We start from the raw sequence: 54,289 nt of genomic DNA, 5'->3' as shown, positions 1-54,289 counted from the left end.
CTCTCTCTCTCCATCATCTTCTTTTGGTCTCCCTGACATCCCCTATTAGAACCAATCATGCTATTGGAACCAATATGAGTAATACTTAAATAAGCAAATTGAACTAAATATTAACTAAATGAGTGATTGAACAACATGATAAAGGTGCTTGTCATCTTGGTAAAGACATTAGCACTCCCCATGTCAACTTGGGGAATCAACTTGTTGATCTATTCACAGTCCGTAAATCTACTTCTGATTGATTTTATTTGTAACAAGCTGGGATTATATAACATGAATTGACCTATTCACAGTCTATAAACATACTTCTGGCTGATTTTATTTGTAGCAAGCTGGGATTATATTACATGAACTGACCAGCTTGAGGGGGATTGTGGAATTGATATGGCAGGTCCAGTAATCCCACAATCTCCCCTTCCTTCTTTTCTGGTTTTCTCCTCTTCTTTTCTACTTCTATGCTAGATGCAGGTCAGATTATTCAAGTAGAATATCAAGTAAACAAAAATAATGGTAGACTTTAATTTGACTTTAGCATAAAAGTAGAGTCCTAGAGTTCAAAATGAGAAATAGAAAGAAGGGGTAGAAACTTCTAGACTGTTGTAGCCATGATCAACAAAATCTCCCTGCCAAGGATTTGGGAAGACTTAAAGTCTACAAAAATAATGGCATAATAACATGTGACACAAACAAGTTAGAAAAGCATAGTTAATAGACACAAGCATTTAAAGATTACCATAAATATGTAATTTGTCTTTAGTACATGACCTCCTGTCTGAAAGAATTTCATTATATCATGAAATTGGCCATGAATGTCACCACAAACAGTAACCGGGCAATTAACTAGCTAGACATTTGACTCCTCAATTAAGATCTCTTTCACCTGCAAAGGGCATCATTCATATGTCAACAAAAAAAAGGACACATCCAAGAATAACACAGGAATATTAGAAAAACAAGTAATAAAATGTCATGATAAAGAATAATGATAGATTGTACATAAGGTTGTATTTGGTAAGAGTGCAAATGCAGAACATAAAGGAATTTGCACTTTGGTTCAGTTTTGCAGGTCATTGGTAAGAGTATGTTTTTGTACTGACAATGAAAGTAAATTTCTTTTCTTTTTTAAACTATTTTTATATTCAAAATGGGAACGAATTGGAAGCAAACTTTGCGCCCAAAGTTCACCAATGTAAAATAGGTTGGCTTCTATCACAACTAAACATGACACTGTAAATTTATCAGTGCAAAACCAAACCAAGTTTGCATCCTTGTATTTAAACAAATTTGCATTCATGCTAGTATATTCACTGCTTAAACTCTTACCAAACACAGCCTAATATACCCAACAATAAACCTTCCACAAAATGATAGAAAGGGTGAGAGACCAAAGGAACTCTCAAGCAAAGCAACCATGATAATAAGGAAACTGGAACAACTAAGAATCTAAGAAGGTATTTGCCAATATGAACAATTATGAATTAAATTGATCTCTGAATCAGACCCATTAAAAATAGGTGAAGATAAATTTGGACCTGGGCCTTAGCTCTCAAGAGCAAAAGAAAAAATCAATGTAGGATAAACCTCCATGTATTTTTCTAGAGTTACATAACCAAAAATAGGAAGGAGTCATTGATTAATAGTTTCCTAAGTTAACTCATGAAAGTTAAGTGCTTTACAATTGTTGTACCATTCAAGATTGTGCAAAAATAGAAGATGCATTTTATTATTCTAGAACCTCAATCTTCCATATACTTTATGCCACAGAGACATAATTATACATAAAAAATCACTCATTATTTCTAATTCTTAATATGCTTTCATATATTTCTAATTCTTAATAAAATCACTCATTATTCATAAAAAAAAAATAAAAAACCTCTAACTTTTACTAAGAGACATAATTATACACTCAATAATTACAAGAACCTTCAAATAGAGTATAAACAATATGAAAAAATGCCATCAAACCATTTTAGTTTTTTTTTCTAGTATTTAAAATTACATTTTCTTTTTATCAGAAAAAATAGTTTTTTCTTTAACTTTATCTAACATTCTACCATGTAACAAATCCAACTATCTGATAATGCACTGTGACCATACAAGGGAATGCCTCCATATCTTCAAGTATGTAATACACTTTCCACATTATTCAACGAGAAAAAGTAAAATTAGTTGTAGATTTCTAAATTAATTCATTTAGAATTTAAATACCATTAAGGTTAGAGAGCCGATATCCTAATAGAGCGGGTTCCTTAAATTTTTGTAAGGAATATATAGTCCACCCACCCCTCTAAAAAATGTTCCAACTTTTCCCCTAAATACGATGAAATATAGAGTCAAAGACCGTTCGAACTTCTTAGTTGTCAGTAAGCTGCTTCTTATAGAGAAGAAAAAAGACCAGGTCATAAATGTGCAAATAAATCATGTCCTCCATTGTTTAATGCAATTCTAATACTAAAAAGAAAGAAAAAGTAGTCCCCAAAACATCATTTATAGAATATTCTAATACTGGAAAGAGCCCATAGTCCCCAATTATAACACTGAAAAGAAAGAAAAAGCATGTCATTTATAGAATGCTTTGAAAGAAAAAGCATGTCATTACATCAACCGAAACCGACCGAAATAGAACAATAACCGAAGTATAATGATATGTTTCGATTTGTCGGTTTGATCGGTTTATACCAAACCGAGTAACTCTTTTACCTTAGTCTTGATTTGATTTGGGTCCACATCCCAAGGAAATTGACATGTTCAGAGTTTGTAAATAACTAAATATTTAATTCTTCTATTAATAGTTTAGATAACGAGTAGAGAGTACAACCTATACACCCCTAAAAAACCTAATATTATTGTTTTGTAATTAATTATTAATCTCTCAATCAAAACAATATATTATTGTTATTTCATTTTTAAAAGTAAATATAGAATAAATATGAGATATGAGAGAAAACAACTAATATGTTTAAATTTTGACATAAAGAATAATTATGATTAGGGACTAGGGGTCAAGTCACTTCTCACCTATGCAATGCCTAAGGGTTATGCTCGGTCAAGTCACTTTTCACTTGTACAATCTTAAGGGGTTATGTGGCTATGCCTAACAATGAGCCTGACAATGAGACCTTCACACCAATCATTAATTAATTGTCTCTTACCAATTGGGAAATGGGAATTGAGACATGGGAATGGTCAAGTTAAGGTCACATGTATAATTAACATGTGGTCGGTTCGGTTTGGTTTTATTTCGGTTTACAGATTTATAAACCTCAATCGAACCATTCAATCGGGTTATGCTTATTTCTAAACCAAAACCAACTAGCTTATTTGAAAACCAACCACACCGGTTCGAGTTAGATCGGTTTGGTCAGTTTTTACACTAGTGTGAATAGCCCTAATTGGTATCACGACTTCATTAGAGAACAAATCATTATGGATTTGTGACGGGAGATCCCAGTAGCAGTGGCGACAAACCTACGATGCGTGACGGGAGATCTACAAGCATTACACATTGGAATGATATCGATAACAGTTATATATGGATTGTTATCATTGGAATGATATCGATAACAGTTATATATGGATTGTTATCATTACTAATGTAAGTTAATGATAATTATAATTAACATTATCATTGTAATAATGATAATAATTATAGTAATTATCATTAATATAATAGTGGTTATTATCATTAATATTAATATATAACAATTATTACATAACTGGCATTATGTAATTATAATAACAATAATAATCATTATGATAATTGTTAATAATCATTACTATCATTAATAATCATATAATAATCATTAATAATAATAATAATGATAATTATTATAGTAATATTATTAATGATTTCAGGCCAAAGCCCCCTACAATTAGACATATGGTCCATCTACATTATCATTCCAAAGATTTAAACAAAATGGACATGTGTCAAGTTCTGATTTGTGGTAGTTAAGGAACATAGCCCACTAGACATGTGCCAATTTTTTATTAGTGGTACTTTAAGAAAAGAGTCCACTAACATGAAGAGTGGAGCCCACCACCATGCTAAAGTTGTGAGAAGTGGGAATCTCCCACTTTCAATAATTTCCTAACAAAAAGGAAACAGTGATTAATTATTGTTAACTTCTAAACTAATTAATTAATTCTAATTATCGATTACTAATAATAATTACTATTAATTACTTTTAATTAATTAATTCCAACTATTAATTACTAATAATAATTACTCGCTGATAATAATTAATTACTGAAAACTTCTTATAATAATTACTACTATTACTTAATTGCTGATAATAATTAATTAGGGATAAAATTGCTCATTATTAATTCAGAAAAACAATTTCTTATAATAATTACTACTAATACTTAATTACTGATAATTTATTACTAACAATTATGCTCATTATTAATTCGAAATGGTAATTAATAAATATTAAAGTATTATTATTATTACTACTACTACCATTATTATTATTATTTTTTAATTTTTGTATTAAGTAATTACTTTGTTATAATTATGATTTTTAGTTAATTCATAAAATAATATTTGTTTTTGTAATTCTTTAAGTTTAATAGTATTGAATAATTAAAAGTTTTATAACTTAACTTTCACTAAATGAAGTATTTATTGGAAAATAATAATAGTATTAATTTTAATTACTTGACATTAAATTATTAATCATTATTATATTTATTGATAATGATTATAATGATTATTATTAAATCATTATAATAAATTATAATAAATATTATTATAATCATTATTAAATTATATAATCATTATTTAATTAATAATGATTAATATCATTATTAATGATTTATCATTATTATCTTAACAATAATCAATAAACAATTATTATTATTATATAATCATTTTAATTGCAATAATGATTATTGTTACTAATTATATTTTCTTGACTGCTTTGTTTGAATATATATATATGTATGTATATACTATAATTATTTTTCTACTTTTTAGATTCTTTTAAATTGATTTATTTTAATAATAGTAATTATTAATGATAGTTAACAATAATTATTAACTATCATTAGTTAATAATAATCATTATATAATGATAAATATTAACAATAGTAATTATTTATTGTTATTTATATTTATTATTGATAGTAATGATAGTAACAATGTTATTATTATCATACTATTGTTATTATTGTTACTAATAATAATAATCAGATTAACTATCATTACTATCATTAATAATTATTTATTGTTATTAATCATTGCTATCATTAATATTTATTATTATTAATCGTTATTGTCATTATTATACTAATTACTATCATTAATTGATTAATTACAGTAACGATTAATTGTTTCCAATATCATTATTATTGTTAATAATCATTAATAATGATTAATGTGAGGAGTCAAGTGGATAGGTACGGATTAAGGTGAGGGGTTTTACGATGGATCAAACGGGGGAGTTTTATAATGAAATTTGGTGGATAGGCATGGATTAAGGTGAGGAGTCAAGTGGATAGTTTTAATCTAGGTTTTTTAAATCAGGGTAATTGGAATGGAATTTTGGCGCTTTTAAGGTTGGTCGTTGTAGACTTGCAATGGAGTTTTGGGGATAGGGGCCAAAGGAGGACCCAGGGGAAGCATTGCCGGATGGCCCCCTTATGGTCCATTAATCCCCACACATAATACATTTTTCCATGTAAGTTTCCTCCCTCCCCCCACTTCCTATCCACTAGTTGACCCCCTATGGGTATCCATAAATTTTGCCCCCCCTAATAAAAAATTCATGGCTCCACCCCTGCTTGGAGACCTAAAGACATTCCGGTATTTAAATCAAACAAACTATTATGAAGTAGCAAATATAAATGATACTATGGAGTATCTAGAGACCAGAAATGCTATGAATATTGTGGGCATACGTTAGGTAGAACAAGTACGATGTAGGAAAAGAAATAAAAAATAGAAATTATGTGATATTTTTGAATTATTTATCAGTTTATCATATATTAAACAAAAATAAATATGATAAATAAGAAGTATTTTTATTGACAATAAAAATGAAATACAAAATTTAAATCCATGAACACACCATTCTTTGATTATTTATATTTTTAAATAGGTTTTGAAAAAATATTATCATTATTATTTGAGATTGCCACATAAAACACACATGCGTATTTACTAGTTAAGTTAAGAATAGAAATTTGTTATCGATGATGATGGATTAAGGATGCAGCCGCATTATCACACCGAAATGAAAATAATCTCCTCATAAGCACATCCTACCATGCATTGGGAACATCTCCCATACTTATAAGTTATTATTCATGAGAGATATTCCCAATACAAGGTGGATGTGCTTGTGAGGCGCCCTTGTGTGAGGAGTAGGTCCCGTTCTGGCACTACCACACTGGCCCATGACCACGACATGATAAACGGAGGTGGAGGTGGGTCACTCTCTTCCCATGTGTTTGATATTGACACGTAATGTTACATAAAAAACTCTCAAATGTGGTGGATAGATGGTATTAATATATGATGTTTGGAGCACTGTTTATAGGTAGCTCAGTCTGGACGTTCATGATTAAAGATCCGTTTGGTTTGTGGTCAATATTAAAATTCAAATGGAAAAACTTTTTAATAGTCTTCTTCCAGCCTAGGGGGTCGGGTTTGTGTCTAATACTTCAAGCCTGGCCCAGGCCTAGCTCGGCCTACATATATCTAAACACACATTTTATATATAATATATATTTATACATATTATATTATATTATATTATATATATAAATATAATTTATATTATATTATACAGTGTATAAAATAAGTTCACATGCATATTATATGTCATTTAATATAAAATATTATATATGTGTAATGTTTTATATATTAAAGACATAGGCCCGACTCAATTGAGGCCATGTAGACCTGGGCCTGGTCTTATATTCCAGGCCTAAAACCCCGGACTGGGCTGGACTCTGGCCTAGGTTATAACCCTTATCATAAATGCAAAGTCCGACCCAGGGATCACCTCTTTTCTTATTCATTCAATTTGACGGGAATCAAAAACAAAATTAGAATGGCTGGAATAGGAATTGTCATTTCTTAAAATGAGAAAATGCCATTCAATTCTACCCAACTAAATGGACCATTGGATTCCAATTACAAACCCCTATTCTTGCGAACCAAACGAACCCTAAAACTATTCTGGATACATACTTTATGAGATTTGCTACAATGTGACTACAACTTGACGCCCTCTCTTTTAATCATGACGACGGCTCGGTGCTCCAGCTTTGATTAAAATATTTTGAATCTCAACCACCATCACCATGATGTAATACTTGATACTTATTAAGGGGAGTAAGAAGGCACTCTATCAAACGCTTCCGAGAAAGTTCAAGAAGATTCCAATTTACCCGTTCAATTGTTTTTTAAATTTTTTGGGTGCTGACCAAGAAGTCGGTGGATCGTCAGCTATTGGCCCATGAGTCCATGACCTGGTCGTAGCCTCGTAGACCTTTACTCACCGCTGAATCTGAATCTTTTTCTTCAATGACACGAATCAAACTTGATTTAGTGATCTACTTCTAGTTCTAGGTGGGAAACGCGTTGGCTGACTAGTCAGCGTGGTCAATGATCAGTATTAATGGACGGTGATCACGACCCACCTACTCTATCCATCAAATCTATATAAATGCATAATGTACGTGTATAGGGTTATTTATCAAAATACCCCACAATTTCATGAATTTACTAAAACACTCTAATTATAATCCTTTAATTTGCATTAAAATTAAAAATATTATTTTTACCCCTAATAAAACACAAATAATCACTTTATTTGGATCTTTAATTCTTTTTGATTAGTTTCGTTTTCTCTATGGAATGTTAAGCGTATTTTTAAAATAAAAAATTATGGATTCAACCCTCTAACATTTTTAATTTAATTTAGGTGATCATGTTATTATTTTCAAATGGAAATATAAACACTTAAACTGTATTCGATTTAAAGGAAAAAATACGGAAAGGAAAGAAAATGTAGGGAAACTTTTACTCCCTATTTTTTCCTTGTAACCAAACATAATCTTAATAGTAAAGTTGGATCAAATGAATTTATTGCATATTATATGAGTTGTCTTAATAAAATAAAAATTATAGAATAAGTTCAAGTAAATCTGAGAAATTATAGGAATTTTTCTAATAAATAACCATTATTATTATTTATTGCTTTATTTTACCATTTCAATTCAACGGTGTAAGCAATAAGATCTATTGATCTCATCAATCTTCTTGTGGTGACTCTATCATGTATCATCATTCATCAACCTTCCTCGGATCCCAAACAGCCTAGATTTTCCACTAGAATCCGCAGTAATTAGATTAAAAAAAAAAAAAAAATCTAAAACCATTAAAAAACTTGGAAAAGGGGGAAAAGAAGAGAAGGTATAATTAATTGTATGAAACCATAAAATAAAAGTTGATCTTATCCAAAACAGTAACCGCCCCACATGCAGGGATGAACGATGACTACGAATCCAACCACATTCCGACCCATCATCACAACCCACAACCCGATTGCTGGTATAAAATGCCCAGACGTGGAAGATTATTCGGTAAGCGACCACACCAACGATTGTAAATTGTTTTGGGTTTCGAGGGTTCGACGAAGAAGCGAAGGAAAGGGAAAAATGGCGGATATCGCGATTCTGGTTGCAGAGGAGTACGAGAGGAGGATGAGGAGAGCCAAAGCGGAGGAGGTCCATTTGGTTTCTTATGTCTCGGTCCTGGCACGCAGGATGGATCAGGATGGCTTCTCTTGGGTTAGGAAAGCTGCAGAAGACAAGTTTCATCTGGTGAAGAGGGTTCTGGAGCCCAAAAGCGATTTGGGACTTGCTGCAATTGATGGTCTCATCTCAGCTTGATTGATGACTTTGGGAATTGGGAGTCCTTCTTAGTTCATTGCCACGGTTATACAATTGATCGGATGTTTTTATTTGGTCCTTTGTAAGTTCTATTTTTCTGTAGTTTTTGTACATAAAACATATAGTTTCTTAAGGCCTATAATATAGATGATAAATCCAATCCAAATTGTTACACGCTTTTCCCTTCAGATTTCAGAATTCATGGGGTTCAGATTTTTGGACTCTGGGTTTGGCCAGCGGCAATTCAGAGGCCCCTGGCCCCGTTTATGGGCCCAAAACATTAGCCGAAGTGGGAATTGGCTTACATATGGCATATGCATAGATATTTGGGTTGTGATGTCTAACGATGGGACCCGCGTCAAGGAATCTACATAATTGACTGTCATTAACTTATATGCCAAAAATTTCCCTTATTGCTGACTTGGGTTTTCGGTGTTACAAAGGAACTTTGCAACCAGGTTTGGAATGGATGGCTAAAGTTGAGTGGTTCTGGGGCAAATTCATGTGCTCCGCGACCCTAATCAATATCCTCTTTCTTTTCACTTTACTCGTTCCTCAATCCAGTTAAATGGTTCGGCACGTACATTGAAAACCACTAATTATGCCGATTAGAATAAAAGGCGGAGTTTGGCAAGTGTCCTTGAAAGATGGAAAACTACTCTTTTATTTTATTTTTTTCCCGGAAGCTTCGAATGAAGTTTTTAAATTACTCTTTTAAATATGTTTTTAAAAATCTGTTAAATCGAGTCCTTTATCAAATGGTTTTTGTCTTTAAAAACAAAACCCTAAAAATTGAATATATCTTTTTTTTTTTTTTTTTTTTTTTTATCTTTAAAGATAAAATCCTAAAAGCTCAATGTTTGCCAAACAGTATCTTATTTATTACACATTTGAACGGATTAGAACTGAATGGTTTAGAATAGGGATGTCAGTTTTCCCAGCCCCTCTAGTACCCAACCTCTCCCATCGGATCGGGGATGGATATTGTTTAACGGGGCAGGGACGGAGATCCTGATTAATAGGATACTCAAGCAAGGATGGGAATGATGTCTCCACATACAAATAGTATTTATATTTTAAAAAAATTTAGGGATTTCAGGTCCCTATAGCGAGCCCAGATCACCTACCAATAAAATATGTTCCAACACCTTACCAACATCTGACACTCACATCTCATACATAGTGGGTCCCATTCTTATGATAAACTCCAGTTTTATAACGAGATGTATAATGTTAGATCAAGTTGGTAGGGCGTTGGAATTTGTTTGGTTGACAAATGATCCCAACTTGAACCTGTCTTTATTGGGGATTGGGGATAAAGAATAATTTTTATTCCTGGTGAAGATCTATGTCAGGGCGTTCAGTTTGCAAGAATAGGGGTATAGAACCGGAATCGGAATGGGCTATTTCCAATTCCAACTGTTTGATTGCGTGGAATTGGAATTTTATTCCCATTCCTGTTGGAATGGCCATTCCCTCTCATTGCCCCTCCCTTGGGAGTGAAATCCCATTCCTACTGATTTTAATTTCCATTCTGATTCCTGTCTGAACCAAAGAGACCGAGAATGGACCATTCTGATTCTAATTCCAATTCCGATTACAAATCAAACGAACCTTTATTTTAAAATTGGGATTGACGATGGAAAATATGATCCCCGTCTTGAACCTGCCCTGTTGCCATCCCTAACTAGAACTTGAGGTATTAGAATTAATAAAAAATGATTTAAGCACATTTAAATAAAGTAACTAGAACTTGAGGTATTAGAATTAATAAGAAATGATTTAAGCACATTTAAATAAAGTGGATTGGCAAAAACCCTGTATAGTTGGGACAGGGGTTTCATGCAGTTGACCTAGTTGGGGATAACACATGGATGATAATGATGATGATGACGAATTGACGATGAGGATCCAACACAGTTGTGTTTAGATTACCAGGACTGTGACAATGGAATTTCAATTTCAATGGACAGGCACAGTTCTCTGATGCACGTCGATCAGGTAAGCAAAAGAAACCTGAACCTGTATCAGTATCATGGCTCATCCAGGGAGCTGGCCCATTCGATTCCTCCTAACTAAACCTGAGTGGGGAACTGGAGCAAGGCTACTATTCATCTTCATTTCCGCATCTCAATTGAACAATATTATGGTTTTGTGCCCCAACCATCTGCAATCAATTTAGAACAGAGGCCTGTCTGTATACCATTTCACAGTTGTTGGCTATTACAAATTACAAATTTTCTGTGTTTCTCTTCATCCCAGTAGGTTTGCATTAAAACAACGAAATGTAAAAAAGATCACATAGCTACGAGGAATTCGCATTAACATTAGAAGATAGCTCAGACCTCAGAGAGTTTCAGGGAAGAAAAATGTTTAGAACAACAAGGTTTAACATATAGATTGAGTCCTGCCTACTATTTCATGGTTCAAGGAGTGGCATGAGCATATGAGTGCACATACAGATCTTTTGCGTCACAAATCAACTGACTAAAAGTTAAAAAAAAAACAGAAAAGTTTCACACCAAGAGTCCACGATCAGTAAGAGAATAAATTTCCATGTAATAAATTCAAAATATCATATAATTTACATCAGATATCTCCCCCCCAGAAAGGAGACAGTCCTACTCCTACCATAGAAAATTTGTGGGGATTCTTCACTCGAATCAACTCAGAAAGAAGGTTAAGGCTTCCAAATGAAGTCAGTGGGTTTTAATGATGCCTTGGAATCAAGAAATACATTTGCAAGGTGAGGACCATAAATTTGGGTTGAAATTTATGAATTTCAATATCGTACTTGTGGGTTGAGAGTCTAAGGTTGAACTTTCCTAAATAAATCCACTGTGAGAGATAAGTGAAGTTGTCTCACATGAAGTTCTTCTGGACTAGCACCTTCAGTTCCTCTAATCTTTCAATAATTTTTGGGTTCATCAAGTCCCTAGCTTCCCGAATAAGAGTGCCTTCTCTGCTGAAATGGTAGGCATCCATAACAGTACTAATCCATGTATACAGCTTCTCTGGCGTCCTATGAAAGTACAGAAGCTCAACACATCACAAGACAAACATAGCCAGAACCAGAAGGAAAAAATGACAGTATCAGACAAGAGGGGTAAAAAGTAATTAAAAAAAGCAGAAAATTTAAGAAAAGAGAAAAAAGAAAAGAAAGGAAAACTGCAGGAAAACCTAAAATGATATCCTCTTAGTCGAAACAAATGCTTTATCACTAGCAGAACTATGATTCAAATTACGCACATGCAAGGAAGCTGGAGCACCATCAAGTATCCACATTGTATGGCAAAAACAAATGACACAATTGGATGATCCTTCATGGAAACCTATGATTCCAGCAACAGGGGGACCTCAAATCCCTGCATATGTACGTATATATTGCCATTGGCTAATGTCTGACAATCTAAAAGAAGTGGACTTTGCTTTTCTTTTTCTGTTTTTTTTTTTTTTTTAATTCTAATTAAAGATAACTAGGGCAGCAGAGCTATTGTTTCTTGAAACATACGTGTATAGGCAGTCTACATCCTTTCCTTCAAGTTCATCTCCAGGGGTAAATGCATCTTTTAAAGCACATAGCTGCTCTTCTGGATCCTTAATTTTGAGAAGATACTTGAGTATCCTAATCTCTTTTGGCATGAGCCTTTGAAGGTTGCCTCTTGCAGTCATGTACAAGTGGTACAATATATCTTTCACCTGAAATGGAACAAAAATTATAAATCGTAGTAGAACTTGTACAGATATTCAAATGAAAAAAAAAAAAACAATTCTGATGATCAGTTTGAATTCTCATTTCTTTTTCTTCCTTCTTATATTTGGGAGTATCTGATATGTATTGTATTAAATATAGAAAAACGTATTGTACATGAAAAGGATGAAGAAAAAGGGCCATTACCCAATGTTGGTCCTGACCATGAGAGGCTCGTAAAGGAAATACATGATAGAAAAGAATCCAGGAGTGCACACCAACTGGGCCCTCCTGGCTGGCATGTACAACAGGGAGCTATGAATCTAAAATTTGACAATTGTGCAACTGGGAACATAACTCCTTCACAAATAGGTGGTTAATTTAGAATAACATGGTGAAATCATCATGGCTATGACTTTGCTAAGGAGATTTGTACTAATGTTCTTAATTGGATTGAAGTTTGGGTATGTGGTCTTTCAGGCAACCACTAAGGGAAAAAATTTGAACTTAGCAAGGGAGTTAAGTGTGCAGTTTAAATGGGCAAGAAGACCAGCGAATGGAATGGTTGATGCTTTAGCTAAGCAAGGAGTAAATAGGGAAGCTTTGTTTTGGGCATGCTTGTAGGATTGTTTATGTTGTTGGGTTCTCTAGCCATCCTTTGAGAGGTGACAGATATACTTTTTTAATCTTATCAATGAAAGTTACTGTTTCCTTAAAAAATAAAATAAGTAAAAGATGAGAACAAGGATTTCAGTGGCTTTTAAGTTTTCCTTTTTTCATGGGAGTTGGGGGGTTTGAGGTGGTTAACGATAAATGCAAGAAGGCTATTGGAGCTTGAGACTCCTGGCTTCCAAAATGGACATATGATTCAGGGGAGGGGTGACAAGGCCTATCTTATGTTGAGCAATTTATTGGGGATGGTTTATGCTAGTCTCTCTTATGGGGGATGGGGATGTTAGGATTCTTCAGGTCTCCCTATCCCCACCCATCATCTATTGTCAGGGAATATTTTCTCTCTTAATGTGTTCACTTCTCATGCAAGGACCCATGAAATTGTGCATCACACACATTGACCATCAATAAGGTTTTCATCTAATGATCAAAGAAGAATCTTGTGTAAGTATTCATAAAAAAAAAAAAAGAAGAATCTTGTGTAAGTATGGGAACCTAGAGAAAGATATGGCTCCAGTCTTGCTAACACATGGACCTGCTCAAAAGGTTTGGGACCCTATATGTATCAGGCTATCAGCACCATCCAGGCGGTCATACTTATAATGAATTGATCAATCAGTCGATAATAGCCAACAATTAACATGAATTTTAACCTCTTGACATAATCTTTTATCTGGTCCAAAGAAATGGAACAAATTGGCAGCTCAGATCAAGCAATTCCGAGAATTTTGGTCTAGGAGATCTTGTAGTTGAGAAACATCAGCTAAAGACTGATCCCTTTGTGATGATTGTTTCATCTGGTATCCCCTTGCAAGGGTGTGAATCAGCTATAAACATGTATAATCAGGTAGGTATATAACTACATACATGCCCATTTCTATTTAGAGCTCCCCTTTTTTGGTGTCCAAGAGACTTTAGCATAATTTAGGCAATACAAATTCTGTTTGATGCGAAGATGGGCACTCATAGGAGAGAGGAAGACATGGTACTTCACCCTTTGGCCTGTCTTAATTTTTTCCTCAATTTCCACTTTATTGATAAATTTGTAGGTTACTTATAAGGAAAAAAAGAAAGAAGATTCAGGGTTAAGGCAATACAGGATGAATGAGAAAGAATAGTGGAGAACAAATCCAGATATAAGAATAGAGGAGAGAATTGAACCAATTATCAAGAGTATAAACAATATCGGGTATACTATTGAATACTTGAAGTGAGAATTAAAAAAAGGGTTAGGATATAAAGAGGTTGCAAACAACGAGTTTGGCTTGAGCTAAGATTGTCAACCTATTCAAGATATATTCATAATTGGATCATTGATAATAGAAATTTAAATAAGAAAGAAAACCATTAAATGGTACATATTAACTTAATGAAAGCATAGTATCATGTATAGTTGTGATCTCCCCAGTCAAACCAATTCAAAGTTCAAATCAGCCAAGCCAACCTTATATGAAGGTTGGAATGTTTCAGCCAGGTCGCATTGGTCCTTGACAAGACCTATTTATTATTTGTGAAGCACAATCCATTGTTTTGGGCATCTTTGTAACACAGTGTTGATTGTGGGAATGATATCATGATCGTCAAATCAAAATTGTATTATCTTTTCTCATTCAATTAATATAATCAAAGTTTTACTAATGAAAAAAAAAAAATAACAACTTACCAAGAACTAAGAGAAAGACAAGTTATATGTATACTGCAACTTGTGAACACTATACCAGTTATTACCTTAGGCAAGAAAGTATAAAAATGTTAAGGAAGAAAATTGATTCCTTCTGAAGCTAATTATCATTGTACCTCATCTTTCATCATGTTTGATTCCTTGGCTGCTGACCAAGCTTTGGTGATCATCAGCACCAATGCAGAATCAAGTTGATTCTTCTCAGCCAAATTGTCTATCTTTCTGCAAGCAGCATCTAGAGAAGGTGAATTGATTATATCATGGAACTTCAGCTCAGCAGCATTCAATGCTTCAATACTTTCAGATGCAGTATCATAAGCCTGTACTGCAGCTATGCATGTATTCCCGAGCTTGGCCAAAGCTTTTCAAACAAAAACAAAACGATATATGTTCAGCTTTGCAATTCTTCCCACAACATGATAGGTATAGAATTTTATAACAGATGTAACATCATCAAGAAGTCACAATGTTATTTGATAAAAATCAAATATGATTCACAAAATTTACTCAAATGGAAAACATAATTAAACACAAACATTCTGTCCAAATTTGATATCCACCCAAAGTAGATAATCAGGTGCTAAAAAATGAGCTACATATTCAAATGACCTAAAAGGCTCACCATTTTGCTCTGTTGGATTATCATAATAGGATTCTGCTACTGTGTGAAGATGGACAAAGAATTCCTTGGTAAAATCTTTACGCTGCCTGGCAACAACTGCACTAATCTCAGATGGTGCTCCCCTGATTATTTCAAGAAGCTCATCATGTCTTTGCACATCTTCATCAATCTGAAAAAGAGAAACTCTATATGGATTTCATGAAATGGTTTATGTACTAATTTCCTTTTGGAAACTACTAAAGTAGAACCATATGATCAATCAGATACTCTTTGATATTCAGGGAATACTTGCACAGAAAACAGTTTCTGAGAAATAACAGCTCAAAAGCATCCCAAAAAGGAACATATTGCCCCAGAAGATTCATCAAATGGTGAATGATAACGCACTCCAAAAATAAATCCCCCAAAAAAACAAAAAAGCTTGTTGATACTTGTAGATTATCATCAATTAAACCAAGCATGCCAAATGCAGAAAGCATTAGCTTACATGGAATAAATAATCCATGGCCAATGAGTGTTGAAACCTACCTCCTTCAGCTTCCTTCCAAGTCGAAGTAGCTTGTGTTTCATCATAGGATCACTCTCATTATCTGCTCGCTCCTGGCAGTGACCAAAGAAATGTGGGCGGATATTGCTCCATTCCCTGCTGAAAGCTAGCAACCTTCTCCAATCAGCTGTTGTAGGTTTGTCAACCATGAAAACCCCAATTAACTTGTCACAAACTCTGATCATTTTAGCATTGTCTAACTCTGTCTTGTCTTGCCCATCAGCAAGTTCACTATTTTCTTCTGTGCTTTCCTCATGAATATCCATATTGTTGGATGATTGGGAGAATGATGGTTCCTCCCTAGCACAATCATTTGGTACTGCTGCTGTATCACCAGCAATGGCTTTGAGAGAAAATTGTTGTGGCCGAATTGGTTGAAGGGATAAATGAAATCCTGAAAAGCACCAGTTGAATCAGTGAAACTATTGTGGATGCTTTAGTTGGAAAGGAATACAGCCGCAGACAACAGCAGTAATGGGCGTTAGATTCAGTGTTCCTATCTTATCTTATCTAGATTCAGTGTTCCTATCTTATCTCTTAGCTAGATTCAGGGTTCCTATCTTATCTCTTAGCTAGATTCAGTGTTCCTATTAATTAGGCAGTAGCATTATTATTTCCTAAGTCTTTTAGAAAGTTTCTTAATGTTTCTTTTAGAAAGTTTCCTAATGTTTTTAGAAAGTCTCTTAATGTTTTTTAGAAAGTTCTTTTTTAGAAAGTTTCCTTAAGAAGGACTCTTGTAATTCCTATTTAAGGAGAGGATGTTATTCAATAAATCCATCAAGAATTTCAGTCAAGAAAGAGCAGAGGAGAGTTGGTGATCTTTTTAACAAATCACCATTAAGGCACTAAATATAGGTTCCTCGAGAAAAGGGAGAAACAAGGGAAAACAAGAGGTTTTCCCCGGTAACCAACTTGTGACGAGATCCTATTCATGGGCCCTTAACAATTTGGTATCAGAGCAGGGCGTCATGGGTGACTTTCGAGCAATTGAAGACTAGGGTTCATGATCTGGAGCACAAACTTGTGGAAAACAGCAAGGAGGTGTGCGAGATCAAGGACGACGTCCGAGAATTAAGGCGCTTGATGGAGTAATATTTTTCTAGCAAGGAAAAGAGTTCAGAAGGGGCTGCAACCACAGATGGCCGCCGACTAGACATGGCAGAATTGTCTAGCGAGCAGCCGGTCGTTGCCCAGGGAACCGCGATCGTTCCCAAATATAGCAGGCTGGAATTTCCTTCCTATAATGGAATTGGAGATCCTTTGGGATGGCTGTACAGATGTGAGCAGTTCTTCCGCAACCAACGGACAGAGGACAGGGTCAAGGTAGGCTTAGCCGCATTCCACATGAGAGAGGAGGCGCAACTCTGGTTTTATATATTGGAGCAGGAGGAGCCTGGGCTCAGTTGGACCCAATTCAAATCCTACTGCCTTCTCAGATTCGGGCCCCCATTAACAAGCAATCCATTAGGCGAACTAATCAACTTCAAACAAACTGGAACTGTGGCTGAGTATCAGCGTCAGTTTCAGACCCTCCTTACAAGAGCATCTTCGGTACGACTATACCAGCAGGTTGACATGTTCACCGCAAGGTTAGTGGAAACTTTGAGGGTGGATGTGGAGATGCAAAATCCCCCCAATCTGGTTATTGCTATGAATTTGGTTCGCGCTTTTGAACGCAAATTGCAACTCAATCGTGGAAGTATCAGTATAGGGCGGCCTCAAACAACATGGGCAGCCCCGAAACCACTCGAAATGGCTCCATCTTCAGCAGCTAGCGAAGAACAGAAACCACAGACGAGCAAGAGGAAGATGAGGATGAACCCTCTTCATTGGAACCCGATCCAAGAGGGCAAAATCATTCCACATATCCTGGATTCCTTTGATTGTGTTTCAAGACACCTATCATGAATTTGAGCTTGAGGACAAGCTCTTAGTCCAGGAGGGGAGTAATATTGTGGATGCTTTAGTTGGAAAGGAATACAGCCGCAGACAGTAGCAGTAATGGGCGTTAGATTCAGTGTTCCTATCTTATCTCTTAGCTAGATTCAGTGTTCCTATTAATTAGGCAGTAGCATTATTATTTCCTAGGTCTTTTAGAAAGTTTCCTAATGGTTTTTAGAAAGTTCTTTTTTAGAAAGTTTTCTTAAGAAGGACTCTTGTAATTCCTATTTAAGGAGCATATGTTATTCAATAAATCCATCCAGAATTTCAGTCAAGAAAGAGCAGAGGAGAGTAGGTGATCTCTTTAACAAATCACCATTAATGCACTAAAGATAGGTTCCTTGAGAAAAGGGAGAAGCAAGGGAAAACAAGAGGTTTTCCCCGGTAACCGACCTGTGACGAGATCCTATTCGCGGGCCCTTAACAGAAACACAGACAAGAGGTTATGATTTATCACAAGTACAAATCATTAATATAGCATGGTTGCATCAAACAAGTCCATACAACACTGAATACCTGAAAACCTAAAAGTGTGAGATAATGTTTGTGAGATTTCTAAAATTAGCAGACAAATCTTAAAGGAACATTTTTTCATTCAAGAAACAAGAAGCATTTACACTTAAGGTAGAACCCTTGAATGACAGAAATATGAAAACACTCACATGACTTGAAAATCGAATATAAAATATTTGACCAACCTATCAATTATAAGCTACTACTACTCGTTCACATAAAACTTTTCTCATATGTATTCGTCCGAAATGAAAGGAGACAATGTAATTAGCCTATCCTTTATATTATTGCCAAATTCTGTGGATAAATTGAATATGTAGAACTGAAATTATCCAACAAACTCCTTTTTTCCTACAAAATCCGCTCTTTTAATCATATAACCAAAACTGTGGTTAGCATTCTTCTCTTAATCTCCCCTTTTATTTTCAGTCGTCAAAAGCACAGTTACATACAATTACATGTCTAGTTAGGCAAAAGACTGTTGTTTTTGTGTATTCAATCAGACACCTTCCTACTTTCTTTCTAAAAAAACGAGTGGATATGTAAAAGTTAATCTTACAAAAACTTCAACAGCAAATGTAGAAAATATAAAAAAAGAAGCAGAAACTGAGAACTAAATGATTTTTTCTAAAGCTTAACCTAGAAAAGCCCTAAATACTCGATCAAATCAAAACCTCAAAAGTGGTAGAGCTCCTGACCTTTGTTTCTGTAGGAGAATGGAGAAGCTAGACTTGAATTTCTCTTGAAGTTCAAAGAAACAGAGAAGTCTCGTGAACAGATAGAACCTCTAACTGGATACCAACGGTTTGGGAGTAGACGTGATGTTTGAATAGTCGCAGAAGCAATCTCCATGGACGAAGACTCGTACAAGAAATATATCTGGTATTAGAAATTTCGACCTGGACGGAACTTCAGGAATACTAGTTAGGATTTAGGAACTAGGATTTTGATGATGATTCAAAGAGGGCTCCCTCACACGAGGCAGGGCTTTCGGGGAATAAATAGTAAATATATTAGCAACAATATTACAGCAAATCATGATTTTCCTCCACTTGACACGTGGCAAAAGCAAAATGAAAATCTTCCTTATCAATCCAAGGTGGGGTATGTTGTTCAGTAAATTCCAATCTGACGACAAAAATCCGCACTTTTTATATGAAAGATCCCTTAATTGTGATCTTTTAAGCTTTGATACGCTGGTTAAGCACCATATCACAAGGCAGACGACCACTGGTTGTGAGAACAGGGATCAGTAGATTCAAGTCGTCTGTGTTCCCGCGAAAACGGCTAATCCCTGCAATGCTTTCACCCTCCTTCTTGTACATTCCTCAATTTCAACCACCCTGTTTGTTTCTTCCTCAACCATCCCAATCGTCAAAAGGGAGCAGGCAAGTTAGGATAAACCAGAAGAAGTACAAGAATCTCACAAAGTATCATTGTTTTTCTTGTAAAGATCGCTTGTTTTCGAACAGATTACAGAAAACCTGCCATGTTTCCCATTCCGCACAAAACCCAGACGCCGATTTATCTGATTCTGTGTCGAGGGATCTTGGCGTACTTGCTTCCTTGATTCAGTCGTCTTGTACTGTTAAAGAAATTAGAAGATTACATGCAATCGTTGTAAAATTTTTAGGGGCTCCTGTGACGTTTGTAGATAATAATTTGATTTCTAGCTATGCGAGAGTTGGTAAATTATTGGAGGCTCGTAAGGTGTTCGACAGAATGATGGAAAGAAATGTTATTTCATGGACTGCGATTCTTAATGGTTATTTGAGAGCTGGGTTCGACGAAGAAGCTTCACGGTTATTCATCGAGTTGGTTGAAAGTGGCATACAAGCTAACAGTAAAACATTTGTGTGTATATTGAACCTATGCAGTAGGAGATCAGATTTTGAGCTTGGAAGACAAATTCATGCTTGCATTCTAAAAGGGAATTGGAGTAACTTGATTGTTGATAGTGCCGTTGTTCACTTCTATGCCCAATGCTGTGATCTATCTTCTGCATTTCAAGCATTTGATCGAATGTTAGAGCACGATGTAGTTTGTTGGACCACAATCATAACGGCTTGTGCACAACATGGTCATGAAGAAGAGGCTTTTCATATGTTTGCAAAAATGCAATCTGAGGGTTTTATTCCAAATGAGTATACAGTGTGTAGTGTTCTGAAGGCATGTAGTGAAGTGGAGGATCTAAGTTTTGGGAGACAACTACATGGTGCTTTAGTTAAGAGTATGTTCAAGGATGAAGTTTTTGTAGGGACTTCTCTAGTTGGCATGTATGCAAAATGTGGGGAAGTTTTAGCATCTAGAAAAGTGTTCGATAGAATGAGGAAGAGAAATACTGTCACATGGACTTCCATGATAGCAGGCTATGCACAAAATGGACTTGGTGAAGAGGCCATAAGCCTTTTTCGAGTAATGAAGAGGCGAAATATATATGCAAATAAGTTGACCATCGCCAGCATCCTTAGGGCTTGTGGCTCAATTGGGGCCTTAACCACTGGAAAGGAAGTTCATACTCAGGTCTTGAAGAATTCCATCCAAAACAATATCTATGTAGGGAGCACCCTTGTCTGGTTCTACTGCAAATGTGCAGAGTTCATTTATGCTTCCAAAGTTCTTCAATCCATGCCTTTTAGGGATGTTGTGTCATGGACTGCAATAATCTCTGGTTATGCACATCGTGGATATGGTTTAGAGGCTCTGGAGTTCTTGAAAGAAATGCTGTGCGAAGGTGTTGTGCCAAACCCATTTACTTATTCATCAGCATTAAAAGCATGTGCCAATGTAAAAGCTCTTTTGCAAGGTAAATGGATTCACTCATCTGTTAACAAGACTTGCTCTTTGTCTAATGTGTTTGTGGGCAGTGCTTTAATTGATATGTATGCAAAATGTGGGTGTGTTTCTGAGGCAATTAAAGTTTTTGATAGCATGCCTGAACGGAATTTGGTGTCCTGGAAGGCAATGATTGTAGGGTATGCAAGAAATGGGCTTTGCCGAGAGGCTCTAAAGCTCATGTATCGGATGCAAGCAGAAGGAATTAAGGTGGATGACTACATCCTTACCACAGTTCTTATTGCATGTGGAGATGTTGAATTGGAACTAGAGTCCTCATCTGAACGTTGCCTTCAGCCAAATTGAACCTTTGTGTCATCCAAGCAAAAGATGGAATTCTGGGGATTGACAAAATGGTAGCTAGTCCATGTAGATCAATGTTACATTAGTTAATGTTGGGCTATGGATGGAGAATGACAAGAAAATATACAAGCCTGATTGAGAATAAGGCCTAGAAGTCCTTACAAGGAGTGAAATCAAATACATTCCAGTGTCCCAATCTGAGTATGAGAATGACAAATTGCTGGAAGCAGTCTCAGAGATGTATGAACTACCCGGCAGTTAAGAGAAATGTGCTTCCTCTATGATCTATGCTTTGTCAGATGCATGCATCTATGTTTATTTTAAGCAGGTTAGTTCCAAGAGATTCATATGGAATCTCAGTTGCTCAATATCTATCTCTTATGCATCCCAAAGGCATTCAGTAAGGTGGCAATCAGAGTGTCAAATGAAATGGGTACACTTCCCTGGCAGAACTTTCTGGTCTGATTTTTTGATTTACAGTCTGTAGTAAAAAGAAAAGATTGCTGTTGAAACCCAACTCACCGACCATTCATAAAAAAAAAAAAAAAAAAAGAAAACCCATCTCACCAACCGGAAGAAAATAGTCTCTATTTTGCTTAAATTATAATTTGGGCAGTTCACACCAATGAATTTCATTGACCATCATGTAATACTGTATGTCTTGGGTCTCCACCATACTTAATCAATGATATTCCTACAAAATGCAGATTCATTGGTTGAATGGATGGTATCCACGACCAAGGATTGTATTGCAAAAATGTTTGCCTTAGTTTTAGGGGGTGGTCAAAATACAATTCAACTTTCTCTTAATCTTTCACTTCTTTTATTCTGTGATTAGCTTTTTATTTTTTATGCAAATAATGCAAACATATCATTTTTAAAAGAACCTACCCTGAAGGTTGGATTACTTGTTTCAATAGCTCTTTTAGGTCTTTTTAATAACTTTCTTGGTCAAGAATAAACTTTTCAAGTAATATAACTGTATGTTTTCAATGCTTTTAGATAACTTTGTAGGGAGGAAAATGATGGATGAGTAGCCATAGGCCCTCATTTGATCCTCAACATGTTGGAAAATCCAGTGGTCATGATAAGCTACATGTTGATGGAAGATTGGTTATCTCTGTGCTTCAGCTTCACTTTCACACACAGCCAACATTCTTTTTTATTTTCTTTTTCCTATATTATTATTATCTATTTTCCATAAAAAGAAAAAAATATTTGGTTGCTTGTTTCCTTGAAAATGATTATGCATGGAGAAACCACTGTTATTGGATTACATCGGGTCCTATTTCCAGCTCTTATTAGGTCAACAGAAAGCCATTTGGCTTGGTTTAGGTTGGGTGATTAAGTGATGAGATCCCTGGTCAGTGAGACACTTGTCTCAAATCTCAATATGGAGGGGCTTGAATTAGTCTATTGAGTATCTTGCTCCCAAAGTGCATGCAAATCAGTTATGTTCCTCACCTTAAAAATAGGGAAATAAATGTTGGATTAAGCCATTATATAATGCCATCTCATATACTATATGATGTGTGTATGGGATAACAGACTGGGAAGGGCAAGTAACCTCCCATTGCGTTCAGCCCAATTTGGATTTGGTTGCTCTCTATTGTATACTGCTCTAGTAGACTGTATCACTGTATGTCTCGGATTCTTTATTTTGTTTCTTAGGTTAGAGTGCCCCAGCTTCAGTCATCCATCACAAGGAGCATCCAAATCTGATCGGGTTTGCAGAAAATTCTATTAGTTTCTAGGGTTATACAAGTCCATCTTACACATCAGCAAAGAAAAAAGAAAATTATCTAAAACCTCTTTGTCACTTTATTGACAACATCTAAAACTTCCCGATGTTTAGATACCTCCCTCTGAGAGCAGATTAACTGAACTTGATATAGCTGTTTTATGGGCTGTGGGACCAATCTTTTTGCTCCATACCAGCCATTAAGTGCATATGCCTCACAATTACTCAATCAAGTTCAGCTAATCTTTTCTCCTCCAAGGAACCCTGCAAGGTTTTGTAAATCATATACTTCATGACTCTCTCTTTCTCTCTCCTGCCAAAACAATGTTCCACCACTAATACTGTTTCATTAATTTTTTGTTGATCAGTTTATTCAAATCACACAAGCATGTTGAGTTGTCTAATAGTTGAAAAGATCTAAACTTGTATATAATAATATAAATCCGTCTTACACATCAGCAAAGAGGAGAGGAAACTATCTAAAACTTCCTGTAACTTAAAACTTCCCGACATTTAGATGAATCCGGATCTTCATTTTCTACCCACACTACCCACAAGACACGATAGCCATGCATTGGAAACATTTCATGAATGATAGCTTACAAGTACGGAAGATGTTCCTGATGTGTGGCTGCAATACCTTGTGGGTAGTAGATTCAAGCTCCTTTTAGATGCCCTTACGGTTTAAAGGTTTAAATCATATATTTCTCTCTCTCTCCTGCCCAAAAAAATGTTCCATAACTAATGCCATTCATCTATTTTTGTTGATCAATTTTATTCAAATCACATTTATAAGGATAAGAAAGCCATAAAGTACATTGACATGCTTAAATCAGGAGTGTCCATACAATGCACCACCACCTAAACATTGATATATCTTCATCTTCTTGTGACTTCAAGGGATCCCTCGTCTTTAAGTCAGTGGCATTTTGCTCATTTGTAAATTCACTTTCTTTTAAGGGTATTTTGTATACATTGAAATATACATGTCTGAACAATACACTGTTATGAGAGGTATAGTAAGTTCACTTTCTTTTATTTACCATCCGATTTAATACCATTATGAGGAGGCAGAGGATCTCCTGTCCACACCTACAGCTGCACATTAGGTTCATTTTGGATGTACCCGATCTGAGCGACTGTTAACAAATCTCAGTGGAGCCCGGATTTGCTACTTGTCATCCTGAGTATGCCTGTCTTTCATAATAATATGGATAAGCTGAAAGTGAATAATAAGTGATGGCTCATGGATGTTTTGTGGGATGTGGAACCAATGATAATACCCCATGTCAGCCATAAATGCTAAGTGAGAGATTGAGGTGGTGTCTTTGCTCTTTCTCAGAAAAACAGCAATGCAATGGTCGGGAGGTACTTGGTTTCATTGTCATTTTCGGAGAAAATGGTGTCATGTTGGAATCACATTTGTGACCATTCCTTACAACGTTTGGGCTTTGGAGAATGCAAAAAACGTCAAAATATCTGATGTGGCACCGATTTTTGAGAATCAATGCATGCATTTTTTGCCTTTTCAAGATTATCTGATGTGGCTCCAATGTGGCGTCGTTTTCTTGAAAAACGGCAATGAAACCAAACACCTCCTGAATGGTTGTGAGCCCATGTATTTTTTTATTGTGTGGGAGCTAATTTGTTCTCATTCCATTACATTATTGGTTTCAGAGTGTGGGCCCACGCATACGGAACACTGACATGTTTAGTAGTTCTGATTGGTTATGTGGGCGTTTATGCACAGCGTGGCCAGAAGCAGAGCCTGTGTCATCCGAGTGCCTCTTACGGGGTTAAAGTCGTGGAAGTTGAAGGCATTTCATTAAAGCTCAGTTTGAAAAGAGTGCAAATATAAATATGGTTTGCGCTCTACATAATTGTATTTGTATTCTTCCCAAGCTGGGCGTAAAGTGTGAGGGGCTCCTTGGTGCATTGCATGGTCCTTTTTTCCACCGAAGTGAAAGGGAGATTATAGATAATTTCCCAAAAATCATATGGACTAAAATAAGGCTCCAGCTTCCACGTGTGAGTTCTAAGAGTAACAGAAATATGTATTTATATAATTTCTTTCTTGTTTCTCCATTTTATATTGTCATTTGTAGGTGTGTTCATGCATGGTTCTGTTTAGTTCGATTTGAGAAAGATCTCAGATCAAACCGGTAAATACAGCTTGAGAAATTCTCAAGCCAAATCAAAACGTTTTTGTATAGAAACCAAATGGTTTGTTTTCTTATACGGTTTGGTCATTCTATCGGGCTTAATCCAATCAAATTGAAATATTAAGAAGCACCACCTGTTATTATCTTTTAATTACATTCACAATTTCTCAAACATAAACAGTTTCTTGGACATCAAATTACAATATAAAAATTGAAACAAGCAACACTAATGTATTAACTACTTAACAATTATGAAATGTCTAAATGTAAATGAATACATACATACATATACATTACAAATATAATTAAGTTTAGTTTAATTTATGGTTTAATTTCTGGAATTCAAAAAAGTGAACTAAACCAAATCATTTTTAAGGCCAGATCATACCAAATCGCCAATTTCATTTTGATTTGGTGCAGTTTGTTGGTCCATACCATATATTGAACACCTCTAGTTGTTTGGTTTTCTGAACCCTATCCATCTTGGATGGGACCAACTTGATGGAGCGCAATCCGGCCGGTCCTAACTGTCAACGATCTTGCCTCTGGCTAGAGCAAAAAGTGCCTGAAACGGGGAAGAAAACGAGTATCTCCGGGGGGAAATCCAGTGAGAGTGTTCCGAAGCTCAAGTTAGTATCTTCTCAAAGGCAAGATAATAAACCAGATTGCACAAAGTTATCACATACCTCTTCTTTGGGGGGGAAGATAGCCTTTTATAACCACTTCACGCACTCACTCCCAAGCTTCTGTCAGGTCGGGTATCATTACCTCTGCACTTCTACCAGTTCAGGTGTCATCACCTCTACTGGGGCAGACAACTGCCACTGCTCTCTTTGTCGGAGCCGTCTCTGTGACTGGAGATGGTGGTGGCAGGTGGCCGTTGAAGTGCGGCCGTCAAGTGTCAGATCCTAAGTCAATCAGGTCCGCCGCCTCAGGATACAAACTCCTTTGGTGTCAGATACGGTTGTTCAGTTCGGCGGCCTGGAGCCGAAGTGCTGGAGTGGTGTGCGAGGTGAAGTCTTGAGTTCGGGTAGAGGTGTGGCCCGAACTGCCCTAGGGCGGGCCAGTTCGGGTTGTTGCCCTTTGCGCTCCTCGTAAGGCTTGGGGTCAAAGGGAGAGTTCGGGCTCCTTTTGGGGAGCTCGTGCCTTGAGCGTACTGCCGTGCCGAGCTGTTGCTTCTGCCACATGTTGGGTGGTCAAGAGGTCGGGCCAAATCTTCCTTCATCAATTGCCCCCCACTCCTTGCGCTAAGGGGCTTGCCCTGGCGCAGGGAGTTTGCGAGGTGGCAGGTGGATTTGACCCGTACTTCGAACCGGTTTACTGATAGCGTGAAGTATGCGTTTGTCAGGAGATTTTTGGGTTTCTCGAGCGCCAAAAGGTCAGGGAACGCGCCAGTCCGTCTTTAAATGCTGGGAGACGTGACAGTGCGCGTTATTTCAAAATTTAAAAAACGTGCGACTGGGAGATGTGATAGCTATTTCAAATTTAAAAAAATGCGTCGCTGCTGCCTTCAACGCGGGGAGACGTGCGCCAACGCTGCTTCAGTTTCAAAAGACGTGCGGCCAGTCATGTCTCGGTCTTAGGAGGCATGCGGTCAGCTTGATCGTGGGTCGTTGGATTTGCCTCGATCAGAACCGTCAGTTTTCGGTCACTATGGGTATAAATAGTGGGGGACCCTCAGTCGCTTTCCATTGCCATTCTCCTGCGTTTGTTTCTTGAGCTCGCGTCCAAGTTCCAGCTCGCGTCCAAGTTTCTTAGCTCCCGTCCAAGTTTTTAGCTCACGTCAACCTTCCGTAGTCCGTTTGCTTTTTCCGGGTGAGTCAGTGCTTTCTTCCTGGTATTCTTTTCCTCCCGATGTCTAGCTCGGACAACTCAGACGGTTCTTCAAGGGGGTCAGATGCAGGTTCTACGAACCGAGCTGCAACCCCCGACAACCTTAGTGAACCTGAGGTAGAGCTCGAGGAAGAGTTCGAACCCGTAGGCCGAGTCGCTTTGGGTAGTTTGGCGTCCTCCTCCCGTCGAGGTCGGATGTTGGACAAGTTTGGGCCCTCAACCATGACGCCTGAGGGGCTTTACTCCCTTATCACTTAGTTTAACCTGCCTAGGGAGTATGCCTACTTTATACCCTCGGGCGACTTTCCTTGGGAACACGGTCCTGACGAGATCGTGATATTCTAGGAGCAGCTCGCCACTGGGTTGCGCCTACCTTTCCACCCCCTCATCGTCGAGGTTATGAACCATTTCGGGGTTACCGTTGGTCAACTCCACCCGAATTCTATCCAAAATTTGTTGGGACTATCTCCCTCTTCTACAAACATATTTTGCCTTTAGACCTTGAGATCTTTTCCTCCATTCTAATGGTTAAGAAGCAAGTGGGTCCCTTCCCGGACGTAGGTGGGCGTACTACCTATCTCCTCGCCCGGGTTTCAAGCTTTTACACGATCTTCCCAATAAGGTCCCAACGTGGAAACGAAACTACTTCGGGGTGCGAAGTGCAATGGGGTGGCCGTTCCAAACCGGGTGGGGGATGGCTGCCCCCGATGCCGGTGTTACGCTAGATAGGGAGACGACGAAGGGCCTCCGGGAATGGGCCCGGCTTGGGCTAAAATGCCACCATTATCTGACGGAGGCTAAGCTCATCCAGGCCGGTTTGAGTTCGGGTAGGTTCCTTGCTCAGAGGCTTGCCTTTTGTTTTGCTTTTCGTTCTTTTTGTTTTCCTGATGTCGAGCTCTTTGTGCAGGTGTGATGGAGGTAGAGAAGACTCGTGGTGGGAACCTGTTTCATGCCATGAAGAGGAGGAAGTGAGTTGCCAAACGGGCTCGTGCTGAATTGCCCCAAGACGCGGAGCCCGAGGTGCTAGGCTACCCACTAGCGGATCTGCCTAGGGAGCCCGAGATGGCCCCTCCTGTACAAGAAGCGACAGGGGCCCCTTACGCCGAGGCTGCTTATACGGGGGCTCCTCCTTACACTGAGACTGCCTATATGTGAATTGGGCCTTCAAGCTCGGGAGGCCAAGGCAAGTTTAGGAGCGTGTTGTTGCCGAACCATGCTCTTCAAAAAAGTAGGGAGGCCATTTACCCTAAGGAGGTCGCGGCTTGGACTGAGCTTCCTTTGAACCATATAGTCGAGCGTGCTGCCTCTCATGCCATGGTGGTAAGTCAGCGACTTCTTGTCGGACTCCTTGTCATTACCTTTCTCGCTGCTGCTCATTCTCGTTATTTTTTCTTTTTGGTAGGTGAACTCCTCCATCCATGCCTTAGCATCCCAAGCGGAGAGGAGCTCGAGGCGGGCACGAGCTGCCGAATAGGCTTTCCGCGCTACTGAAGCGTCTTCTCGCGTCGCCCAAGTGACTTCTTGTGCTGCACAGGCTAGGCTGGCGAGGTCTCAAAGAGACACCGAGGCCATGGGAGTGGTGGTGAAGCACATGGTGGACCTGAGGCTGGACTTGAAGCATCAGGTCGAATACCTTCAAGAGGATATTAGGGAGAGGACAAAGATCTTTTCTCAGGGCATCGAGGATGCCAAGAAGAAGGTCGTTGAAGACTATATCGCCTTGCCGCGCTTTGACGACCTGATGGTGGGCTCGTACAAAAGGGGTTTTAAACTGAGTCGGTGGATGATCAGGAATACGTACCCCGAGCTCGACATCAGTGCCATAACTACTTCGTGCATCACTCAGGAGATGGATGACGCGGCTGATGGTGAACCGGATTTCGAGGATGAGATAGGACCCTCAGGTATCATCGACGTGTCTTCAAAGGGTGAGGACTAAGATTTGTCGAACTACTGGAAATGAAGTTTTTTTTTTTGGAATGTAAACAGAGTGTTTTATAATGAAACGTTCTTTTGATTAAGTTGTCACCCTCTTTTTCCCGAACTGACTACATTGCCGAACTAACCATATGCTTCTGATGATGAGATGCCGAGGTCCTTGTTAGCTCGTTATCAGTTTGCCTTTGCGTGTCCATTAAGAGGTGACTAAGTCTTATGGTGCCGAGGTCCTTGTTAGCTTGTCATTCTAACCCTCAAGCTCTGATAGCGACTCCTAGTCCACTTCGCTTGGTAATTTATAGGTAGTATCGTCTTAAGTTAACGACATTCCATGCTCGGGGTACTTGTTTGCCCTCTAATGTTTCGAGCTCGTATGCTCCCCCGAATGCCCTCTTTACTTGGTAGGGCCCTTCCCAATTCGATCCAAGTTTGCCCACGCCGGGCTCGGGTGCCATGATCTTACGGAAAACTAGGTCGTCGATGCGAAAGTTTCGCTTTTTTATTGGCATTGTAGTATCGAGCTACTCTTTGTTGGTAAGCTGCGGTCCGGATGTACGCGAGGTCTCTTACCTCATCCAATAGGTCGAGGTTGGTATGTAGCTCACCTCCGTTTGTCTGATCGTCGTATGCTTCTAGTCGCAGTGTAGGTACTTCAATCTCCGCCTGGATTACCGCTTCGGTGCCGTAGGTGAGGTTAAAGGGGGTATCTCCCGTGGCAGTTTTTTTCCGTAGTTTGGTGAGCCCATAGAACACTTGGTAGCTCATCCGCCCACAATACTTTAGCTCGGTCTAGTCGTGCTTTCAGTCTGCGGAGGATAGCTCTGTTCATCACTTCCGTTTGACTGTTTGCCTGCGGGTGCGCGACCGATGTGAAGTTCTGCCGAATCCCCATATCTTGGCACCATTCCTGAAACTTGATGTCCTCGAACTACTTGCCATTGTCGGAGATCAGTACCCGAGGTGACCCGAAACGACATATTATGTTCTTCCAAAAGAAGTTCTGTACATTTCGGGCTGTAATTGTTGCAAGAGGTTCAACTTCTACCCACTTTGGGAAGTAATCTACCACCACCACTAGGAATTTCCTTCCACCTGTTGCTGGCAGGAATGGCCCTAGGAGGTCGATACCCCATTGCGCAAAGGGCCATGGACTGGTGAGGTACTTGAGGTTGGCGGCAGGCTGATGGTGGATATTGGCATGCTTCTGACACTTGTCGCATTTTCTGACGAGCTCGATGGCCTCTGCCTTCATCGTTGGCCAGTAGTACCCTTGTCGAAGTGCCTTATGGGTGAGGGTCCTGCCTCCCAAGTGTCCGCCGCACAGACCTTCATGAGTGTTGTGGAGTACGAGCTCAGCTTTGGCAGGTCGCAAGCAACGCAGGTAGGGGAGCGTGTAGGACTGTCGGTACAACCGTCTGTCTATTATGACATATTTGGCTGCCTGGCGCTGCACCCTTTTGGTTGCATTGCGGTCCGCAGGGAGGGTCCCATCTAGCAAGAAGCTCACGAGTGGGTCGATCCAGCTCGACTCTGCTTGATAGGAGCGACCTCCTCTGCCCCATTGAGAATGCTAGGTCGAGGTAAGTCCTCTATGTACACGATTCTCATGGTGTTGTGGCTGATGCTGGCTAACCGGGACAGGGCGTCAGCCTCAGTGTTCTTTGACCTCAGGATTTGCTTGATGAAGTGTGACTGGAAGTTGAGCAGAGCCTCCTTTACCTTTGCCAAGTAGGCGATCATAGTTAGCTCGCGTGCTTCGTATTCGCTCGTAACCTGGTTGACCACAAGCTGAGAATCGCTACAGATAACTATGTGTTTCGCTCTTACCTTTTGCGCTAGGGCTAGCCCGACTATCAATGCCTCATACTCTGCCTCGTTGTTGGATGCTGCGAACTCATAGCGTAACGCGCATTCCAATTTTGTACCACCCGGGCCGCGCAGGACTATTCCAGCCCCACTGCCCTGATGGTTTAGGAGCCATCTACGTGAAGGATCCATGGCTCCTCATCCCAGTTCGCGTTTGGCCTAACTAGGAGAGATGTCATCCTGGCTGCTACTTCACGGGGTTCAGACTCTATTGGCTGGGAGCTCTGGGCTCACCTGAACTGGGGATCTCGGGCTCAACCGGCCTAGGAACTTCGAGGCTGAATGTGCACTTGGCGATAAAATCTGCCAAGGCTTGGGCCTTAATAGTAATTCATGGCTTATACTAGAGGTCGTACTCGCTGAGCTCGATGGCCCAGTTCGTCAGCCGACCGGAAACCTCAGGCTTGAGTAAGACTTGCCTCAGAGGTTTGTCAGTCAAGACGATGACAGTGCGAGCCTGGAAATATGGGCGGAGTTTCCGAGCTGCAATTATCAATGCGTATGCCAACTTTTCTATCTGCGGGTATCTTGTCTCCGCTCCTTGCAAAATTTTACTAACATAATAGATGGGTCGTTGGACCCGATCTACTTCTTTTATTAGTACCGAATTGACCACCTCGTCGCTTGCCGAGAGGTACAGTTCTAAGACCTTGCCCTCCTCGGGCCTGGTTAAGACCGGCACACTAGCGAGGTAGTTCTTTAGCTCGTCGAACGCGAGCTGGCAGTCTCGGGTCCATTCGAACCCTTTGCCTTTAATTGCTTTAAAGAAAGGTAGGCAGTGGTCTACTGATTTGGACATGAAGCGGCTCAGAGCGGCTATGCAACCATTTAGCCTCTGAACCTCTTTTACCTTTCGGGGTGGTCTCATATCTAGGATGGCCTTTATCTTGTCTGGGTTGGCCTCAATATTGCGTCGGTTGACGATGTACCCTAGGAACTTACCCGAGGTGACTCCGAAGGCACATTTGTTTGGGTTTAGTTTCATGCTAAATTGACGCAGAATTTGGAAGACATAATCTAAGTCTTGTATTAATTCATGTGAAAACTGTGTCTTGACGACCATGTCGTCTACATAACATTCTATCTTCGTGCCAATTAAGGGCTGAAACAGCTTATTCACGAGTCTTTGGAAGGTCGCCCCGACATTCTTCAGTCCGAAGGGCATGACCTTGTAGCAGTACAGTCCGAAGGGCATGACCTTGTTATGAAGGTGGTTTTTTCCTCATCAGACTGGTCCATCCTGATTTGGTTGTAGCCCGAGTAGGCATCCAAGAAGCTTAGCAACTCATGTCCCGATGTCGTGTCCACTAGGCAGTCAATTCTAGGGAGGGGGAAGCAATCTTTCGGGCAGGCTCGGTTCAGGTCGGTGTAGTCGACGCACATGCGCCACTTGTCATTTGCCTTTTTTACTAGCACTGGGTTGGCTACCCAGCTCGGGTAGTGAACTTCCCTTATGAAATCTGTTGCGAGGAGCTTTTCGCCCTCCAACGTTCTGGGGCTAAGTTGCGTTTCTTCTATCTAATGGGTCTGACTATAGGGTTAGTATTAAGTTTGTGAGTTATAAGGCTGGGGTTAATACCGGGCATATCGGCCGCGGACCATACAAAAATATATAAATTTTGAAGTAAGAAACTTACCAGTTCGGATCGTAGAGGTTCCTGGACGGAAGCACCGATCTGTAGCATCTGAGCTGGGTCCGCATCTGAAGTTTGAATCGCGATCGTTTCTTCTGTGGGTGCAGCTCGTTCTTCACCTTGCTCTGTAGGCCGCTCCAGTTCGAGGTCGTCAGCCACCTTGGTTTTTCCCTTCAGGGTGGCAACATAGCACTTGCGGGACTCGAGCTGGTCGCCCCGCGCTACCCCCACACCGAAGTTTGTAGGAAACTTCATTGCCAAATAGTAGGTGGAGACCACTGCCCGTAGGACATGAGTGATTGGCCGCCCTATTATGGCATTGTATGGGGAGGGGGTCGCAACCACAAGGAAATCGTGGTTGAGTCTGACCGCACAGGGCCATGTGCTGACTTCCACTGGTATTGTTATTTTCCCGAGGGGCCTTACTTCCTCTCCGCTGAAGCCCACCAAAGGAGTGTTTGTGGGCTTCAGCTCGCTTCTCTGCAACTGAAGCTGGTCAAACGCCGACTTGAAGAGAATGTCTGTCGAGCTGCTTGAATCAACAAGCATGCACCTGACTTCGAAGTCGCTGATCCTTAGTTTGATGACAAGCGCATCATCGTGGGGGTAGTGGACCCCTTGCGCATCGTCTTCCGTGAAGAAAATCAGTTCCTTCGTCTTTGGCCTCTTTGGAGGGTTCTGTTCTTCTTGGGCAGCTTCGCGAACTGACGCCCAGGCCGCTTCCGAAGTGCAACCCGCTACTACCGAACCTCCCACTATCATGTGGATGGTTCCCCGAACAGGCCTCTCCTCCGGAGGCTGTCTTTGCGACGGTTCAGCCAACCTGCTGCTAGACTTGGGGGCATCCTTACCGTGCTCCCCTTGCCGATCTGTCTTATTATTATTATTATTATTATTGTTATGCTGTACAAAATTTCTCAAGTACCCGCGATGGATGAGTCCCTCTATCTCGTCCCGTAGATTATTATAATGTTCGGTACTATGACCGTGGTCTCTATGGAAACTACAGTACAAGTTTTTGTTCCTCTCGTTGGGGTTCCCTTTTAGGCGAGGTGGCCACTTTACGTACGGGGCATCTTTGATCATCATCAAGATCTCAGCCCACTTCGCGTTTAAGGGAGCTCGGAACGACTGGCTCGGCTTTGTCTCCCGAGTTGGATCTTTCCTCCTCCTGTCATCTGGGTTGGAGGGCTCGCCTTCCCTCTTCATTTTTTCGATCCCGCTCTCGGTTCTTTGGTTGATCTCTTCCTCTGTTCTCATGAATTTATCCGCGAGCTTGAGAAATTCAGCTATAGTCGCGGGCTGGCTAACTACCATGTGCCACTTGAACTCCTTTTGTGTCACCCCTCTCTTGGCTGCCGCAAGCTGCACCGTGGGGTCCAGTCGCGGTATCTGCAAGCACGCATCATTGAACCACTTGATGTAGCCTCGGATGGACTCTCCTTCTCTCTGGACTACTCCGAAGATGCTCTCCTCGGTTCTGGGGCACCGCTTGCTAGTAACGAAGTGCGCGGTTAAGACCTGCACGAATTGGGTCCAGCTTCTTATTGACCTGGGGGCCAGGTTCCTATACCAGGTGCGGGCCACCCCCTTGAAGGTGGTAGTGAAGGCCACACACATGCATGATTCACTGGCCCTTGCTAGGTGCATTTGGGGCTGGAAGGCATCGACGTGGTCGTTGGGGTCGAAGGACCCATCATACTTGTCTAAAGGGGGGAGTTTGAAATCTCTGGGCATGGGGACTGCAAGGAGTTCTGATGAGAGGGGGGAAGGGACTGAGAGAATAGGGACAGCTTTTACCTCGTCCGAGCTTGTCTCTTCTTTACCTCGGAGTTCGGGCAGGATGCGGGTGGTAGTTCGGTGACTCTACCGATGTCTTCGTTGCTGAGTGGGCCTGGTACTGACGCTGCTGGCTTCGGTGTTGCCGAGCTCGATGGGCCCGAATTGTTGGTAGTCTACCGCTAGGATGCTGAATCGGTTCTCCGTGGGCAGGAGCTCAGACTTGGAGTGCCGAGGTGCTGACTTGGCGGGCGAAGTTCTCGATCCACCGACAAGCTGCGAGGCAGGGGTGATTTTTCTTTCCCTCCGGCCAGGGGATGAGGTCTGGCTCTTGGAGGGGTTCTGAAGTTGGGAGGCTTCTCCTCGGTGATGGCATCTGCCCTGAGGGGAGGGCTTAACCGGCTTCGGAGCAGGGTGTCAAGGTGGAAGCTGTGGTTGGTTCAGAGGTAGCCGGGGGAATTGCTGTTGATAGTGATACTGAGAGATGTGGTGCAATACTTGGTGTTGCTGGAGCTGATGCTGCTAGAACTACTGCATTTGGGCTTGCATTGCACGCATGCATTGCATCAAGTCATCAAACTGGTTTTGGCTAGTCGCTAGGGGGACAACAGTTGGTTCGATAAAGGTTGTCTCAACAGGGAGAGGAAGGGGGACGTTCATGGTGGGAAGATTCACGGGCACCACTGTTTGTGGCGCATTCAGGCTGGGGATCCCATCCACCGGAAGGGGGATGGTGAACTGTTTGATGCACACCACGGGGACTTGAAGTTGTTCCCCGATGGCGTTCATCTCCATGCTACGTCCGACATTGCTGGAAGAAGCCATGGGTGTTGGGGTTTCTTGGAAAAAATGAGGGTTATGAGAGTTTTAGAGGGAGGCTTTTAAAAGCGTTTCCCACAGACGACGCCAATTGATGGAGCGCAATCCGACTAGTCCTAAATGTCAATGATCTTGCCTCTGGTTGGAGTAGAAGGTGCCTGAAATGGGGAAGAAAGCGAGTATCTCCGGGGATGAACCCGGTGAGAGTGCTCTAAAGCTCAAGTTAGTATCTTCTCAAAGGCAAGATAATAAACCAGATGGTGCAAAGTTATCACATACCTCTTCTTGGGGGAGGGGGGAAGAGAGCCTTTTATAACCACTTTGCGCACTCACTCCCAAGCTTCTGTCAAGTCGAGTATCATTACCTTTGCACTTCTGCCAGTTCGGGTGTCATCACCTCTGCTGGAGCAGACAACCGCCACTGCTCTCTTTGTCGAAGCTGTCTCTGTGATTGGAGGTGGCGGTGGCAGGTGGCTGTTGAAGTGCGGCTGTCAAGTGTCAGATCCTAAGTCAGTCAGGTGCACCGCCTCAGGATACAGACTCCTTTGGTGTCAGGTACGGTTGTTCAGTTCGACAGCCTAGAGCCGAAGTGCTGGAGTGGTGTGTGAGGTGAAGTTTTGAGTTCGGGTAGAGGTGTGGCCCGAACTGCCCTGGGGCGGGCCAGTTCGGGTTGTTGCCCTTTGCGCTCCTCATAAGGCTCGGGGTCAAAGGAAGAGTTCGGGCTCCTTTTGGGGAGCTCGGACCACTAGTTCCTCCTCTAGGAGCTCGCGCCTTGAGCATACTGCCGTGCCGAACTGTTGCTTCTGCCACGTGTTGGGTGGTCAAGAGGTCGGGCCAAATCTTCCTTCATCACAACCTATTGGGAGTTTTGTGCCCTCCAACTATGGTCAAGTTTGGGAGTGCTTATTGTGCTTAAAAACAAGTGCTTATTCTAATAAGCACTTATTACCTTTTGGTGAAAAAACACTTATTTTGAACAAGGGTAGTATAGGTATTTTTAAAATGATGTGACAAGCTAAGATAAGCCAAAAGCGAAATAAGTACTTAAAAATAAGCCCAAGATTTAGGCTACATTTGGCATTCCTTATTTAAGGACTTGTCTCCTTTTTTTCAATTAAAAATTCAGGTTCATAGGAGCATTTTAACTGAGAAAGGAGACAAGTCCTTAAAATAAGGAATGCCAAATGTAGCCTTAGGCTTCTCAAATAAGTGCTTATTGTTAGAATAAGCACTTATTTCAGGCTTATTTCCTAAACGCAAATAAGTGCTTATTGGTGTGGCCCCGACCCAAAATAAGTGCTTATTCAAATAAGCACTACGAAAAACATGATTAGTTGAGAGGCCCCAACCGCAATTATTTGTTTAAACGTGTTTAGTTGAGAGAGCCCAAGTCATATTTATTTGTTGAATGACCCATGGCCAAGCTTTCCACTAAAAAAACCGAATTAATGAAATTTTAGGTGGTTTGTGGTTCTAAAAAGGGAAAATTCCCGATTAGTACCGTGTATTTTGGGCCTAATGCTACTTTGGCCCCCAAACTTCAAAATGTGACAATTCAATACCCAGATTTTCAAACCGTGCCATTTTAGTACCTACCATTAACCATATGTTAAGTAGTCGTTAAATGGCATTTGAAAAGACACAAATACCCTTCAAGTATCATCTAATTTTCATTATCAATCATCCAAATGTTGATAAAAATGAACAGTCCAAAATCCTCACATCTTCTATTCAAGAAAGTTGGGTTTGGATGGTTGATAAAGAAACTTAAATGACATTCAAAGGGCATTTATGTCTTTTCAAAGGCCACTTAATGTCTAATTAACAGTAGGTATTGGATTGACACATTTTGAAAGTTCGGGTGCTGAATTGTCTCATTTTAAAGCTAGGGGGACCAAAGTGACAGTAGACCCAAAGTATATGGTACTAATTGGAAAATTTCCCTTCTAAAAATAGGCGTTCTAGTTTGGAAGTCATATCAATCTTTGGGGAAAATTACATATACGTACTCTTATTTTGGGAGTAGTGACATTTTAAGGGCCTGAACTTTCAATTGTAACACTTTAGTACCCTGTACTTTGTGAAATATACACTCAGGTCCAGCATTATTAACAAACGTTAATATGAGTGATAAATTTACCAAAATGCTCATTATCTATCAATCTATTTAAGATCAATGGCACTACTTGAAAAAAAAAATAGATTAGAAAGAATTTAGGAGGGCTGAATGATTGTATTGAGACCGGAAACACATCTCTAAAATAATATCTAAAACCTCTGAATTTGGAGTTTGCTTCTTTTTAATTTACTTTAGTTTCAAACAGTGGCAGAACCATGAATTTTCTTTTTCTTTTTTTTTTTTTTTTTTTGAGTAAGAGGAACGTTGATGAATCCTTAATTCAAGTCTTTTTTTGGGGGGGAGGGGGAGCACGAAGCCATGAACCCATTTTCCTATATTCTTAACCCAACCTCCACTTACTAGCGATATACATGATGGTTTTAACAAAAAGTTTAGGGGGAAAAGACCCCCCAACCAATATACTTGACTCCGTCCCTAGTTTCAAATACGTCTCCTATTTCTTATGTTTATAGAAATAAGAGACATGATTTCATTGTTTTGTTGCTAGAAAAAATAGAACAGAATTGCACAACCATTCTGCTTAGTTCGTTCAGCATTGAGAAAGAAAATGAGAAAAGAAGGGTTGTTTTAGGATTTTAAAATGTTTAGTGCAAGATAACTGAAGGAATGCCAACGGTTATGTGTATATTTTAATAAGTTTAAGGTACTGAAGAGTCATATTTGAATATTTAAATCCTTAACTGTCATTACCCCCAAATTACAGAGTACCTACTAGATATAATTTACCCTAATCTTTTTTTTAGTATATGTTTGGCATTGATGCTGCAACTGCAGCATCGTTTTCTACTGAATTTTTTTTTGTTTGGAATCATTGCTATCAGATAGGACGTTTCTTGGAGCAACAACAACTTTTTCTGTTTGGTACTAATGCTCTAAGAAACGTTTTCTGCATTTATACCTATTATCCAATGCCACATCACTGCCCTGTTGGCAACAATGAGCTGCAGCTCCAGGAAACGCCAAATTTAGTGTTGCTCCAAGCCATGTCTTCCCGATTTCCAAAGTGTGGCTTGAAACACTGTTTTCTATGGAAAAACGATTCCAAACAAATGACTGTTTTCTGCAGCACTGTTTTTTCCTACATGACGCTGATGTGGTGCCATTTTATGGAGCAACAACAACGGTTCCAAATAGACACTTAATGCAAAAAGTTGTGTTTGACAGAAAGCCATATTGCTAGTTTTAAAACCATAGATCACTAGTTTCAAAATCAGCAATAACATACAAATAACATATAAAACGCTGATCGATTAGACACATACACAACCATGAGCCTAACACCCCCTTGATTCAAAACAAAATGTATTTAATGCAAGTCTCATTGTAATTGAGGCAATGTGACAAGAAATCTCTCACCAATTTGTATAGATGGACCCAATCCCTTTCAAGTAGAAATAGCAATGGTACCAAATACAGCCTCTTGTCTCCTAAATCAAATGAAAATGCAGCGTAGGTGATGCATCATTTATAACGTGTGTAGTAGGTTTCAGACAAAACAATATATAAAATTGCCCTCTATTGATCTTGATATGTATTGTTTTATAATTCAAGTTAGAAAAGTAGGTCATATTCTTTAATGACAATTAACAAATCAAACCTAATTTAGTTTACTAAGTCAAATAAAAATAATCCAACCCAAAGTAGGTATGGTGTCACAACACAAATTCCCAAATTTTTAGGCTTTATGCTATGAACTCAATAGTGTTTTGGCTATAAATATTTACATTTTTAAAACAATTGTTATTAAATTATCAAAATACTTATTGGCTCGTTTTAGTTTTTGAGGCTGTGTTTGGTAAGAGTGCAAATGCAGAACTAGCGTGATATAATATGCATTTCGGTTCAGTTTTGCAATTGTTTGGTAAGAAGATATCTTTGTATGGAAAATGAAAGTGAATTTGTTTTTTTCTTATGCATTTGCATTCAAATGGAGGGCAAAATCTATGATGCAAAAATTGCATCATGAAACAAAATTGTGAACTAGTAAGAAAGTGAAACATCACACTTAGTATTTTTAAGGGAGAATTTCACTTTAGTATCCTTAACTTTGAGGGTAGTGTCAAGTTAGTACCCAAACTTTTAAACATGTCACTGCAGTACCTAAACTTTCAAAAAGTGTCAAGTTGGTCCATATTGTTAACTGACCATCAGTTATTTGTTGAAAATATCAAAACTACCCTTCAAAAGAAGTTGTTCATTGTCTTCTACCTTGATGGCTTGATCAAACTGAATTGGTTGAGGTGTTTGAAATTCTAGACTAACGAAGTCATTGTCTTCTAACTTTAGGTCTGAAAGATATTATTGTCTAGTTATTTCTTTGCTTTCAGTTATTGTTTCCCTCTATCATATTTTATGCTTTTTCTCTCTTTTTTTTTGAAGATAACTGGTTCAATTTCAAGGTAGAAGACAATGAACAATGTATTTTTTTAGAGATAGTTTTGATATTTTCAACAGATAGCTGATGGTCACTTAACAGCAGGGACCAACTCGACACTTTTGAAAGTTTAGGTACTGCAGTGACACATTTGAAGGTTCGAGTGCAAACTTGACACTACCCCAAAATTCTATGGTACTAAAGTGGAATTTTCCCTATTTATAATGTTGTTAATGACTTAATGTAATTGGTAAATATACTTTCTAAATCGTGGACCAATGAAAAGATAAGTAGAAATATGATCACTTTAATATGTTTGGTTATTTTTTTTCTTTATCGTTTAGCTTTTGCTTTGCACCGTTAGTTGGACTCAAAATCAGAGTAAAGTTTGCTTAAAATAGGGGGAGTCAAACTTGTACACTCATATGTAAAATGCTTGTGCATAATATTTTACCTACTAGCAATAGCGGATTCAAGCCGAGCTAAGCCGAATAGCTAGCTATTTGAGCTCGGCTCACCAATGTAGTACAAGGCTTGAACTCGGTTCAAACTAGAACCTTGAGCTCAAGCTCGGCTTGAGTCAAAAGCTCATAAGCTCGATCTCAACTTGAGAAAAATGTTTTATAAAAATATAAAAAATTATATATAAAATATTTTTATTTGATATTTAAAAAATTAAGAATTATAATAATTAGTTATTATTATTATTATTATTATTATTATTATTATTATTATTATGTAGCTATTCGAGCCAGTTCACGAGCCTTACGAGCCGAGCTTTATAAGTTTCGAGTTTAGCTTGATTAATAAACGAGCCTGTAAATTAGGCTCGAAGTCGAGTTGAAGCTCGGTTGAAACCAAGCCGAGCTAAGCTTTTCATGAACCGAGCTCGAATAACTTGCGAAGAGCTCAGCTCGTGACCACCCCTATCTACTAGAGCCAAACTAAAGTCCATGCAATTTAAATCTACTAACTGCTTGATTTGTGGCAATGTTGCTAAGGATCTTCTACATCTTTTGTTCCTATGTCATGGCGTACAACCAAAATAGTGTGGTTTGTTTTTCAGATGTAGCAAACTTTATTGCCTTATGGTAGAGTATGGATCATGAGAATGACAACAAGGAAGATGATTGGTTGTATGATTACTTTAGCTTTCAATCCAATGAAAGTAATTATAAAAGCATATATCATATGTTAAGGGCATGGAAAACTAAAAAATGCATACCCTTTGGCAAGCTCCACAATTGGGCTCATTAAAAGTCAATATTGATGTTGTTGCAGGTTTAGAGGACATTTCCACTGGTCTAGTTGTTCAGGACCACAATGGTGCTTTTTCTATTTGCTAGAAATGGAGTTTTTAGATTTATATTTGAAGGTGATGCTCTCACAATTGTCAAGCCTTTGTCGGTCGAGACTTTTTGATCCAAATTGGAGACTACATAGATTGGTGATCAATTACATGTGTAAGGCAGACAATGGTGATTGTCTAAACCTTAAAATCCACGGAGTTGGCTTGAGTGGATGAACCGGGAAGGGGAAAGGGAGGAAAAGAAAGTGGTTGAACCCTAGAGGGGCTGCCTACTAAACCTGTTCATGGACCGGGCTGGGTTTGGTTCGGGCTTTGTATATTTATCAAAAGAATACATTCAAGCCCGAGCTCGAGCCCAGTCCAACCATCGGTTCTAAGTCTTGAGCCCAAAGCCCGGGCCCGAGTTTGAGTCTAGCTAGAAATTTGAAAATAGAATTTTTTTCTTTTTTTATTCAATAAAAAATGTTTTATTTATATTAAGAGCCTTCAAAACTCAAAAATAATAAACATCTCACTATTACTTGGAAAAAGAGAAGAAGAACAAAGAAAAATATTGTACATATATATATATATTTATTAAATAAAATATATTTCTTATTTAATATATAGTATCAAGTCAGGCTCGAGCTTGGGCCGAGCTTTTTTGAGAAAGCCCGAGCCTGGCCAAAAAAAAAAAAGTCAGGTCTGATGCTTTAGGCCCGAGGCCAAGTCCGTAGGCCTAAAATTATGACCAAGCCTAACTCAATAATAGGTTGGGCCAAGCTAGCCCGTCGGGCTACCTGGCTCATGAATAGGTCTACTGCCTACATACTCTGTGATGAGTGATTAAACTAATAAAATTCATGGAGAAAGCCTGAAGCCTTGCCCCAAAAAAAGTCGGACCAGATGCTTTAGGCCTGAGGCCGAGTCCACAGGCCTAAAATTATGACCAAGCCAGACTCAATAATGGGCCAGGCCAGGCCAGCCCGTTGGACTACTGGTTCATGAACAGGTCTACTGCCTAGATACTCTGTGACGAGGGGTTAAACCAAGAGCTGAAATTCCGATGAAAAGAGGGAGAAAAGTGGAAGAAAATGGTGGATGACTGCATAGGAAGATAGAAAACGGCTAATATGGATTAACGAAGAAAGACATGGATTGGCTGAAATGTCCGGCACTAAAATTTAATTGGTAAAATGGACCGAAATGACCTGGGTTGGCTGATCGTATACTTATGTAATGCCACCCTGGAGCTTACTTTCTCATGCCCACAGTGTGGCGCGTCATGACTTGCTCTACATAGCACTCATACTTGGTCTATGACCCCTTCGTTCTTAAAAGAATTATTGCAAATTTGCAATCTTTAACTGAGTCGTGGGATGCATTTAGCCTTAGGCTATTGTGGTCTTGAAATTTGTACGTATACTTTTCAAGACCAAACACAATACAAATTTTATTAACTTAAATTAAATCAAGCTTGCTTCCTCAAATTTTGGCCAAATTTGCATCGGCATCAATACATATACGTTTTACACTTTTTCTAAAGAGAAATTTAGAGTTCAGTCCACCTCAAAGAATTTTATTATTTTTTCTGTTTTATTTATTTATCAAACACCCCAACTATGATTCACTACCCCTTGAATTTTGATTCATTCCTCCATCAGTCCCATCTTCACTATTTCCACCTGTAAAAAAGTTTATGGGGTGTGTACTGAACAATAAAAGCCCCTTTTCTGAAAGCAACCTTATGGTCCAACCCTCAAAAGCAAAAGCTTATCCAAATTTTGATTTCAGTACTTCTCTCAGACCACCCTCTCCCTCTTTTACTTATGCCACAAATAAACCATTTCCTGCTTATTTATTTATTTTTTTTCAAATGACTATCCATTTTTAACTTTGGACGCTTTTCACATGAAAACAAACACAGCCTTGGTCTTTAGTCGAGGGGAGGGAATCTGGAATCTGGGACTGGGATGTAGTGGTAGCTGATCTTAAGGATGGGATCCTAATGTATGCTATCTTTGGACGTCGACCGTCGAGAGTTGCGTGTACAGGAGTTGGGATTCCATCCGAGACCAGACAGCGTCTGGCTATAAACGATCATCTAATCGTTCGCTTGTTTCTTTTGTCGTTGTCGTCTTGTCGACATACGGGCGTAATTCTGGAGCGACAAGCGCATTTGTGGCGCAAAGAACGGGTCGAGATTAGTTGTTTGTGTTGAGTCTCCTCAATTCCTATTGACGAAGTTTCCCAGGATACGAGAGGAGAAAAAAGCATAAGAAAAGTAATCGTTCCGCACCTCAATTCCTATTGACCAACTTTCAATCAAGCTTTTCAACGCGGCTACGCTACGAAAAGCTGTTTCTGACTTTCTATTGTCAATCTCCGATTCCTGGATCTAAAGCGTTTGACAGAAACCAGCACGGAACTCAATCCTAATATGAAATTTTAGACATTTATATTTGCAATTAATAAAAAAAATCCAATTAATTTGTATATATATAATGGGAAAAAAGTCAAAAAGTAACGAAAATATTTACAGGAAGAAGAGTGTTTCTGGTTCTGCTTCCGTCTAAGACAGAGACATTCCGTGGAAGGAACTACCGTGTAAGGCGGAGAACAGGAAAATCAGGTCATCATCGTAACCGTCGTACGCCTGCTCCATCTGAAACTGGCATTGTTCGAACACAATCTTGTCGCCCAGCACGGACTGCCGGCAGAGCGGACATGTGGCCTGCCGCTGCTGGAGCCATTTATCCAAGCAGTCCTTGTGGAACTCGTGCTTGCATCGCAGCTCTCGCACCTCTTCTCCTTCCTCGAACTTGGATAGGCAGACGACGCACTCCTTGGGCTCTCCTCTGCCTCCGCTCCGGTAACGAACCGCCGGGTGCTTTTCTTCCACCATTGCGAGGTACTGGGCCGTCGAGACCGGACATTTCTGGAACCGCCAAGCGCTCCCTGCCGCGAATTTGATCAGCTGGGCTATTTCCATTAACAGATAGAAGGAGAAGATGGTCAGGGTGTAAAGGTTCGACACCAACTCCGACCACGATCTCATTGTTAGTTTCATCTTCTTGCAGAGCAGAGGAGGAACCGGAGGAATGGATCAATGAATGATGAATCTAACTTCGCAACAATATAAAAGCGACTAATGTCGAATGGGGTTCGTTTCTCTCTCTCTCTGCAGTTATATTTGAATTGAAGTCATCAGTCATCTTCACAGCGACATGGCGGGTGGGCCATGGGAGTTGGGTCAGTGGGTGGGCCGTCTCCGGTCCACTTGTTAATTGGAAATTTGTGTGGGCGAGGGACTAATGGAACTACAATGCTACGTCGTTCTTGCCGCTGGATTTGTCAACAATTTCACTCATCAAACCATCCGGTCAAAATAACAGGTGGACTCGTAGATCGTACAGAATCGCTTGGATTCTTCTACTGTTTCACAGCAGGATACTGGTCTAGATCTGGACACTTGCTCTTCAATTCTGGTGTCTATTTCCGTAGTATAGATATTGGAGGTTGGTGTCGTAGCATTATTTTTTGGGGTTTGGTGCCAAGTAACTGGCTCAGTTCATTGAATTAGTTAGGTAGAAACTGGTAAGCACTACTAACTAAGCAGCCAACGGATTTGGCTTTACGCCTTTACAGTTTTACATGGAAATTGGAAAAGAATTTGTTTCTTTGATTGAGCATGAAAGCAAAAATACTGGTTTCAAACGTAGCAGCTTTCACCGAAAATATGCTGGATTTGTACTCGGGTGCGGGTGGAAAGTTAAGCAATTTATCCATCCTTCAAGAGAATATTGGTTATCTGATTAATTTATTTTTTTCATGAAAAATTAGTTTATAACGAGAAAGTTGATCAATTATTTAGTGGATCAATTTACCTTCGCGAGATATTAATAAATAGAGGGGTAATTCAGGCCGGCCGTGCTGCCCGCGGCTGGCATGACCTGACCCGATGGCCATGGGCCATGCCGCAGCCCGGTATGATTTTATGGGCTATATTGGGTTTGGGGTTTTAGGTTCATGGGTTGGGCCGTGTTGTCATATATATATATATACACTTTTTTTTTTCTGATGTGGACAATTGGTTTTGTTTCCTAAAGCATACCAATCATGTTGTTAAACAACCCTTAAAATTTTAGGGTTTATTTGGTTTACAGTGGGAATCGGAATCTTTTGAAATGGGAATTGGAATGGTCAATTTCCATAATATGTTTAGCTCAAGCAAGAATGGGAATGAAAATTAGAATCAACATGAATGAAATTTCATTTCCAAAGGAGGGGCAGGAAATGACCGTTCCCTCAAATAGGGGAATGCTATTAGGGGTGGATTCGAGCTGAGTTGAATAGTATGAGGCTCAAGCTCGGCTCGCCAAGGTTGTATAAGGCTCGAGCTCGAGCTCGAGTTCGGTTCGAGTTAGAATGTTGAGCTCAAGCTCGACTCAGCTCAAGTTTGATTTCAAGAAAAATATTTTATAAAAATAAAAAATTATATATAAAAAATATTTTTTATTTGATATTTAAAAAATTAAGAATTATAATAATTTTATTTATATATATTCGAGCTCGGATTACGAGCCTCACAAGTCGAGCTCTATTAGGTTCGAGCTTGGCTCGTTTATTAATCGAGCCTATAAATTGGGTTCGAACTCAAGCTTGAGCTCAATTGAAACTGAGCCAAATTGAGCTCGAGCAGTTCGTGAAAAGCTCGATTCATTGCCACCCCTAAATGCTATTCCAGCAGGAATGAGATTCCAAACCCATATTCCCACAAACCAAATGAGGCCTCAATTTCGTACTTTCAATCGAACTCTAACAATTCGTGAAAACTGGACTCGTTGCTACTCCTAAATGATATTACAACAATAATGAAATTTCAAACCCATATTCGTACAAACAAAATGGGGCCTTAATAATTTTTGGAGAGACACCAAATGACAATCACAACTATCGGGTCATTGCCGACAAACAGCTGCATTGCAACCAGCCCAGCCCTGTTTCGTTTTCAGCTCTATTCTCAACAGATTTTCACAAATTCGCAGGTACACAGAATTGGTTTGATAGACAGTCCAAGCTGAGTTTAGCTTCAACTAGTGTGTACATTCATCATATGGACATGGACCACAGGTTACTCATGTCCTTAACTTCAACTAATTGTCGGATTTACTTTACTTACCCACAAGAACGCCACCCATTGTTTTCAAAACCGAATTGGATCGGACGGTCGGATAAAAAAATTGGGAACGGTCATTTGGCCGGTTTTGTTTTTCTCCAAAATTGTTTTTTTTTCCTAAAACTGTTGATTTTGGTCAATAAACCGTTGAACCGGCTGATTAATCGTTTGAACCGTTAGAATGGTTTTGATCGTTTTTCAAAATTTTTAATTTTTTTGTTAGAACGGACTGGCCGTTTGGTTTGAATAGTCGGGCCATTTAAACCAATAACTGGACCCCTGATCTATTCGGTTTTAAAAACCATGACGCCACCCATAAGTCATTTGCAACCGGAATTGCTTTCATCACTGGTTTTTGGGTCAGTGGTTCAACCATCCAGTTTGAATAAATGGTTTATTCTATTTGAATAAATATAAAAAAAAATTAAAACAAAAATGCCCAAAAACTATTATTCAAGTCAAATAGATTGATGATTCAACCACCTAGATTAGTAGGTTATTAATCAAAGACCGAATTAAGGATAAAACAGAACGATTGACTACATAGTTTCTGGGCCAAACGGTTTTACCGTTCAAATCAACACGGTTCAAAAACACTGCATTGTAGATATGCATTGAACAGATAATGAATAAATACACCGATATTTCACGTGGGCTTTTATAACCTAAAACATTGGCGTGTTCACTACAATCTCCTCATAAATGACATAGGGGCAGGTGGCGTTCCTTTGAGCAGTAGATGCAGCGAGTTGCCTTTGGTAGGAACGTCATAATGAGAATACTCAAAATTAATTAAACATCATATGTACATTCACTATGCTTTCACATGTATTCAATTAACGGTGTTCGCACCATTTTCACATTAGGATAGTTTGGTAATTACACCACCACAAGTACATCTCTAATACTTAGGCGTCGTTTGTTTATTGGTAAACTGGGGGGAAGGGGAGTTGATCAATGTGAAATTTGATCAATTTTTTTTTTGTATTCACTTGAAAAATTGTATGGGTGTCATGATAAATAAACTTCATCTAAATAAGTTTTTGATCATTTAGGTTGCGTTTGTTTGTAATGTAAACGCAAATATGTACATTATATATTTACCTATTTTTCAGTTCATCAATGTAAACACGGTTCACATTTTAAATGGTTTTTGCATTCATCTTATTTGTTTGAAACTGATGCAAAAGTGTGGGTACATCATTAAATGCTCCAAATATCATATGTTTTAATGTCTTAACTTTGGGCAAAATTGCATCCAAAAAATAGGTACATTAATGCTCTCTTTTCAGGGTACTAAAGTGTTAGAAAATGCATTTTTACTCTGATAATCATTATTTTTTTATGCATTAAATAAATGCTGACAAACGCGAACCGAAATACATAAATACCCCGATTCAGTGTTTGTATCACAAACAAACGGAGCCTTAGTTGAAAAAGACTTATCCTTCTTTGAAGTAGGTAAGTTAGACATTTACCATAAATGAATAAGGCCTGAAGACTTGCATTCGTCTTTGACAGATTAGGCCAAGAAGTACTGTCAAGTATTGTTCTCATCTTAAGCGAATTTGCACTTGGGTTTAGTTGTTTAGGCGTTTAAGCTTAGTTTGGAAGGAATACAAATACAAATATGTACAGTATAAATTCATACAAAATAATATAAAATATAAGGTTCTGTGCTCTACATATTTGTATTTGTACTCTTTCCAAACTAAGGCTCCATTTGGAAGGAATACAAATACAAATATGTATAGCATAAATGCATACAAAATAATATACAATATAAGGTAAAAATACATCTTTGTGTTGGAACGAAATGAAAATAAGTTTTTAGTTATTGGGGGTATTAGTTCCTCGTCTCATAATTTTTTTTTATGAATTTGTACAATTGAAAATAATGATAGGTGGAGGAATTTATCAAAATACAATAGAGATACTATAGCATAGGTGGGAATTTGATAAAATAAAATGAAAAAAACCAATTAAAATCTATAAAGGGGTCAAATAATAAATTTCCCATTTCTGACTTTTTTTGCATTTTAAAATAACAGAAAATTTCCATTATATTTGGCTATAAAACTCAGCATTCATTAACAAACTACAAATGGAGGGGCACAAGGTCGAGTTGGGAGGGTGTTGGAATGCATATTGTTGATAGGTGATTCGGACTCCACTAACTCAATCTCATGTTCTTTTTTTTCAGATTTATGTGGGGATTAGAGAAAGTTTATTTTCCTATTCGAGTAAGTGGGTAAGTGATACCCATCTACTATGTGGGTAAATAACTTCCCCACCTAAGGGAAAGTTGCCAACACTTGAATAGAACAAAAATGTCCCTTTTAATAATGAATTTTTATGGTTAAAACAATATGGGTAAGTTTATTGCCTTATTTATATGAGAAATAAAACAATATGGGTAAATGCACTTACACAGGTAAGTGTTTCTTAAAAAAAATTATCCAAATGCATTTAATTGAATGAATTAGTAACTTGCTGAAAAACGAACAAGGCCTTATTAATAATAAATTACTAACCACTATCATATCATTTTACTTCGACTGGATTGGTTGATTGAACCGGTGACTTGGTGACCCAACGGCCTTCTGAGATCCTGATCAAATGACAATTTTTACGGTTTGAATCATGGTTCAAAGTATCGATATAATACGTTCGATATAGGATGTATCGTATTGTATCTTTTAAAAAAGTTTCCAGATGTTTCAGACTACTTTCTAAAAAATCAAAATATAAAAAAAAACTAAAAAAAATAAAATTTCGGCCATTTCTAAGTACCGATACGATTATACTTTGAACCTTGGTTTGAATGGAGTAATAAGCTGGTTAATTGGTAGAGTACAACTATAACGAGATCCAGTGAGCGCTGCCGTTTTGTGTTTGGTCTGAGATTGACAAGTGAAGTGACAACGTTAGTATTACAGTTAATTCTTCTCTTATTTCTTTTCTACTTTTCTTAAATAAAACATAGTTTTCATGTACGTAAAGTTACATTATTTTTGTTTTGAAAAGTAAAATAATTTATCTTGCACCAATTCCTCTTATTTATAATATATTTTTATTTCCCATTAGTTTATATCTAATGAATAACCTGATTTACAAGATATTTTTATTTATTAAGCAATAATTTTATTACAAAATTGAAAAATAAGAGGTACAATTTGGGTGGACTCAAATTGGGCTTTTGTCAATATCCGTTGATTGATTATATTTTTTTCCGGTATCATAATCGAACCCAATAAATAGATTATTTAACTTTCATTTAGATAAACTTCTGGGTTTGTGTCAAGCCCTAAAACACAAGGCCCAATTTTAGACTTTGTATTTTAGGGCTTAAAAGTGTTTTGATTTTGATTATATTTCTTAGAAGAACTCTTACCAAACGCTTAAAACATTTTCTTTGTCACATTTTTAGTTATCACACCTAAATACCTGATATCACAGGCCATGTGATAAATGTGGTCCAGTGACTAGGATTGCAAAGTGGACCATGAAATCCAAGCCCAGCTGCCCAACCTGACTTCTCAAAGATCGGATTTGGGTCTTCTCAGACCCGTGGTAAGCTTGGGCTGGGCTGGATAGCTAAAGTAAATAATCAACAATTGAAGAGTTGAAACTTGCCACGTCATATAGTAATCTCTATACTTTTGGACCGGTCTTTGTTTGACATTCTAGAAAGCACTTTTAGACTTGATAATAGATGGTGATGAATTGAAGATGTTGGCAACCACCGCATGAGTGTATGTTCTATTTCCTTCATTTGCTTGTACCCATCGTTTTCTCCTACCTACCTACCAGTATGATGGGCCACATCAATGACCAGTCCATGTCGGATTAAGAGGGAGACTTGATCATGAAAAAAAGGAAAAGAAAAAGAGGAGTTATAATCAAAATTAGAGTCTGCTGTTCCAAACTAAAAAATGCACTCATCAGAATGATTCGGTTTTCTAAAACAAAGATAGATGTGAATTTTCCACATCAGCAAAAATGGCCAACACTCCCTTAGATTTCATGATTCAGACTTTGGAGGGTAAAAGGCTTTCAACCACATTCTTTTTGGTGGAAAATTGAAAATTCATACCAGATTGTTTCATTCTACATCGTCAGTTTATTGTTCAATCATCCAGCCAATTGATTCAATTTCACTCTTAACCTGTTCTTTGATAAAAAATCATTGACTTAATTAATAATCACTGACCTAGACAGTTAAACCATCGACCCATAATGGTATTTCTTAATTATAATGGGCCATTTATTCACACCAGATGGCCAAACCTCTGACCCAGAAACCAGTGGCTCCGGTTCTCATTTCAAGTCGGTTTTTAAAACATTGCATTCAAATAATTGCATAAATTAAAAAATTTAAAATTCTATCTCAATCGCTACTCTTCATCTTTATCTAAACATGATAACCCACTGAAACATTTCTTATCATACCATTCCCTAATAGAAGTAAAACAGGGTGCATATAGGGCTCTAATCGGATCGGGTTCAGCAAAGTTCGAATCTGATCTTATTATTGAAAACCTAGAAAGTTAATTGCTTCTCAACTGTTATATATAATAAATTAATCTAAATATAACATACTGAATTTATTTTATATATATATATATATAAATTCATATATAATATAATATAATCATATTCCAATTTTAATAAGATCTGATGGGTTAAATTAGAGCCAATCTGATAACTAATCAGATGCATTTTGTAAATACAAATATGATCCGATTGCATAAACACATCAGAATCGTAGATAATCAAATTGGATGTCAGGTTGGGTCACGGATTTTGGGTATCATTGATAGGTCTAAGTGTATGTGGGGTCTATTGACCTTATCATGGGAAGCCTACAATCACACGGATTTGATCCCGTACGTCAATAGTGTTTCCAATCCATTGCTGACCCTGTTGGTTGAACCATTTGAACCATCACCCAGCCATAATTCTAGGTCTGGTTCTACTAGAACCCAAAAACTGGTAAAAAACCATTCAATCTAGGCAGTTGGAGTGTTGACCCATTTGACTTGGTGATCAGGTCATTGGTTGCATACTAAAATGTATATGCAAATTTCTTGAGGCCATAACTTTACACTCCTATGTTTGATTGGGGTGATATTTTTTATTATTTCGGGTAACTTTTCAAGATCTATGCATTCCAAGTTCCTGAAAGTGCCTTGTACCACTATTTTCACCAAAAAAAACCTTTTTAGGCCTCAAATTATAATTTTTTATTTTTTATAAATAAAATTAAAAAATTAAATATAAAACTATGCATATGTTACATGTAGAAAACGGTTCAGCCTCTAATTCGGTTTTTAAAACATTGCGCATATATATGCAGAGGAACCAAGTGACTATCCCAGCAGCTACGTCTTTAGCATTTAATATCAAGATTCAAAGTATGATATGATACGCCTTTTATCGGCATATTACAATATGGGGCATTATCGTATGCTTCTCAAGGGTTCGACTATGATATGGAAAAAACAACTGACAAATAAATTGAAATAACATAAGTGGTAGCAAATAAAATATTATTTATCAAAATTCATAAAGGAATGAATTTTGATTGGTCAAAACTCTTTTCATATCATATCTTTTCTACATCATAAATTTTCTCATTTGACAAAACTAACAATGTTTAGAAAATAATGTTTAAATCAGTGAAAGGCGAATTTCATTCATTCTTTTTATTATTATTTTTTTACTTTTTGCAAAAAACCACAAATATCGGCAAAAGAAATATAGCATAAGTGGTTCTTAGGTTTAATAAAAAAAAAAAGAACAATATGGGTTGTTATTTCTGAAGCCAACGAAAAGAAGCTTTCAAAAACAAAATCATGTAAACAATTTAATAAGACTCATGTGGGCTTCGGTTTGGCCTCTCATATCTGATCTCTGCTATCCACAGGGCCCTCTTTGGCTATCAGGTTAGTCTAAATGAATTTCATGTAACAGTAACAGGTATAACTATGGACTAATGTGCCATGGGAAGAGGTCTTATAGACATCAAAGGCTGTTGACTGTCAATCGGGATCTCCTTTCAATAAAAACTGTTTCAATTATGGTTTTTAAAATCGGACCAGACCGGATGGTCGGATCAGAAAACCAGGAATCAGTCAGGTGACCAGTTTTGTTTTTTCTCAAAATTAGATTTTTCCTCAAAACCATTGATCTTGGTTAGCAAATCTGACCTGGGTGGTTAATCATTCAAACAGTTTTGACCATATGAACAGGCCGATTGTTTGGTTCAAACAGTTGGACCGTTTGACCTGAGAACCAGACCCTTTAGGTTGGTTTTAAAAACCTTGATTCCAATACAATTCCAATATAATCTGTATTCGCATGTCTCAACATAAGATTGGGATCCACATGTATGAGATGTATGGATACATATCATGTTGTCATATTGGAAAATTTTTTGGTTGGCAAAAGACCTGCATTCATTGAATGTGGACAGTCAAAATTTTCTTAAAAGGAAAACTAAGGCTGTGTTTGATCTATTTGGTTGCTGAGAAAGGATGAGATGAGATGGCATTGGCAAGGAATGAGAAGGGAAATAATTTTTTATCAGTCCTGTCACGGGTGTTTGGTTGCTGAGACCAATTATTCTACCAAATTTACTTCCAATGTTTGGTTGCTGAGAAAATTGTAGGACGGTTGAATTCATTCTATTTTGATAAATCCATACAATCTCCAATTCTACAACATAAGACTTGTTTTTTGGATGACATGTCACAATAGTATTTTAACACTGCCACGTGTCATGCTAACATTGCACAATTAAAAACTCCTATATATATTAACCGTTCCGTCAAACCGTCCGGGATCTGGGTTGTAAAAGACCTACAGGACACCATACACAGACCAACATGACCCATTCTATCTTCGCTTCGCTTGGAATGGGCATCACAGATTAAACTCATGAAGGCCTTAATCAAGAGAACACCCACGAATCCCTCTATTTTGCAAAAATCAATACAGCTTGGCAACTCAAGCCTTCTTCCTGTAAATAACTCATGAATCCCTTTATGGGTAGCATTTTAATTATGTTTTTTTGTGCAATAGTATCTTAGGAAACTCCATCAACTAGTAGCCATCCATAGCATAGGTCTTGGGTTAGTTTTGACTATTGAAATGAGTTATTTCAATAGTATCATGGGTGTATTGATTTGTACAGTGGGTCATCTCTTTTGTTTACTTTTATGCTAATCAGATAAGAAACAAGCAAAGGAGATCTGCTCATCTGTTACAGATGTTTTGGCCTGAATAATCTATTTTTCTTGGCTCTTTTGTTGTAGGATGAAGTTACTAGTTTCACTATCCACCCATCAGAATAATTGTTCCCTGGTAGCTCCTTGTTTGTTTTGGGGCTTCTTACATTAAATTTATTTTACCTTCTTTCGAACAATTGAGTGATTTGCTTCGAACAACATTTCCCGCTCTTTTTCTACAGGTCTTCATCTTTTTAAAGTTGAATTTGGGCATTTAAGAGAACAGGAATGTACTCTGTTCTGACCTCCTTTTGATTACAAATTGAAGTAATGATTGTCTCTGCTCTTCTAACTTCTGTGGGAATCAATCTTGGCCTGTGCATTTTATTTTTCACATTGGATTCTATACTGAGGAAGCAGATAGGTAATGTTAATGCAAAAATACATTTCAAGAAGGTGTTTTTAATTTTTCTGGTATGACAACTTCGAGAGAAAAATGAAAAAAAAAAAAAAAACATGAACACAGCAACCCGTTAGGCCATTTTCATAAACCGAACCGAACTGAATTAGACTTGAAACCAAATTCAAA

General features: G+C 38.6%; 3 protein-coding genes across 4 annotated transcripts; 1 reads left to right on the top strand and 2 right to left on the bottom strand.

Moving 5' to 3' along the window:
- Positions 1-11,449: 11,449 nt before the first annotated feature.
- LOC148851399 (uncharacterized protein At4g37920) lies at positions 11,450-19,576 on the bottom strand. 2 transcript variants are annotated; one of them, XR_016099562.1, is made up of 7 exons: positions 19,276-19,557; positions 16,105-16,517; positions 15,577-15,745; positions 15,071-15,315; positions 12,422-12,609; positions 12,160-12,275; positions 11,450-11,932 (listed from the first exon to the last, which is right to left on the bottom strand). XR_016099562.1 is itself a non-coding variant. In XM_088946426.1 (6 exons), the coding sequence occupies exons 1-6, from the start codon at positions 19,427-19,429 to the stop codon at positions 11,773-11,775; spliced, it is 1,329 nt and encodes a 442-aa protein (XP_088802552.1). In that variant the 5' UTR covers positions 19,430-19,576; the 3' UTR covers positions 11,450-11,772. The 2 variants fall into 2 exon arrangements, 1 of the variants encoding a protein (XP_088802552.1); XM_088946426.1 differs by lacking the exon at positions 12,160-12,275 and having other exon boundaries at positions 19,276-19,576.
- A 185-nt stretch (positions 19,577-19,761) lies between these two features.
- Positions 19,762-22,322, top strand: LOC148851398 (pentatricopeptide repeat-containing protein At4g18520, chloroplastic-like). The gene has a single exon (XM_088946425.1). It carries the CDS (start codon positions 19,877-19,879, stop codon positions 21,716-21,718), a length of 1,842 nt encoding a protein of 613 aa, XP_088802551.1. The 5' UTR covers positions 19,762-19,876; the 3' UTR covers positions 21,719-22,322.
- A 21,539-nt stretch (positions 22,323-43,861) lies between these two features.
- On the bottom strand, positions 43,862-44,347 carry LOC148851397 (brassinosteroid-responsive RING protein 1-like). The gene has a single exon (XM_088945680.1). The coding sequence runs from the start codon at positions 44,345-44,347 to the stop codon at positions 43,862-43,864; it is 486 nt and encodes a 161-aa protein (XP_088801806.1).
- Positions 44,348-54,289: the final 9,942 nt, after the last annotated feature.

Source organism: Nelumbo lutea, chromosome 5 (assembly GCF_056320005.1).
Source record: "Nelumbo lutea isolate HS-2025 chromosome 5, American lotus-T2T, whole genome shotgun sequence".
In the NCBI taxonomy this organism is placed as follows: Eukaryota; Viridiplantae; Streptophyta; class Magnoliopsida; order Proteales; family Nelumbonaceae; genus Nelumbo; species Nelumbo lutea.
Note: the sequence above shows the minus strand (reverse complement) of the source record. Positions and strands in the feature narration are given on the sequence as shown.

Excerpts from the sequence above, each read along its gene's own strand:
- LOC148851397 (XM_088945680.1), bottom strand. The coding sequence starts at position 44,347 with ATGAGATCGTGGTCGGAGTTGGTGTCGAACCTTTACACCCTGACCATC.
- LOC148851399 (XM_088946426.1), bottom strand. The coding sequence starts at position 19,429 with ATGGAGATTGCTTCTGCGACTATTCAAACATCACGTCTACTCCCAAAC. Across the intron at positions 15,746-16,104 it reads TTGGAAGGAAGCTGAAGGAG|ATTGATGAAGATGTGCAAAG; the intron begins GTAGGTTTCAAC and ends TCTCTTTTTCAG. Across the intron at positions 12,610-15,070 it reads CAAACATGATGAAAGATGAG|GTGAAAGATATATTGTACCA; the intron begins GTACAATGATAA and ends GTTCCATTTCAG.
- LOC148851398 (XM_088946425.1), top strand. The coding sequence starts at position 19,877 with ATGCTTTCACCCTCCTTCTTGTACATTCCTCAATTTCAACCACCCTGT.